We start from the raw sequence: 72,089 nt of genomic DNA on the forward strand, positions 1-72,089 counted from the left end.
TCCTCACCTTCAGTGTGTCCTTACAGCACAGTGGTTCTGGACCTCTGCCATGTGCTCATATCACCCTTCTGGCAACCTGATGCACAGTGGAACCGTTTGTATGTGCTTCTGGCTCATGTGAGCTCAGAGGGCACGCCTTGAGACGTGTGCTATATTCTCAGCCCGTTTTAATAAGAACCTTGATGTTTCTTGCCCACTTCAACCAAAACCAGACGCAACTACATAGTATAGCTTAGTTTATGTAATGATTCATACATTTGGGGATTTTTGTGTCTTACTGTAATAAGCAGTAAGCACCTCAAATGTAGCCCAAGTGTTTTGCAATATGTAACACCCTCTGATTATCGACCTGGTTGATGTCCAGACCACCTGCATTTCTAGTAGCACTCCTATGAATGCATGGCTGGATGTGAGGTTTTTTTTCTTTATGGCAAGATGGCGCTACTGGATATGATAAGCATAACAACACAACAACAACGTAACAACAAAAGATGGAAATGTTGTAGTAAAACAGCAGGATCCTTAAAAAGAGCCAACCTTATCACTATCCCCATCACCAACCCTATCACTATCCTATCACCAACCCTATCACTATCCCTATCACCAACTCTATCGCTATCTTTATCACCAACCCTATCACTATCCCTGTCACTATCACTATCCCATCCACCACTACATTAGTTTTGATCACATTTTAACAAAGTATAATTAAATTGATAAACACGAAGACTTAAATATCATTATTTTTATTTATCTTTAGAGCATAAAAGATACACAAAACAATTAATAAAAAAACAAATTGCACTTATCATTTTTAATGCCAGCTGGCATGTTACGCTGAGCTTTTTAATGCCAGCTAGCATGTTACGTACAGCCTAGGTGTGTGTGTGTCTTTGATCTTTCCTGAGCTCTCATATTGTTGTTTCTAGCACATCCAGTACTCTTTGATTGATTGTCTTGCCTGGATGATTCAGGACTGTTCCAGCTCTGTGCTCCTTCACCTTGTAGATCTGAAACCATTTTGAATTAACTTCACACTCAAAAGAAAGGGTTTGAAAAGGTGCTGCTGACAGGAGCTTCAGTCCAAACACACTTACACATGTTGAACAAAATACTGAGAAGATAATGAGAATTCGATAAAAATGGTTCCATTTGAAAGGCTGACCCAGTATTCCCAGTATAAACAGTATAAAGGGATGCAGCCCTACCCAGCCCTGTTATTTATGCATGAGCTTTAAATGCCTTCATTAATATTAATCCCCCAGATTATGCTGAAGTGACTGGGCCTGTAATCAAAAGGTTAAATGCACTTTTGAAGGTTTCACAAGCAGTAGCCCCTCTGTGGTTTGATGCCACACATGCTTATTAACTGGGTTTGTCTGGAGAACTGATGTAGGCTACAGTAAGAAAGAACACACAAACTACAAAGCAGCATTCGTAGAGTTGTTATTAGGGTTCGTTAAGATTCAAACCACAACACTTCTTCCAGTGTTCTGCTATGTAGGTCTAGTCTGGCAAGATTTCCCTTCACATCACATGACAAAAGACATTTAACAGGAGTTCAGACTGGTGTGGCAAACACACAGAAGCTTAAAAGATGTGAGGAAGATTACATGTTTAGTCTTGTTAATCTGTTTTAAACAACAATCACAAAAAACCCTCCAGCGATCCTCTCTAGCTGTCCTCTCTAGTAATCCTCTCTACTGATCCTCCTTATTGATCCTCTCTAACGAAACTCTCTAGATATCCTCTCAAGTGATCCTCTCTAGTTAAACTCTCTAGCTGTCCACTCTAGTGATCCTCCCTGGTGATCCACTCTAGTGATCCTCTCTAGTGAAACACTCTCCCTGTCCTCTCTAGTGATGCTCTCTAGTGAAACGCTCTAGCTGTTCTCTCTAGTGATCCTCCCTTGTGATCCTGTAGTGATCCTCTCTAGTGATCCTCTCTAGCGATCTTTGCCAGTGGTTTGCAACATTCGGTCAGCATCAGCACCAGCAGAACATCAGCATGCTGTAAATCCCTGTAATGAGTCTTGGGCGTCATTTGAAGGTGCCATAAAATGGAGCCCAGAAGAATGCTGAGGAAATGTGGTGGTGGGGCGGTTATGTAATGAACAGGGGGGCCGTTTTATGGCTTTTGGCCAGAGAGTCAATTTCTAGTGAGATAGTACTGGATCCCACTCAAAAGAGGCTTGAAATGTGAGTGGCCTTGTACACATAGTGTGTATATGCAGTACATGTTATGACAGATGAGATGAATATACAGAACAGAGGGGAAGGTTTACATTTCTGAAACGTCCTTGTATATGTTGGCGATCTTTTGCGGGTGAGGTCAGTGGCCCAGGTGTCGGGGTGTGGGTTTGCACACAGATGGTGACTCTCAGGTGTACGAAAGAAAACACCAACTTCTCCTCAGAGTGAATAAATAAATAAGGAGTGAAAGAATATGCGTGGCTTGATGAAAACAGCACCCACACTTCCTCTGCTCCTGAAGTTACATTTCCGTTTTGGGTTCTGTCTCAGTGATACGTAACAGTTTAGCATGTGCTTCACACAGGAGAATCCCTTCTTGAAAGAATAAAGACAGAGAGAGTATTAGTTGAAGGAGAACTAAATCAATCATTGTGTTGGAAAGGCGCCCTGCCTTATCCCTTAATATGATATACTAACATCCATATTTACTGTTATTTTAATTGCTCTAGGTGTTACTGTCTTCTTGAAGGGCCCTCAGGTCATTGAGGTTCTGGGGTTCAGAGTTATGAGCCTCTACATGGTGACTCAGCTGATCCTGTAGGTCTATGTGATTCAGGTCTGGAGAAAGGGCAGGCCGCTCCATGTGAGGAACCCCAGTCTCCAGTAGCCTTTCCTAATGAAGCCACCTCCATGTGCCGGAGCATTGTCGTCCATGGAGATGAAATTAGGCCATAGTGCAACATTGTTGGTGGCCATTATATCTGCTCGGCGTGAATGGACTTTCATCAGTGAACAGCACTGAGGTCCACTGGTCCATCTTCCAGTGTAAATGCTCCCTGGCCCATACAAGACAATGACGCCTTTGCCCGGTGGTGTGGTCAGGTACCCTTGAAGACGCCTGTGTCTGGTGGTATGGTCAGATAACCTTGAAGACGCCTTTGCCCGGTGGTGTGGTCAGGTACCCTTGAAGACGCCTGTGTCTGGTGGTATGGTCAGATAACCTTGACGACGCCTGTGTCCGGTGGTGTGGTCAGATACCCTTGAAGACACCTGTGTCTGGTGGTGTGGTCAGATACCCTTGAAGACGCCTGTGTCTGGTGGTGTGGTTAGATACCCTTGAAGACGCCTGTGTCTGGTGGTGTGGTCAGATACCCTTGAAGACGCCTGTGCCTGGTGGTGTGGTCAGATACCCTTGAAGACGCCTGTGTCTGGTGGTGTGGTCAGATACCCTTGCCGGTCATCTAGCATGCAGACCACTCTGATGTTTTTGAAAACGGTTTTGAATGGTCTGATAAGGCACTTGGGTGCCTCTCACCTCTCTTAAATGTGCCTGGAGTTGTGTGGCATTCATCATCCAGTCCCACAGGACACTGTTCACAATGAAACAGTCATCAATGTGGGACGTGGCTAAAGGACGTCCACTTCTATGCCTTTCTGTGACTCAATGATCAATTGTTAGGAGTTGTCTTGGTCTCATGATGTCAAAATGTGAACAGCATGATGAGGTCTGTTAAAATACCAATTCTAATTGAACCAGGAAATGTATTGGTCAGTTCATGGATAAACAATCATGTTTTGTAAAAAGTACTGAAACATTGAAAAGTGCATTCCTAAAAAAGTGAGTCACAAGTTCAGCTGTAAAGGTTAGAGTGCATTTTAGGTTCAATTCAGGCGAAAGCCAAATCTCCATAACTTTGTGGGAGTAGTGGATATCAGCAAGGTCCTCGCCCAGCTGACGCAGGACCTCTTTCCAAAATGTCCTGTTTACAAAAATTGCAAATTGCAGTACACAAGGTACACAAGGTTTCCAGAGAAACGAACTTTTCAGCACAGATGATGCTATATTTATAGATGTGCTATATATATATATATATATATATATATATATATATATATATATATATATATATATATATATATATATATATATGCTTTATACAGAGCACAGCTCAAAAGCACCTGTTTGAACGGTCTCTGTAAATATCACATATTGCTGATTTGCACTTTTATTACATCTACATCTTATATATATATATATTTCACCTAGAATCCTGGAATCTAGAATAGATACTATATATAGAGATAGTTTCAGTTAGGAGCAAGAGATAGATCACTTCATTCCAGGCAGTGCAGTACATGCATGCATATATATATATATATATATGCATTCACACACACACACACACAAATGATATATATATAAAGTTCTTTTTACGGTTCTAGAGTGTAGCAGTTCCCGTGACGTAAAAGGATTAGTTTGTACCATTTCTTATGGCCAGTCAGGACATCTTATGCAATACTGTAGCTATTAGTGTAGACCAACTGGAGCAGAAGTCATCTGTCATCTCCTGGACAAACTCCACTGGACAGTGTCCCACAGAACCAGTGTGGAGACCCATCTCTCTGAACATGCTTCAGACCACCATGATGCTTTTGTGAAACTTGACAAGAACTTGAGTAACAAAATGAATGAGTGGTCTGGAGACTACACCTGTCCTGGTCCCTGTTCCCTTCAGTAGTCATGTTTACAATGCACCCATCCACCCATCCATCCATTCATCCATCAAAAAAGACAGACACTTTTGTTTCTTAAAAATGCAAAACTTGTACTGTGCAGACAATAAATAGTACTTACAAAGGTAAGACATGAATTCCTGTTTATCAGACTGACATTTATACAGCTGATATGAAAATCAAGTTTTAGTGGGAGTCCACAAACTCATTGTGGTGTGACTACAGTACCAGCACTGGTGAGGGGAAAAGCGCCTTGAGTTAGTCACATGCAAGACCCCCCAACCCCCAAACAACCCCCCACCCCCATAACCCTCCCATTGGCATCGAAAGGCAAACATTTTAAAAAGAGTCCGTTATAAAAGAGCCTGGGTTGCTTGTTTGTGTTCCTTCTTTCATCAAGCTTTTCCTGAAGTAAAACAAACAAACAAAAAAAATCAGGTAGACAAATCTATTGAGAGATGTAGCTTGGCTGAGAAGAGTTTTGAAGATGCGCAAAACTTTGTTTCTCCAGGCTTGAGCTCCAGAGACATAGTCTCCAAGGTTCACGAATGCCCAGGACAGCAGGCCAGCCAGGTATCAGGCCTGAGCACAGGAAGGGTCCTCCTGAGGGCTTCCTTTGACGTTGAGCATGTTCTTCACAGAAGAAACCTTGCTATGGCCGGTGGAACCTGAAGTGGGGGGTGGGGGTGGGAAGACAGACAGGACACCCGTAAGCACTCACCAAGTCTCCTAGAGAATCAAGTCATAAATCACAGGGGTATTATTAGTAAATTTTAAAAAGTGTTCCAGAGGAGAGAGAAAGAGGAGCACAGCAGTGCATTCTGGGTAGGACTGGGACCTTGCTCAGCTGCTAATGGCTATTCTTGCTCACCAAAATAAGAACTAGTGCAAAACAACCGTAAGGGAGCATTTGTCATCAACGTCAACTGCTGCTGAAGTGTGCAGATTCCACACATTCTGCAGTCTCAGAAAGAGAGCAGGGGCTATGTTTAGACTGACTTCCCCAACACCTGTACTCAAACGCTTTTTTAGCACTTTGAGGGAAGGTCAGTTAAACAAGTGTGGTGGCCCCTAGAGTAAACAACAATGCTGCACCCTTGCGGCAGTTGAAAACACAGGAACACGGAAACACGGACAGCCGACGAGAACACACCGCTCCGCGGCTGAAGGCACACTGACCTGGTGAGGTGTTTGCTTGAGGCATGAACCTCCATCTCACTGCTCTTGAACTCATTTAGCTCTTTACGTATTGCTGCCTGAAAGGAATAAGCATAAATGAATGAATCTATGCAACATTACACATATACAGCAGGAGGTTGGTTATGCCATATTCATGAATGCCATATTCAGGGTATAATACAGAGAGATGGACAGCACGGGGTGCCCTACCTTGTCAGCAGCAGACAGTCTGGTCCAGGGTTTGTCTGCTCGCCTGTCGTAGTCCTGAGCTTTGGCCACTTCCACATAATCACTGAAGCGGATGAGGATCTTGCGGTCACGCAGCTCATCCACTGTGGGACGCTGGTTTAGCTGGACAGAGAGAGTGGGAGACGTTCAGCCTTCGTCAAGCAAACATCAAACGCCACACTGGTGTGTGGACATGCAAACCTCAGCAAAGCTATTTTTCATAGCTCAATATGTCACGATTTTTTTTAAAGTTTGCAAGATGGCAACATTTTTGAAGTTTAAAAATGTATAATAGAATAGTTTCTTAACATTTGCCAGAATTATCTATTAACCTGCAGGTGATGCTAGGAAGTCATGAGGAGGAGAGTTGGTATGATGTTTTAATTATACATCTCTTCACCACACTGAATGAGACTGAATGCTACAATGTGAGTGTAGTGGCCAGACTGCCTGCCAGATTGTGTTTATGGTTCTAGGATTTGGATTCAGTTTGGGAGGGCTGAGATTAGTATGTTAATGTTTAGTATTAAATTGAATAATAATATTTTTGAAAAAAGGTACACTCACCTTTCTGTTCAGCCTCTGCTTAATCTCTCGCTTCTCTTCCTGTTCTGTCTGATCATTCCTCTCTGGAAGAAGAAAGACAAACAGTTATGGCACACGAAAAGACAAAAGAAAGAACAAAAGACACAGACAGACGAGTGTGGACAGGTGGAGTCTGAGGACTGGAGTAATGCCACAGCTTTCACTCCCACGCCCCACTAGTAAGACCAGGTGTGTGGAAGTTTTAGAAGTCTGTCAAGGATTTTGAAAAGTTGCCGAGTTTCAAATCTGTAGTTCATTCAGGCACAAAATTAGTCAGCACAGTATCCACTGACCCAAACTGAGCCAAGCCCCTAAAAACATCTGCACTGGCAGCTGTCCCAAAGTGGAATGAAGAAGTAGTGTTGGCTCCTGCGTGCCGAACTAGAGGAACGTCAGACTGATATTTGTCCCCAATAAACAAACGTTATTCACATCAGGCAAATGTCCTTGACAACAGAGTTAATGTGCATCCTCGTTTTCTCTCCCTTTTATTTTCCCTGTTCTCAAATTGCTCACAAAGTCAAGCAGTCTGACCACTTTTGTCATTTATTCTTTCAAAGATTTGTGTAGAAAAGTTTTTTTTTCGTCCACAAATCGTTGTAGTGAAATAAATATTTCGGTAGTTTCTTTGTTGCTTTAGTTAAGAAGTGCGCTGTCTCAGTGCTAAAGACGAGGGACAGCTGTCAAGCGCCTGCTAACAGGTGCCCCATTCCAAGACAGAGCTGTGTATAAAAGTCAACAAAGACCCTCCGCAAGGAAGTGGACCTCAGAGGAGTTCAGCACAGCTGCCTGCATAATGTGGTCCAAACATAATCGAATTGTGCTTTCATACTGTATGATGTTTGTGTTTGTAATGTACTGTGTTGGTGTCATTGCAGTACAATGTGATAGTACAAACCCTACAAATGCACATAGCTTTTTATTTATTTATTTATTTTTTGGTTACTATCAACTAGACCCTTTGTAACAAGTTGTGCAGTAGTGAGTGAACGATTTGTCTGATACACATTCTCGGAGATCATAAAATGAATTTAAACTACATTTCTAAATGGTTTTTATTTCCTATTATATGATTTTTCTCGACTCGTGTGTGCTGTCATTTGGAACATTTCTTTGTTTGGAGTTTGGGGGTTTTGAATTAGAATTTGTCTTTAAAACTAAACAATAACTAAATAATTGCTATGAACAATTATTTAAAGCTCTAAATGACCTGGTATTTAAGTTACGTTTTTCAATATTGTCTTCCTTCCCAAAGGCTAACCATTTAAATGTTTTAAAGCAGTAATAAAATGTGCGGCACTTTTAAAAAACAATATTCATTAAATAATAGAAAACCTATTAACTAACAACTTGTTAATCAAAAGTTTAATCAAAATCGATTAAACGGCGTTTGTTTAGTGTAACACAATTTACAAGTCAATCAATGTATTTAATCTGCGGGAGCAGGACTAATTGATGTTCACCTGCAAACACCTTTACGCGCGCGTCGCTTCTGCATATTTGTAATCTAGAAATCCAAGTGGTGTTACTTACGTTTGAGGATGTTCCGACTTTCCAGTTCTTCAACAGCTGGTCGCTGACTCAGCCTCCTACGAAAGAACACCAAAATCACGTTCTGGACCATTTTGGTTTAGTGTCCAAAGTCAGTCTCTCACAGTCCTTGATTAGCAGCCTGAATGTCTGTGCGTGCGTGGAAGTCCCCACAACATGCACATCCTAAAACACTTTTCTGAGACCCATCTCGAGTCTAAACATCGCGAAGGCTGGAAAAATCTAGAGGACTTCCACATCGGGAACACAGACACTGGTACGTTATCTCCGCATGGAATTCCCTGATACTTTAAAATAATAAATGTTTTTGTTCTTCGGCATCCGGGAATACAAAATCCATAGAAAACATACAGTATAAACGCCCCCGTAACCTAATCAAAAAGTAATATAAAATGTACAAAATACGCGAGGTACAGAAGAGCGATATCTGTAGTCCTTAGCGCTACGAATTCTGCCTCGCAACCGCGAGGTACTACTCGGAGTGGCGTGGTGCTCGCGAGCCAGCCTCCTTTTCTTCTCCGCGCATCATTTGTGAAGGGGGCGTTACGTGAGAAATTCCCACGCACACTCAGCGCGCAGCTAGAGATACTGCTGCAGTAAGTCATCCCCCGTTCACAGGCAGGCAACACAAATAACCCGATGTCTATTTATAGCCTATGATTTTATATTTTGATTATGCGAAATATGCATGATGTCTGCGAAAATTTAACGTTGGAATGTTTATTTGGACAGCGCATAGCCTTTTTACGGCCAGTACCTTTACGTTTTTTTGCGGATCTAAAGACACTGTAATACGTCTAAAACGAAGGGACAGACAATATCGTTTCTCGGCTTTTTTGCCGTGCACGCGCCTTAGCTTGCCCAAGGTTCACATCAACACGAATTGATGCGTCTAAAACTCGCACGCTAGTCCATGTTCAGTACAGTTTCTAAATATCTTGAGCAACACATGCGTGGCGTTTCTGCAGTTATCCCTTAACTACATATAGCTGGGCAAGAAACGTTCTTAGAAAGAGCTGATTCAAAAATAAATGCTCTACATTTATGCAATAAAATGTCTTTCAAAAAAGCACTTACAAAGGTGTTCAAGAAAACCATGCACACAAGACTGGACAACAATACAGCTCAGTTTTCTAGCTGAGTAACATTAATTCCGTCTAGCATTTCATTTTAAATGTTACACTAACAATGTTCCTTAATCAATTGTATCTAACAGAACAGCCATTCATCTCCCGGAATAGAGATGTTCCTTTTTAGGCCCTGCGCTGTTTTTTCACGCTTTTTGCCCAGTGACAGTTTCTAATTAAGGATCCCGAGCCAGTCATCAGTGGTCAATCGAACTCTGTGTTCTCCCTCACCTATTGACGAGTGATACTAGCCTGTGGCAAGGAAGCATTGGCCATAATTCAAAGCTACAGCAGGCTTAAGCCTGGGGCTCAACACCAAAAAGAATTACTTCATTTGCACAAGTTGCTGATCACACCAGAAATTGCTCTTCCTGAATAAGCAGAAGCTATTTCAGGCCTCCTGCTTGGCCCGGGTTCTGGACACGCTAGGTGTGCACAGGGACATCTGGAAGAGGTGTCCAAGAAAAGCAGCAGGATGCAGACACCCACCGAGGCATCACTGTACATCGCAGCCTCACAACAGACTTCATATGATGAAATCACATAGGCAGAATGCCAAGCCGCCTCAATCTACCCCTTGGACAAGCAGACTGTGCAATTGGCTGGAAACGATGTGTGATTCCTCGGCCTGCCTGGTGCTTTGTGACAGAAGGTAGGCCAGTTTCATTGTGACGTGTAAGCCTTTAAATAATCGGACAAAGAAAGCACGGGAAATATCCTGCAGTGTTTATCGCTGCAAACAGGTGCCAGTTCCGAGATATAGCACACACTCCAACACAGGATCTCAAAACATCTTTAATACATTTGCACCAACAAAAACATTCTTGTAGAAACACTTAGCAAGGGCCAAGCTTCTGCATCCACCAGCTTCTAAGGCAGGACCTCCTCTCAAATAAATAAAGCAGTTGGGCTACACTCAGAGGGGCAGGTAATTTACAGGCTACTTAGACTTGTCGTAGTTAAGAGGCCTGGTTAATCAGGTGACCTGTCGGGTTGATAGGTTGGCGAGGGAAGGTGTATCTGAAATGGGTGGCAGAGCGTCGGTGCCTTGTACCGCGTCCCTGCCGGCCACCGGTATCCACCGCGCTACGCCTCGATCCATGGCCCAGTGGAGAGGCCTGGCACCCTCCGTCGTTGGGACTGGGGGCGGGGTTTGAGCATGCTCGTGGCGTTGAGCAGCCGTCAAGTGCAATCAGGATGACTTTGTTCACCGGAGATGGCTAAAAGGTTCACTTCTATCTTGAGGATGGTGCTTCTGACGACAAAGGCTGTGTTTCTGAGCTTCGACCTCTTATTGGCTGGAAGGCAGATCAGACAGGATGATGCTGCAGTCTCCACAGGATGTTAGTGTGGACGTATTTATTAACCTCAAGCAATCTTACACAGCCAGGAGCCCAGAAGAGGTGCCAAGGGTAGGTGTCTCATAAGACGAGGCAATGGAGTGGAGTGGATTTCCACAGTAATGCCCACATTGTGCCATCGTGCCAACAGCGCAAATACCTTCTCATCTAGCACACCACAGAGCACCATCTGATCAATTAAAAAGCCCAACCATGAAAGCCCCCCTGAGCTGGACCTCAATAATTGATCAGATCCACTTGCCCCAGACCTGCCCTTTAATTCTCAGCAGGATGAGAGAGATCAAGAGCCCACAGCCAGCGTCTGCCCCCTATATCACCCTCAGAGAGGGCAACGTGAGCCCAGCTTCAAACCCGCCAGAGTCAGAGGTTGTGTTCTCTAAAACACAGTCCAGCGTGAGACCTCACCCACAGGGGTGCGTTTTTAAATACCACCGAGTGACAGATCAGCATCAAATGCCAAAAGACAGATCTGAGTGGTTCGAGATTCAGCCTGGAATACAAACACAATATTCTCCGCTTTGCTTCTTATTAACTTATACAACTGTGTCTTTAGTTGGTCAACCCTGATTTAATCTGAGGTGTATGAATGAACTATAGCGAATGAAACGGCGATGCCATTGGTGCTTCTGATCAGTTTTCCAGTATCGTTTGCCTTCATTGGTCGCATCTGTGGAGGACCACGTCCACTTTTACATGATAGACGTGGGTTCTGTTTTCCTTCCTTTCACCCCCACATAACTTGTCTTAACGGTTCATATTCCACATTGTAACATCTGAAGGCAAACAAGCATTTTCTGAGGGAATATTTCCTATGGGCAACTGACACGCAGAAAGACATGATGGGAGTAATTCAGAGGCTGTGCAACCAATCATTAACAACTGCTTTCAGATGGAAATGTAGCACTTTAAATGTGGGCTGGTTAAGTGATGTAGTGACAGCACATTCCAGAATTCTGTTGTCATTCCAGAATTCAGTTTTCTTCTTTTTTCCAAGCATTCGCAGGCAACGAAACATCCAGCACCAACCACCATGCACAGACTCCTCTGCTGCAGTCAGCGTTAGCAGAGCTGTGATGAAGGCTGGTGGCGATGCTGCACTGTAATCAGCTGAGTTCATCCCAGCAACAGTGCTGCGGTCACTTTCAGGTGACTGGTCCAATCATGGCTAACAAGCGCTTCACTCCAGAGGGAGGGGAGGAGAGGGGAAGCCGAAAAAGGCAGACTATCCTCGGGGAAGCCCAAAACACCAACGGTCATGGTAGAGAAATAACTGCTAGTACAAAGTCATGTGAAAGACCAAATCTGCACTTTGGTATTATAAGTAATTATTGGAAATAGAAATGTGCAGTATCACCATAAAAAAATATATAAATACAAAAATAAAATAGACACTACGACAGCAATAATAAGGTACAAATTTTGTTACTGAAATTAACTTTCCTTTCTAAACCTCACAGAACGTTATTAAATGATTATCAGATTATCAAAGAGGAAACAGGAAATCTGTCTGTTCATTCTTATTAATATTGAGTAAAAGACAAAAGGATCTGGGAGCAAGAACAAAGAATGTGGTTGTGTGTTTGTCAATACATAATAAACCACGTGATCCAGGAAGACAGATCAGTCACGATCTCCCTCAGTCTCTGTCTATGGACCCAGTGGAACGTGTACAGATCGTGCTCAACACCCTCCTCTCAACATTTCATCAAAACCTTAAACTGAGACCCACTACAAGGCTTGAGGATCTGGTGTAAGCTAAATATAGTCGAATATATTAGCGCCTGAAATGGAGGGAGACTCCTGCAGTAACAGTGAGAACGATAAGAAAGGAGGGGGGGCGGGGACACACTACCCATTACTGACCCGACTCTGTTGCCTAGCAACTGTTGCCAGCGACTGTGGCAGGGATGGGAGTGATTACGTAGAGTACATCATGGAAGGGATTCGCCTGTGAGTCGTGAGTCGTGCTGGGGTGATGCAGTCCATAAATTCTTCCCGTGCTTTATTTAGAAACAGCCTGGCTGCTCACATGAAGGGCGTATGTGCGTAGTGGAGGATAATTACAGTACAGATCTCACCCTTTCTTCATCAGTCGTTTCATAGTGATCCAACACTATGAATTAAGATGTTTTCTCCTTGTTAATGATGCAGCAGTTCTTGCTGACCAGGCCCGTTCTGGGGCCACTCTGGGGCAACAGAACCTTACAGAACATTATCTTCCTGCTCTATATTTGCTGCTTGCTGTTAAAAGGCCGCAGTCCTGTGTGTAATTTCAGCCTTCAAGGGTCAACAGGTGGAATAAACACTGGCCACATAGAGAATGACACACACATGAAGCCTCTATAGAGACACATATAGACAGATCCATATACACATGGTCTCCTCCTAACAATGCCAGCGTAATTGCGTATAACCTAAAGAATGCAGCTTTTTTCTTGGACTAAAGCCCTGTAGGATTAACAGCTTTAATTGCTGAGCTGTGTGTGTCTGTGGAGCAGAGGAACAGCTGTGCGTGGGTGTCCTGATATTTCTACACAGAGCTGTTGCAGCACTGGGATCGAATGGAGCGATGCGAGTGGGCCAGCTGCACCTGCTCCGGTCCTGCTGCCCCAAAACGCCCCGCTGCCCCGTCCATCCTCCTCATCACATCCTGCTGTCCCTCCTACCCACCCTGTATTCCCTGTACCTGTATCCCTGCAGGCGGGGGTGCGACAACCTTTCTATGAGTAGTTGCTCCATTAGAGCAGAGCTAAAAATACTCCTCTGAGCTGATGCGGTATGATCAGCAGGTCTCTCACTACGTGACTCCCGCATGGATGCTGCCCCCCCCTCCCCCCTCCCTCCCTCTACAGCTACGACAGGCACGTGAGGTTGGTGCACAAACAGAGTCACGCAGGGGACGTCGGGTGCGTAGCACAATGAGGAGACCCGCTGGTCACACCACATCAGCCCAGAGCAGCGTTTGGAGGCGCGCTCTAACGGAGGAGCTGACAGAACACACGTCCCCCAGCAGAACTCAAGGAGGATGCTGCAATGCTGCGACGCTGCCACGATGGCTAATTCACACAGCGAAGGTCGTGGATGTGCAGGGGGTCGTTTCTAGCGGAGGAGGCGAGGAGGGGAGGAGACGAGCTGGGAGGGGGAGAGCAATTTCTTGCCTGCTCAGGGTAGCAACAGCTGACGTGACATGGAGGATGGATCAGTGCTCACAGTGCTGCTTTCCGCCTCCGACATCGCAGCCAGCTATAAATAGCAGCAAAGAGGGATCCCCACTTCCTGGCTCCTCCCACTTCTCTGCACCCCAGCATACAGATTAAACCTCTGATATGCATCCAACTGCATTACACACACACACACACACACACACACACACACTGAACAAAAGAAAATACACTGAAACAGAATATGGATCGATATGTAACCAGCCCGACATGGTATTTCAGCACCAGGGAGAAACATAACATCAGGGCTCCAAAACATCATGGCTGTCAGCGTCCTCCCTGGGGCAAAGGACACAGCAAACCGCTACAGAACCATCAGTTCAGCCAACTCCAGCCCTGACATCACACACCGCCGCACGACAAGCGCCCGGGTTCCCGAGTCATCCCGGAGTGGCTAACACAGCCTCACGGCCCAGCAGGCCAAGATCACACACAGCACACTGATCATAACAGCATCTTTTGGGTGTGTGTTTCAGTGAAATGGGTCCTGACTACCCTGAGACTCGAGTAAAACCACAGGTCTGTGGGGGGGGGCGTGGCAGAAGTCAAAAGGGCCAGAAACATACAGCCATGCCCACTGCACATCCGTCCAGAATCGAGTAAAAATGGATCAGAACAATCAACGCGCTACCACTAGTACCATTCCTGTTGAAATTGAAAGTAAAATGATTAGTATTTTAGTATTACTAGTATTAGCATATATATTTAAACACTTAAACATCTGTGTTAATATTAAACACTAATCCATCATGAATGGATTATATGGAAGTATTATTAGTTACATTTAAATAATGCCTTTGTCATACCCAAGGAAAACATTACAATCAGCACTCTGCTTTTATAGCCAATCAACACGCACATACACACACACACACACACACACACACGCAGCAGCCAATCACACATAGTAAAACCAGAAACCACAGCCTCCTGCAGCGGGTGCTGGGGAGGGGCGGGAGGACCCAGGACCAAACACCATCCCTCACTGGACCAGCAGACACACTGTCATCCTCTGACACACAGACAATTTAGAGTATCCGGTTGACTTATGTGACATTTCTGGCCTGTGAGAGGATATCCATGCAGACACATGGAAGCCTCACCCAGACAGGGACACGACACTGGGACCCCAGCACTGAGAGGCAAACGGGCTCACCACAAGGCTGCTCTGACGAGTCCAAGCGACGACAAATAAAATCTCGTTTGCTGAGCAAAACACACTTAAAACAACATTCAGCTACACTAAAATGAGCAACAAAAGATGTATTACATGCATTGTATATCATTGTATATACATTGTATATGTGCCGCCATCTTGGACAATAGGCAACGTAATATGTAGGAAGTGTCTGCACTGGTGAGGGAAGCAGAGGCCTCTTCACATCTGTCTGCTGAGTAGACTTCATCTGAGTAGACTTCATCTGTGCAGACTTCATCTGTGCAGACTTCATCTGTGTAGACTTCATCTGTGTAGACTACATCTGTGTAGACTACATCTGTGTAGACTTCATCTGTGTAGACTTCATCTGTGTAGACTTCATCTGTGTAGACTTCATCTGAATAGACTTCATCTGAGTAGACTTCATCTGTGTAGACTTCATCTGTGTAGGCTCAATTTGTGTAGACTTCATCTGTGCAGACTTCATCTGTGCAGACTTCATCTGTGCAGACTTCATCTGTGCAGACTTCATCTGTGCAGACTTCATCTGTGCAGACTTCATCTGTGTAGGCTCAATCTATGCAGACTTCATCTGTGCAGACTTCATCTGCCTGCTGGTTAAGCTGTTTTCCTCCAGACTGTGTCTCAGTTCTGGATGATGAAAACAACATGTACACAAAGTCTTGCTGTGCAAAGGCCCAGAGGAACTAGCAGATGTGTTTACCCACTGTGTCTAGCACATCGAGTGTACACACTGCTGCACACGCACACGCGCCTGCACACGCACACACCCCTGCACACGCACACACTGCTGCACACGCACACGCGCCTGCACACGCACACGCGCCTGCACACGCACACGCGCCTGCACACGCACACACCCCTGCACACGCACACACCCCTGCACACGCACACACCCCTGCACACGCACACGCCCCTGCACACGCACACGCGCCTGCACACGCACACACCCCTGCACACGCACACACCGCTGCACACGCACACACCGCTGCACACGCACACACCGCTGCACACGCACACCCCTGCACACGCACACACCCCTGCACACGCACACACCCCTGCACACGCACACACTGCTGCACACGCACACCCCTGCACACGCACACGCACACGCGCCTGCACACGCACACACTGCTGCACACGCACATCCATGAATGCATACAGGATCCATAGGGCCCCCGTTACTCTGCACGTCTGTGCTGGAGAACTCATGACATCCGTGCTCTGGACATGCTGTGGACGTGACCTACTTATAACACAGGGTCCTCTTAGCTGTACTAACTCTTACATTAGAGATGGAGTATTGGAAATGCTTTTTCCGGTTGGGTTGTATTTTCTCTTCATAAGCAACCCGATATGAATATGAATTTCCTCTGTTTTACCACTTTGCCCAGACTTCATGACACCTAATGCATCACCACATTCTCCTGGTAGTATTTTGAGCTTGTTTACTTGTCTTTCATTTTTACGATTACTGCCCGGTTGGCATACACCATGGGCCCCATGATCCAACCCCCACAACCCACCTGTGTTAGTGCAGTGGGCATTGCCTGAGCTGTCTACATGGGGCCATCGAGGCAGTGACCCCCCCACCCCCTCACCATGGGGCCAGTGCTGTGTAGGACCCCTGTAGGCCCCCTAGTGCAGGAACACCTGAGACAACACGACACAGAGTAAACCCTCACAACTGCCTAAGATGCAGAACAACACATCTGTCTTCAAGGGAAAGGTGTTTTTCTTTATTTCCCCGTCATTCCTTTGAGCTCCCAAGTGTCCCAAGCGCCTCCGAGGTGAGTGGGTGGATTCCAGCTTTGCACCTCAGACACCTCAATCCAATCCAGTGCGGCAGGAGTGAGATCAGAGAGAAACGGCCAGAGATGCCGAGAGTTCGGCTGCAAGGGGAGAGCTCAAAGCGCAGAGAACAGAGAGGCTCGGTGACCTTAATGATGCCAACCTGGCCCAGACTTATAAAGCCTGACATTTCATATTAGGAACAGACTCAAATAGCCATTCTAACAATTTAGAAAGGCAGCTCCATTTCCAAAAACCAACCACTGGCAGGAGGATAAGGGCTCTTAAAAGCAGACGTTCTCTCAGTCTGGATATTTTTTTGCACTGTACTGACTCTGGAGATGCAGCACACTCACAGCTCCTAGGAACGCTGACAACGCTCGACCATAATACTGCACTAAGCCGCATTGAGGCGGAATTCATAGCAGCTAGCAGAACATAGTGCAGGATGAGAGAGGGCTGCTCAAACATAGCTGAAAAAACATAAGACTGCATGAAAATGTCCCACCTGCAAGCAATTAATTATCCTTCTGACATGGGGATCAGAGGATACCTTCCACTGCATGCTTCTAGCTCACATAAATGTGTTTTAGAGGATCTGTTAACATGGATAATAAAAGGTACAATAACGACAATGCCAAGAGGAGTTATTTGACCTCAAATGAACTGTTACAGCTCTTATATTAGAAATCATGATGTTTGTCTGAACAGTGTTTTCACTGGTTAAGTCGGCACGCTTCGGTCAGAACTCAGTACCCAGGCAGGTTTACTGTGACTCACAACAGTCAACAGTCCTGTTAAATGTTTCATTATTGAGTGTCCATGCTGTGTGCTCCTTACTCTGGGTGGTCTGATTTTGCAGTCTCTCGTACCTGAAGCACCCTGACATTTAAATCAGTGTCCTTGTGACAACTCTGCTGTAGCATTTGGTAGACAGATTTGTCCACTTGGAAGTCTGTGTCCCCATGTCTCTGTGCTAAATGTGACAGCACATTGTCACTCATTTGAATACAACAGGCATATCTGTACTGTACATGTACTGAACATGAACCAGCTCAAGATGTGAGAAGGGGTGTGGCCAAAGTAATTATTAATGAGATGACTGCCAGTGCTCAGCTGCCTTGGAAACCATTTTGATGAAAATATCAGGAAATATCCTTGGAGTCTTTGGGCTTTTCTTCCCTTTCTGTGGTACACTATCTCTTCACAGATCACAGTGTTGCGTTGGATTCTGCTGCTCCACAAATTCTCATTCCCTTTAACAACTTAACAACGTACAACCTCAGGCAGGTGTTCACAAAGAATTAAGCACAGAACTGAAAGCAAGAGGTTGACGGAAGGTTTACCGGTTACGTTTGTCAAATCTATATTATAGTACAACTGTTTCACTATTTATTTTGATTTAAATAATTTTTGTTTCATTAAACATTAGTTGTGCCACATTTATTATACCAGCATCTTGTAAAAATTGGTGGGGACAAAATCAGCCATTTCAGAAAGTCGTTGAGACATGTCCCAAGCGTCTCGAGAAAAATATTATGTTAATTCTAGACTTTGGCTCCCCCTAGCGTTCAAAGATTGCTAGGATGGTGAACATTATTACGTGCATCTGGCACCAGATCAGCAGTAACATCAACTGACCGCATTTTACTATAAATAATGAGCTGGCACTTGGCAAGAGGGACGTTATGTGTAAGATCTCCTGAGCTTTCTGTATATCCCCATCACAATTATCAGTCATCTGTCACATGAATGGTGAAATCCCATAGATTGGACACAAAATTACCTGCAAATTTAGCACATAATTTACTGATTAAAGTATATTAATGGGTTGCTGAAAATTCTTTCCAGCCAGATGTTTCTGGCATTTGATAAAATGATGCAAAGGTCATAAAAAAGTCTATGAATTTGAGGTACATATAAAGGCACATACATTCTTTCATGCTTGCTAAAAGCAGGGGTACATTCTCACGTGTGCTAAAGGCACGTGTACATTCTCACATGTGTGCTAAAGGCACGTGTACATTCTCACATGTGTGCTAAAGGCACGTGTACATTCTCACATGTGTGCTAAAGGCACGTGTACATTCTCTCATGTGTGCTTAAGGCACGTGTACATTCTCTCATGTGTGCTTAAGGCACGTGTACATTCTCTCATGTGTGCTTAAGGCACGTGTACATTCTCACATGTGTGCTAAAGGCACGTGTACATTCTCACATGTGTGCTAAAGGCACGTGTACATTCTCTCATGTGTGCTTAAGGCACGTGTACATTCTCTCATGTGTGCTTAAGGCACGTGTACATTCTCTCATGTGTGCTTAAGGCACGTGTACATTCTCTCATGTGTGCTTAAGGCACATGTACATTCTCTCATGTGTGCTAAAGGCACGTGTACATTCTCTCATGTGTGCTAAAGGCACATGTACATTCTCTCATGTGTGCTAAAGGCACGTGTACATTCTCTCATATGTGCTAAAGCCACGTGTACATTCTCTCATGTGTGCTTAAGGCACGTGTACATTATCTCACGTGTGCTAAAGGCACGTGTACATTATCTCATGTGTGCTAAAGCCACGTGTACATTTTCTCATGTGTGCTAAAGGCACGTGTACATTCTCTCATGTGTGCTAAAGGCACGTGTACATTCTCTCATATGTGCTTAAGGCACGTGTACATTCTCTCATGTGTGCTAAAGGCACGTGTACATTCTCTCATGTGTGCTAAAGGCACATGTACATTCTCTCATGTGTGCTAAAGGCACGTGTACATTCTCTCATATGTGCTAAAGCCACGTGTACATTCTCTCATGTGTGCTTAAGGCACGTGTACATTCTCTCATGTGTGCTAAAGGCACATGTACATTCTCTCATGTGTGCTAAAGGCACGTGTACATTCTCTCATGTGTGCTAAAGGCACGTGTACATTCTCACATGTGTGCTAAAGGCACATGTACATTCTCTCATGTGTGCTAAAGACACGTGTACATTCTCTCATGTGTGCTAAAGGCACGTGTACATTCTCTCATGTGTGCTAAAGCCACGTGTACATTCTCTCATGTGTGCTAAAGGCTCTGACATTTCTGCCCCACAGCATGGTGCCACTTCAGCTGTGCCACCCACGTGTACCTTCCCGACAAATAACAACATTAACCACAGGCAGCAGTGAGGCTGAAATCATGGACCCGGTGAGAGTGCTGCGGTGGGCGGGGATGGAGGCGGGGTGGGGGCAGGCGTAGGCGGAGCCTAACTCACTTTGCCAGTTTCAGCTCGATCTGCTGGCGTATCTCCTGCCGTTCCTGGTCACTTCGCGCAGGGAAGATGTTCCTCTCCTCCAACTCCTGCTTGCTGGGTCTGTTACGCAACTTCACCGCCAGCAGCTCCTTCCTTATTCGCCGTGGTAATGTTCCTGTAAGACACACACACACCAAATAGCGGTGTGATTGAGAGTGAAAAGAAGGAACGAAAAAATATTCTAGCATTCAACCCGATCTCTGTCTGCCACGTCTACAGTGTATGGTTGACTGGCACATCTAAGAATCTGTTCCTCTTTGAGAGACACTGATTTCTGGAAACACTTAGAATGCGAGAGACAAATGGCAGAAACCCATAAATGAAAGACCACAAATTCATAACTACAAACACTGCATATGAACAAAAGCTGTTTGTATGTAGGTATAAGATGTGTAAGAAATTTAGCTCTTGTTTGTGGTAGTTGACAACACACTAGACAAATGGTGGCTGGAGACTTGGTTAAAAAACCAAGGAGATTCAAAGATTCAAATAATATTATTTGAAGTGTTTTAAAGACATCTTTTTGAACTCTCATGTGTTTATCTTCTACTCTACACCTCTCTCTCTCTTTCTCCTTCACTCACTCACTCTCTCCCTCTCTGTCACACTTGTTAACACCAGACCGTGTCCACCAAGTACCAGATGTGGTTGACAAATCGATCACAAGGAGACAAACCCTCTGACGGGATTCTGAACCCAACTCGGCTCCCTGACCTTGTCAGGAGTTTGACACATGTAAGCTCCGCCGTAACAGAGGTGTTGCGGAGGTCCGAGCACCTCCACGTCAGCATTCCCAGATAGATGCTCTAGCTCTATGGCTGCGGCTCTATTCACACCGGAGCTGGGTGGAAACAGCAGGGGTCAACCAGCCAGGCAGCAAACAACAGGACTACGGATGCACGATATGATCTAGTTATTATCGTTACTAGAGCTGAAACGATTCTTCGAGTAACTCGAGTAATTCGATTACAAAAAATACTCGAGGCAAAGAGGCTTCGTTTAATTTATGTCACCATCTATTTTAAATGTTTAAAATCCCGCTTTGTACTACTGCGCAGCTCCGGTATCATTGTTTTACACGGACTGTTATAACCGATGCACAGGTTTAAGGCAGCGTGATTTGTTTTGATGGAAATGGCGCAAAATGAAGATAGCGGTGTCTGTAAAAGGGCAAAAATGTCAAAAGTGTGGGACCATTTTTCGCTGCGCAAGGTGGACAACGTAGTGCAGTGTATTTACTGTAAAACGGATCTGGCCTACCCAGGGCATAATTTGAGCCGGATCCTGGCGGAACAAATAGTTATTGAACAAATAATTCTATAAAAGACATTTTTTAACACAAGGTCCACATTCAGGCTTCCTAAATCACATAAGAGCTCTCCCTTTTAGCGATGCCTTTCTGCGTCTCCATAAAGCTAAAAGCTAGTTATACTTTCGCGAGTGACCGTAGTGCGCAACTCCGCGAACGGCGGAAGCGTTCATACTTGACGCGTCACATTCAGTGCAGTGTTCTCTGAAACGATATGTGGTAGTATAAAGAAACACCCCTCAAAAACAGGGGAATAAACATTTACCTGACGAATTTTAATGTTGCTTTGTGTTTCAGGTTTGAAAAGTGCTGGAATTTAGGCTTAAAATGCACTTAAAACACTTATAAAACACACGTAAATCATTTAAAAGTAATTTATATAAACGGATTGGCTTGTTATTTTTGACATTTGTACGCCTAAGCGTTGCGTTTTGTGTGCGATCCGGTGACATTGTTGGCCTCAGTGACCCCTTGTCTCATGCCGCTGTTTGCGTTCCGGCATCGTTTGATTTACAAATTAAGCACTGGGCCTACCATAACAGTACTTCCTCAATGCTTCAGCACCTAAACTGAAAGCATCCGCACGTGAACTGCGCTTCTCCAAGCGGAATAACAGCTAATTGCTTGCTCATTTTAAGATAACTTTCATGTTGCATTACACACTATCAATATTATTGTGTTAAAAACACAAAAGTGTGATTTTATCCGATTACTCGATTAATCGATGAAAAAATCGACAGAATACTCGATTAAAAAAATATTCGATAGTTGCAGCCCTAATCGTTACCATGACGAATTACATCACAGTATCCTTTTCTGAGCACGTGGTGGGCACTGTCAGTACTTTTGAAAGTAACTACCAACTTAATGCGACATGAAAAAATACAGAACGTGGAAACACACAAGGTGTGACAGATAGAACACCATCATGTCAAGAGTGCATGTGATTATTTTTTCTTATTTGATTTTTACAGTTATATTTTTACATAAAAATTTTGAATGTAGGATTACTGTCTTGCTATTTTGCTGGTGTGTTATGTCTACAAAAGAGCTCAGAAGAACTAAAGGCTGAGTGAACATTGTTTTCCAACCGCAAGTATGACACTGTTCTCCTGCCTTATCAACAGTCTCGGCAGAGCCAACAAAGTGCCATCACCACCATCATCATCGCTATGCCCAGCGTCGTGTCGGGTGGTGACGCACCAGAGATGACTGACTCATTCCAGCTGTCCGGGTCGCTGTAAAACTCGTCCAGACGCACGTTCTCCTTGTTCTCCCCTGCGTCCTTCCTCTGCTCCGCCTCCCCGCCCTGTGGCTCCGCCTCCGTGCTGGAATTGCGTGACAGACGCCCGTCCAAGCGCCGTTTGGGGGAGCTGCGAACCTCCTTGCCATGGAAACTGAGGAAGCACAAACAAATAATACAAACAAACAAACAAACACAGCTTCCACGCAGCTAGAGCCGGTCAGCACGTCCCAAACGATGCTGTGATTATACTGTTACTGCATTACAGCGAAACATTAGTGAATACTTCACTAATCATCGTGGCATGCAAACAAACAGACCTATTTCATCCATTAAGAGCAATTGAGACTGGTCAGTTTGCCCACACAACAGAAATGAATGTGATTTAATTGTGATTTTATTTAGGGCTGTACAATATTTCAGATTCCATGTTTCTAATCTCTTGCCTGTCCTGCCTGTGTTTCGTGGCCAACGCACGGTGCAGTTCCTCTATAATGCAGCTAGGGGGCAGCGGCGGGTGCACAATCCCCAGGTGTGGGGAGCCGGTGGGAGTGGACATGCGGCCCCTCAGCGTGTCTTTGGGGAGAGTGAAGTTCCTGGGTAGGGTGGCAGGGGCAGGCCTTGTGTGAGAGGGATGAGAACCTGGGCCAAAACAGCAGAACACACAAACTCGGAACCGCCTCTAATACGGACCTTTACTAACACAACAGCAATGTTTTATTACTCTGTACGTCATCGTTAAGAATGCAGGAACTTGGTCTGGTCAGCAACAATGTGTAGAGCATGCAGTAGAGATAATGAAGGAACTGGTCATCAAATACTAACTGTCAAGGCTGCCTAATCTGGGAAGGAGCTTAGCAGGCAATTTGGGGGGAGGAGTGTGAGTTTCTCTGAGTGCTGGCTCCGCCTTCAGCCCCGCCTTCATCTCCACCTTCAGTTCAGCAATCAGCCCCGCCTTCAGCCCTGACTTCAGCTCCGCCTTCAGCCCTGCCTTCAGCTCCGCCTTCAGTCCCGCCTTCAGCTCCTCTGGGTTTTTGATGGCTTCAGTGGGATCAACACTGTCCTTGCCAGAAGGGTCTGAGAGCAAAGTCTCTTCATCCTCCTCTTCCTCGCGACTGTGTTCCGCTGCAGTCTCTGCTTTCCCTGCGGCATCTTGTACTGTAAACACAGAGACCAGGAAGGATTTTTAAGAAGCTTGCGATCTCTGTTGCCACCAAGTGGTCTTTGGGTGAGATTCATTCTTGAAGGCGTAGATGCTGCCATCTTTCAAACATGGTTGTGTTGCAACACTGGACCACCAGTTGACATTTAACCAGACAAAGTGATGTCATTGAAATCAGTATGCTTGTTGCAATAGGTGACGGAGGAAAAAATAACAATAAACTATCAGGGCTCCGCTAGTCTTGCCTGTGGATGGACTGTCCTCGTCTGATCCCAGGTCCTCCGCGGTGCTGGCCAGCGGTGCCCGGGGCTCGTCCTCCCTCTCGTCCCCATCCGAGTCCTCCTGCACGGGGGCATCCGCCTCCTCTGAGTCTCCCCCATATGCCAGACCTGGGGGGGGGGGGGGGGCGACACACACTTCTAAACCAAACTGCCTTGGATAAACCTTCTATAAGGCTCAGGATCCACATTGTCTATGCTACCACGTAAAAGCTTTTGTTCAGCCAAGCGATGCTAATCAGGCAGCAATAGCCAACCAAGACAAGTGGCCACAGCTGCCAGGTGTCATGACATCACACTAACAGGCGGTAGTACATTTAATATATTACATCATCACTGCTTAGCTGCACGGTGCCTTTAATGTCACCATAATGTTAACTACCCAATTATTTAAACAGAGATATATTGCTGAAATGTCTGCCTAGGTCCTCCCTGAAGGGAGGATGCACAACTGCATCTGTCATCACTCTCTCATGAACGCCCAATGGCTCCCCCTGGTGGCCATGCAGGGCACAGCGAGTTGGCTCCAGCATGCGGTGTGTGAAACAGTGGGGAGGCGCTAACGAGTCCTGCTGTCACAGTGGGAAGGTAAAGGAGAGTGTGTGGCTCTTTCTCACCTTTGCTAGCCTCTGCCAGGCCCTTTTTCACCAGTTCGTCATGTCGTGCTGTTGCTTTCCGCTCCAGGACTGTGGGGGGCAGCACACAATGTTAAGAGGACATAAAAGACATAATGAAGTGGGGGGAAATGAAAGCAGGTCTGTTTTTCTATGTTTAGACAGAGTATGACTTAAAACGTGCGTCTCATCCGAGGAGGATGTTATTCGCCATTTACAATGACCTTATAGTTTGGTTTGGAACCAATTTCAAGTTTATGCTCGATAAATAAATATGCATATGCTTATGGTGACAGAACTGTCAGAGAATGTGAGCCAGTTTAGAATCTGTGATCGGGTAACCAATCGAAATGAAAGAAACCTTTCAGTCCATGAAACCATTAGATCATGCTGTTCTGTTCTATTTACTCAGCACTGTAACGGTTCTGACCACAACACGCCTGAAGTGCACTGATATACAATTTCCCTCAGCAATAATCATCATATCGCCCACCTCTAATCTTCAGACGTGGCTGCCGACAGAGGCCCCGCCCCCTCTCACCTGTAGAGCTCTGACGTAACTTCTCATTTTTCTTCTTCCTCCACTTCCAGGGTTTGAAGATGCGGCCCAGACTGGCCAGCTTGCTGTTCCGCCGAACAGGGGGCGTGCGGATCCCCGTCACCTGGCAACCAGAGTGAAGCGTTCTCTGCTGCTCCATAACATCTGTGGAGGGGAAGAACGGAGACTCTCACTCCGTCTGGCTCTCAAACAGCAACTGACAGAGAGGCGGTAAAGAGGAGGTATTCCACTGCACATCCTGAATACAAAATCTGCTTCTGTGTTTCGTAATCACCAGTAGTTCATTTATGTCATAGCAAATTGGTATTTAAATGAGAGCCCTTGATATTTAGATTCTACGGACTTGTCTCGCTCCCTTTACGAAGGTGTCAGGCAGGTTAACGAGCTGGGGGAACTCCAGCTGAACACCTCTGCTCAAAGGTCTGTTCAGTTTTGCCACACTGAGAGGAGGTAATTAAGTAACAATCACTCGTCACAAGGCAAGCACAAGATGGTGAACACCACATGCTATTAGAAGAGCAGGTGTTAATTGAATCTGATACTTAAGTGAAAAGTACTCTACCCAGAGGATTCGTTCTCAGAGGAGGAACCGCATCTGGGTCATCTCCCCAACGGCAATGCAATCGTTATAATTAACCATTGGACTACGCGTGTAGATCCACAGAAACCACAGCTGTCTGTGATGGTGCTCAGCCTAGCGTGTGTTCAGGAAAAAGAGGGTAACGTCCCTGGAAGCGCACGAGCGGGTTAGACTGCTGTTAGTCTGGTGCGTGGCTCCAGTTTCTCACACAGCTTCATGGATGTTCATCCTCCAGGAACAGGGAGGAGCACCTGGCCTCTGGCCTCTCTGAGCACTCTGCAGGTCGTCGGCCTGCGCAGAGGTCCGCAGTGCACACAAGCTGGAGCCCCGCCTGCCACGGCACGAACGGCCCGGCCACCGCAACCACGCAAATCAACCGCTTTAAAAGAAGCCTCTTCACACACAGGGGTGCTGTCCACTTACACCGACGGGCCAGGCCGCGCCCAGAGACCACCAGCCTAATCCACACTGCTCACTGGCCGTACGCAGCAGTCAGGAAGACATCATCCTGCATGCCATATCTGCTCTTGACCCTTGGTCAGGCTGATCGTTGACACCCCTGGTGGTTCTAAGACGGACATGCACGATTGGGCCCCTGAGCCCCATTCACCACAAGGGCCCCCAGAACAGCCGTGGGAGGTGAGATGGGCTCCAGGCCACTGCTGCATGAGGCAGCGTGCGAGCCACGGGTGCAGAAATAGCGCTCTCCCACGCAGTCTCACCGAGACAGAGAGCAGACACCTCCGCCATGGCACAGATGAGCCGTGGGCTGCGTCAGGAGCTCAGGGTTCTATCTCCGTCCCAGCCACCACAGCGCCACATGTACTGGAGCCCAAAGGAATAATAATAATAAGAAAAAATAAACAGAAAACCACACAATAACACCACTACCTGCTCACATCTGACGAAAGACCAGAGTATCAAAACAAAGGACAAACAAGGATAATAGGAATTCATTTATTTATATATATTTGAAACAATTGACAACTTTGCTTAAAGGATAGGATGTGATCTCACTCTTTGCTGTATTAGTTAGGTTGGCAAAATGGCATTAGGCATCGGCCGGTTTGCTAAAGCATTCACTGAAGTACTGGTGAGTCACTCTGAGGCTGTACTGGTGAGTCACTCTGAGGCTGTAGTGGTGAGTCACTCTGAGGCTGTAGTGGTGAGTCACTCTGAGGCTGTAGTGGTGAGTCACTCTGAGGCTGTACTGGTGAGACACTCTGAGGCTGTACTGGTGAGTCACCCTGAGGCTGTACTGGTGAGGGAGTCTATCTGAGGTTCTGAGACTTGTGAGTCTATCTGAGGCTCTGAGACCGGTGAGTGACTCTGAGGCTGTACCAGTGAGACACTCTGAGGCTGTACCAGTGAGACACTCTGAGGCTGTACCAGTGAGACACTCTGAGGCTGTACCAGTGAGACACTCTGAGGCTCTGAGACTGGTGAGTGACTCTGAGGCTGTACCAGTGAGACACTCTGAGGCTGTACCAGTGAGACACTCTGAGGCTGTACTGGTGAGTGACTATGAGACTGTACTGGTTAGTGACTCTGAGGCTGTACTGGTGAGCCACTCTGAGGCTGTACCAGTGATGTGATCCAGCCACAGGGCTCCAGGTAAACATCTCTGTAGCGAGGCCCCCCTACAGAGCCCAGGGGTGAGGAGATAAACGCAGCAGTAGTTACTGTGCTCTCCACTCAGCCACCGTCGTCTAGTCAACGACTCGTCACACGGCCGATTCTATCAAACCACAGCAGCTCACACAGACGTTGTCCACAACCAAGCATGACGAGAACCCCCTGCTTGAGCCACAGGTGAGCAGCATTACCACAGCTAACTGCTTCACTGGGAAGAGCACAAATCCCATGCGAATGCACTCGTGATACACCCAACATATTTACGCATGCAGCGGTGTCTCACGAAACGTGTCTCACGAAGACTGCTGCTTCGCATGCATAAAAGGGAAAAACCTCTGGACCCGAAAGAACCAGAACCGGGTCAAGTGGCTTGGGTTCGGCACGCCCGACTGACGGCACCCAATTCAGGTCAAGCCTTTCAGATGCTGCGGATAGGCGCGCTCTGGGTCAGACTGCCGTTGCCATGGTTACTGCTCTGGATGCTGCAGAAGCGTGAGAGCATAAGAGAGAAATTTGGGTGGGGGTTGCTGGGCGTACGGGGATGCTGTTGCCACGCAGAGTGACAAGGAAGCCTGCTGCAGCCAATCAGAGGCCTGGAAATGCTTCATGCAAGTCAGGTATCCCTCTATTTTTAATCTGTGCATGGCAGGGATGTTGTTTTGACAACCTGATAATCACATGATTTCAATCAGGTACAGAGAGATGTACAGACATGAGCCTTAAAGTGCCTTCAAATACAATACATCTGCTTACGCTGCACGGAGATACATGTGTGCAAAATCTGGGTTCTCCCCTGACATGGTGCATAGCTGTGCTCTCCAGGAGGAACATTTCAATCAATAAGCACACACACTTTTACATTTCTATACCTTCACTACATGCCCTGAGCGTTTAATAATGTGATGCACCATATAAAATGTCCTTCACTAACTTTATTTTAATATCAGTTTCAGATTAACTATAGCACGTGTAGCCTACTGTATGCAAAATATATTGCAGTTAAGTTGTTAGCGTTAGGTGAAGTTTTAAACCACGCGGAGTGCCTTTTTTGTGCGCGCCACAACGAACTCAAACTCAGTACACACGACGTGAGGTTGATTAATAACCTCACCACAGAAGTAAATATAAACATAATCAGTTAACACTACACTCACGTGTCTTTTCCAGTTACTTCCCAACGGCGTCTCCCAGTTGAACGCGCCCTCCCGAAAGCCTCTTAACTGAAAACCTTACGGTCACACATGGAAAGTGATCTTAAAGCGTGCAACGCCCGTGGAATATCAGACACGCTCTCTCCCTCGCTGCTGAGAGCAACGGTGGGATTTGTAAAACCGTATTTAAATTATTTCCAGCCCAAATCAAACTGCACTCTTCGTGTCTTCACAGAAAGCATATGACTATGCAGCACCGCCAACACGTCGACTCAAAATCACTCCCGCGTGCTCACCGCACCCTTCGGCCCCGGTACAACTACACAGCAGTTCGGCATGATGCGCGTTCTGCGCGAGTCTTTCGGGGGACGCTAAAATGTTGCAGGATTTTTTAATTTGAGGAAATAATGTAAGTCATTGAACTTATTTATCCACAATTAAGCACAGCCATTCTTCCCAGTAACATGTCTAACCTTGTTTAACTCGTTTTGTACGTTTTAATAGGCCACGCGGTTTGCTTGAACCTACAGTTAAAAGGATATTATTATGTATACAAGCAAAGACAGAAATGAAAACACGACATTTAAACTGTACAGCTAAGTGTGGTTTGTTCAACTTGAAGTATGCATTTGCATATCACATTGAGTAAACGTTTAAATTATACCTTCACTTAACCTTAAATTTCCCTGTCTGGCTCAGAATATTTCTGCACATCAATACAAACACCACCGCACCAGAAATTCAAGTGAATATAACTGTAGGTCCCCCTAGCAAATGGCCTACAGCGTCTCCGTTATTTTGCTGAGAGTTTGTAGTGTTACATAATGCTTCCTATTCACAACACATCTGGGTACATGCACGCGAGGGGTCCTCTTCCACAGATTTGGACGCTCCCCCTAAACTGGTGACTCTCGTTTACTTCAGAGTGACGTCACGGCGACCGCATCTCGCAGGTCATATGACTCTCATGCACTCTTAACACGGGACGGGTTCGTGGTTGATCGTGACCGTGCCTGTTCCCCACACACAAACATGCCATTGCATTTTTCCAATCTCTCCGTACATGCAACGAATACTACTGCTGTTTTTGCTTGAGTATCGCTTCATTTAAAGAGAAAACAAACATTTCCTACAAATTAATACAGCCCAAACTGAAACCAATTGTACAGTCGAATGCCCGTGTATAATTTTTTTTGTAGTAACTACACTCTTTTGTAGTACCTATTATACTGAACATGTTGCCTACAGCACGTATTTGTTTTCTGAACAAATAACAATAACCAAGGCTGGCATGGAGTGACGGTGTGTGAGCGAGCACCGTGGGCACGGGTTTCACGACCGCACCACTTGGCGTCCCCGCGCAGCCGGGAGCGACGGATCAAAGCGCCGTGAAGCGTTGCGAAATGTCAAGAGGCTTGTTGTGTTGGCGCATACCGCCGTTTGCACACGAGCGTTCATGGGCTCGCTAAATAACTCACGACTCTGGCTAACGCACGACGCGAACTAGGCCGTGCTGTAAAATTGATTAGTTGTGGTCCAGGTTTTTTTTTCGGTTTCCCGCCTCTCGCCCTGCATCGCTCTATATCTGCGGGGCTAATTGCTATGTAACATGAGTTCGCCCAGCAGGGCTGCACTTCAGTCCGACGAGCCCTTTAACTGAATGTAGCCCAGATTGTGACAGCAATCAATGTGCCTGTAGAAACAGAATCCTCTGCGGTTTTTAGTGGTTTCCATTGAGACAGTGTGAAGGTTAGTAGCGCTTACGAAGATGCATCAAATATAATAACGCGAATGGAATTGAAAGGCCGAATTGGTCTCTTGGGAGAGAGGAGGAGAGCACTAATGTCCCTGAAAAGAGGTGCCCTCTCTCTCTCTCTCTCTCTCTCTCTCTCTCTCTCTCTCTCTCTCTCTCTCTCTCTCTCTCTCTCTCTCTCTCTCTCTCTCTCTCTCTCTCAGCTCAGCAGACGTATGATAGCCACTACTGTTTCATTATGTAATTTAAGAATACGTGAATGAGGTCCGATAGAATGGGCGAGCTATCTATACACTGGTCTTGCGTATGGTCATAAGTTAATCCACCCAGCGGGTGTAGAGGGACAGGCCGCTCGCCACAACAATAGCAGCTATGGTGCAGAAATACAACAGAACTTTGCCAGCTAAGTGCATTACAATTGATTTCCCTGCACGCTGGAAGTACACCTTAACCGAATACGAAGAGGATTATTGATAGGCTATAACTGAGTGGAGGGAAACCGCATTCTTGTTTACATTTAGCATTAAATATTCAAAAGGTGCTGAGTTTGTGGGTTTCTTTCTGCCGTTGGTCACGGGTTCAAGCGGGGTCCCCACTAAGGTTTTCTTTTCTTTTTTACCAGAGCAGCCCGTGTCTCTTCGTGATCGTTCTGTTTCTCTTTCAAGCACGACCTCAAAAGTGAGTCACTTCCCAGGAACCAATTTTCATCAGCTGGCCAAGCAGAATGTGTCATTATTATACGTGAATTTAACAAAATTGCTCCCCAGATAGACTTTCCGGAACAAGTTAACATCCAGTCAAAAGTTAATGGCATAAGTTAACGGTAAAATATCCCACCATGTCATACACTTGTAAATATGCTGAGTCATCCATATTCAATTACCATATAATTTTTTTAGTTTCTGAGAGCAAACTTTTTGTGACTCATGGAGACATAACAGTCCTGACCTTCTTTGAAACATACATAATACAGTCCATATACCTTGCAATGATGATGTGAATATTGATGCAAGGTGATTACATTTATAAAACGACTTCATGCTACGTGTAGAGATTCTGGGAGGCGCTGTAACGAACTCCTCCACAGCACCCAGCTCCAGGGTTCCTGTGTTCCAACAGGGCCACACGGTAAAGCCTCAAAGCTGCATGTCTGTAGAGTGCTCCATCAGTGCTGTGACCCATATGTGGTCCAGGGCAAGGTGTCTCCATCAGTGGAGAAGTTCTGAATCAAACGTCTTCTGTAGTTTACAGTTCTAGAATGTTCTTTAAAGGGCCAGCATGCTTTAGAAGACATACATAGTAGCTTCTACACTCACTTCCTACTGAGTGAGAGCTTCCTGACACTGGAAACTTTGCATTTGAGGACAGAAGTATTCTACATACATACAGCACCTAACCTGGTAAAATATACTTACTGGCATATGGCATAAAATACTCAATGTCTTAAGGCTTACTTCTGCTATACAACTGCTATAAACACATTTTCCAGAAAAAAACATGTTTATTTATTAAATGAATTGATTTATTGCTTGAGGAATCTGTGATTGAATATGAGGTTTAAGTTCAAATCTCTCTGTCTCTTTTCTCTCACAGTCTGGTCCTGCTTGCTTTTCATTCTTATTTGCTGCCTTCTGCCTCTGTCATGATGGCGCAGGTCACGGCCTCTCAAGGCCTGCCTGCTGGAGCAGGGAACAGCGTGGGTGACGCCCTTCTGGCTTAATTACTGCTGGGAGAAAATGCACAGTAATGTCTTCCTTCACTGTAACAGAAACATACTCCATTTTGTCTAGACAGGAAAAATGCCAGGACTCCACTCACACCTGAAGTATGTATTAATGTCCAGTTAGAACAGTAAGAGTTCATTTAAAACCTCTACAGATCACTACAGACATCTACAGACCTCTACAGATCCTTACAGACGTCTACAGATCTCTGCAGACCTCTACAGACCACTTTAGACCTCTACTGGACTCTACAGATCTTTACAGACCTCTACAGATCTCTACAGACTTCTACTAACCTCTACAGATCTTTGCTGAGGTCTACAAATCTCTGCAGATTTCTACACACTTGTACAGATCTCTTTCAGAACTCTACATATCTCTACAGACCTCTACAGTTCTCTTCAGACCTCAATAGATCTCTACAGACCTCAACAGATCTCTTCAGACCTCTACATATCTCTTCAGACCTCTACATATCTCTACAGACCTCTGCATATCTACAGATCTCTGCAGGTTTACCTCTTTTGCTACCCCATTCATGTTTTGTTTGTGCAAAGTTTTGCTTTTCTTCAACTCCTTAAAATTTAGGTCAGTGCATAAAACATACATAGAGAATACGCTCAGGGCCGATGCACACATAGGCCATGTCTGTGCTCAGGTACCAAGGACAAGACAAGTCCACGTGTTTGGTGCAGTAGTGTCTGCACACAGAGTTCATGCTTCTTTTCCATAACATGTATCATATGACTGCACATTTACATTTACGGCACAAGAAGAACAAAACTGCAGACATGGCGTTATTGGCACTTCAAAATGTATGAAGCATAAGCCGAGCATGACAACCCAATCCATGCACAAGAAAAATGTCACACAATTACCATTTACCGCACATAGTTTCAAAGGGCATATGGGGCCCCTTATATAGGCTATGGAGCATGTCTGATTTGACCTGACTGATCTGACTTGAAAGGTGAGCGTATCATTATCAGCTTCCCGACACCCTGTATGACCAATAGAAAGTACTTTTGATTCACAACAGATTCGATAGCTTCATTTGCTCATTTGCTTTTTGAGCTAATCTGCTGTCATGCAAACTGTGCAGACTGGCAATTTAATGAACTGAGGAGAGATGTGAGTGACAATTTCAAATCATAATCTCATTGCTCTCTCAAGCCTAGGTTTGCAAGCTGGTCACATTCTCTTCTTCAGACTGACCTGCCTTCCCCAACTGCCTGTGACCAGCGCCAATTAGCACTGAAGCATACACTGCAATCTCCCTCCTACTGTCACTCATCCCAGTCAGCCAATGACAGAAGCAGAGCCCTGGTCTCCTGCAACGTGACTGGCTCAGAATTACATCATAATATTTGGGAAATCACTGTCCGTGGTGCTGAAGCGGTCAAAGGACAGGGACAGGGACATCTCTGCACAGTACTGGGGGGAGGGGAGTTGTATAGGGAACAAGTCAGACATTGGATGTTAAGACTGCAGGCTCACAACAAGGCTGCATATTCAACTCTGCAAACCTCCCTGTCAGCATGACAAACTACAGCTCTTGCAGAGAAGAGAGCCACTGTTAACCCGGCACATGGAGACCAGAATGAGGCCACGAGCTGATGCAGCAAAACATTCAACAGTCAAACCTTCAACAGATACTTTACAGCAGCAACAACAGAAAGCAATTGCATTTTAAAATTAATTCAGTTTCATGTGTCCAACAGTCAGAGAGCATTATTCCACTATGATTTGTACGATGTGTATGACACCCTGAAATTAATGTAGTGATCTAATGCTTCAAAACTTGTTCTAAATAAATAGAACATGACCTTGACCGATTTAAGAGGAACGATTTTTCAGTGTCGCCTTTGTAATTTACTTCTTTCGTGACTCTTGCCGTGACTCTTGCAGAGTTTCTCAGTGTCCAGTCTATACCAGTCCTGAATCAATGTTTCGCTCTCCTTTCATTCTTAATGCAAAATAATGTCTGCATGGTACAGGGTATAATCAGCACCACTTATACCATCGTGCACTTGGAGAGTGTGGAGAGAGACAAAAACATTTCCCTGGACAACTCAACTCACTGCTCAGTTGAACCCAGTTCACATCCATTTTCAAAACTCGACATTTAACTCGAACAAACAGTACTCATAATTTTCTTTGTATCTCTCCTTTAGCCAGTGATCCCAGTGGGGAAAGTCTGCCTATGCTATTCTAGCTACAGACAAGACTCCTCTTGTCCTGAGGAGGTCAAGGCTGAGTTGCTTTATGCCGTCTCTGTTTCTCTATCACTCATTCTCCATATCTCTCTCTTTAAATCTGTACAGTACAGCAGTGGTACAGAAGGACGTAAGGGCAGACTGTGTAGCAGGCACAGCAGGTGACCTTGGCCAGTACAAAGCATCCCATGTTCCCGCCCCTCCCGTCCGGCCAGGTGGAGAGGTGACCATGTGGCCAGGTAACCACTGACCATCGCAGCGCTTGCAAGCGTGTCCCAGATGACCCTCCACGTTGCCTTAATGGAGCACACGGGTCGACAAGTGCAAGCTGTCTGGGACAGAGATCAGGTGTAATGGTAAATGTACGAGAGAGAGTTCATTCAGGACCCAGACAGGTATGTAGACGCAGAGCACCGCTGTGCTGTGCTCTTGTTCAAACGGACGTGCTCGGCGCTGTTCTTGGCCTTCGCACAGATGCTGCGTGGACTCTTTTCGGTCGTGGCAGGTGCATTTGGCAGCGTTTCCAGTCTTTTAACCTCAGTCTTCAAGTCTGTCTGCTCTGTCGCCAGGGGAGAAGTCAGGCAAATGGCCCAGTTTGCAGCGCAGGGCAGAGTTTCTAAGTGCAGGGTTTCTGACAGCCCTGTGAGGAGAATGCTACACCGTCCTCTCAGGTAGAAACCCTGCCTTGCATTCTCAGCATCAGAGTAAGATTTGATCACAATTAACGTAAAACAGAAAATTGCTGGGTGTGTATGGAGTGGCTACTGTGTTTCTGAAACTAGAAGCTGGCACAGCATGCATCAGAGGCCATTAGCAGTGGTTAGATTCGGATCTTTCTGCTGATCTCACCCTGAGGGCCTGTGTTTGGGCTGCGGTCTGATTGGAGCAATCTCAGCACGGATGCAAAAAATGTCACGAGGGGGAGGAGGAATGCTGACATTCATCACACAAATATATTTGAAGCACTTGCAGACAGCAAGGTTTGAAAAGTCAAACAAGTACAAACATACAGTTCGAATCATGAGATATGCAAATCAGATATGCAAAATCATAGATTTTCCTTTTTTTACAGTAAAATATTTGCAGATAATCATCAAATCTGCAGAAGCTCCTTGTCGTAATGATCAGTATGACATGTGTTTTGAGTCCTTTTCCTTATACCCAGTGAAGACGTATGTATCCTGGACTTTTGTGGTCAGCTTTCTTACAATGTCTGTTGTAAAAGGCAATAAGGAAATAAAATGCAATTGTCTTCACTATGATCACTATGATTCACTGTGATCGAGGACTGGCAGTGCTGTTCTTCTCATTCAGTGCTTTCCTCAGAACACCACAAATTAATCACCACACTGAATATTCATACAGCATCTATATATAGGAACCTGAAGAGTACAACCCAAATGATAGCTATTAGATTATGGGACTGAAGCACTCGCTTAATAATAACACCAACAATAACAGTTGGCTCTGAATGCCGTATATATAATGTACTGTATATATAATGTACTGTATATAATCCGACAGAATATATGTGATTCTTAGCCAGTGAAAAGAACACATTGGGGGGGGGGGGGGGGGCAGCACGAGTGTGGCAGCTTATTTCACCAGGAGCAGCTGCACACTTTGGGGTGTGGATAATCCGGGGAGAGGACACCCTCGAGCTGCAGTACAGACCTCATCAGTAAAACACAAGCCTCCTGTCTGATTTAGGGGCAGTTTATTCTAAAACATAAAGCCCTATTTGCATGCATTAAGGTCAAATACAAACTGTATTAATACCCTGTCTCTCATGCTTAGCTCAGTGGAGAATGCCGTGCATCCGCATTGAAAACCAAAGCATACAACATTATTGTGTAGCAGGGCTATTGAGGGTAGACACTGCTGTTGAGACCACAGACAGTGCTGCATCACTTCACCACTGCATGGGTTGAGCAGACAGGCCACGCCTCCCCTCGTCCCTCCGCTCTAGTGAGCAGCACATTAGAACAGTGTGACTCCTACTGTTTGGATGTGTCTAATGTTTGATGGAGAGAATAAGTGACAGGGTGCCAGAGGTCAGGTGTGTCAGTGGGCTGGGTGGATGCAGGCTGTTGGGTATGTCAGTTGTTGGGTGGATGTCAGAGGGTTGGTGGATGTCAGTAGTTGGGTATGTTAGTGGTTGCGTGGATGACAGTGGGGTGGTGGATGTCAGTTGGGTATGCACTGTAAACCCGGATTTTATATCTACTCAACTGTTTAATTTCAATGTACATAAATATTTAAGTTTTATTGCATTATTATCAGTATATTGTACTCATATTTGCACACACTGAAATTTACTAACAATTTTAAGTTTAATGAACTGAAAATTAAATGTTTTCAACTGATCAACTTAAATACTTTATTGTTGAACACTTTTCCGCCATTTTGTTAGCTTGCTGTTTGTAGTCAGGCCAGGCAGACACATATAGGCAAAACACAAGTCCGAGTTGCAGTTTGTTTTAACCAATGCGGCCGATTTTTTTTACCTGCTGCGTTTTATTCGGTAGCCTAGGCTGTTTACGAGCTGTGTTTTCTTTTAATATTAACATTATTTGTTGACGGATATTCTCACGGCTTTTGCAACAAGTGAACCACATAGAATTTTGGTGATGGACAACTTGGCCAATCTACCCCAGGCCGTCTGTCTTCTTTTCGGCCTCATCTATGCCCTTCACCTGGTCTACCCTAATGGCATGAAAAACACTTTCTGCTTTATGCAGCAAGTAATGCTCAAAATTGGTAGTCGTGAACTGCCACCCAAACTTCAGACTTTAAAAATTCAGCTTGTAGTGTAAAACTACATGTTTCTGTCTTTGTTTTTGCTCTTGTGTTCTGTTTGTGGTGTCCACATTATGGCCTACAATTCATGAGCAAGTTCTCTTTTACTTCCTAGTCAGAATGTCTTATATACCAGTAAGTAGGATGTCAGTAGCTGGGTATGTCAGTTGTTGGGTGGATGTCAGTGTTTGAATGAATGTCAGTGGTTGGGTGGATGTCAGTGGTTGGGTATGTTAGTGGTTGGATAGATCTCAGTGGTTTGGTGGACATCAGTGTTTGAGTGAATGTCAATGGTTGGGTGGATGTTGGTGTTTGGGTATTTTAGTGGTTGGGTGGATGTCGTGGTTTGGTATTTTAGTGGATGGGTGGATGTCGTGGTTTGGTATTTTAGTGGTTGGGTGGATGTCGTGGTTTGGTATTTTAGTGGTTGGGTGGATGTCGTGGTTTGGTATTTTAGTGGATGGGTGGATGTCGTGGTTTGGTATTTTAGTGGATGGGTGGATGTCGTGGTTTGGTATTTTAGTGGTTGGGTGGATGTCGTGGTTTGGTATTTTAATGGTTGGGTGGATGTCGTGGTTTGGTATTTTAGTGGTTGGGTGGATGTCGTGGTTTGGTATTTTAGTGGATGGGTGGATGTCGTGGTTTGGTATTTTAGTGGTTGGGTGGATGTCACTGATTTGGTGGATGTCAGTGTTTAAATGGATGTCAGTTTTTAAATGGATGTCACTGGATCATATTCCTTTCTCCTTCAATGCTCCCTCCATCATTCTCTTCTTTCTTTCCTTCTCTTCCTTCATCCCTCCCTCCATAGAAGCTCCTGAGTGGTCATGGCCCTGTTTTTGTCTCTTTTCACCAAGTGTGTGTTGAAGAGGTGACTTCACAGCTGAAGCAGAAGCGCTGTGCTGATAAAAGGGCTCCAAGCCAGGCTGGGTGAGCCAGGCTGGGTGAGCCAGGCCGGGCGGACCGGGCCAGGGCCAAAGCCGCTGTGTCTCCACCGGACCTCATCCGGCCAGGCTGTGCAGTAAACAGGCGAAATTGAGCATCTAACGCTGACAGTGCTGGCTAACATGTCCTTAAGGGCCGAGGGCGATGAGGACACGCTGAGGAGTAAATGTGATGTGTGCGACGCCAACCTCGGCCCTTAGATGGGCTCTCACAGCATGTTCCAAGGTTCTTACATAATGACTGCCCGAAAAAATAGGGTGGCATTCAAAATTACACAAGGACACAGAGAACTAAACTGGTGCCCTGTTGTCAAGGTAACAACCTGTAAAACCATGCTCGCATGAATTTGGCATGGAATGTCTTGACCACCCAAGGTGAAGCAATTAAAATGGTGATGTTTTAGCCACAGAACAGAGCAAACAGCTGGGGCAGGACGGTAGTGCACGGCTCCTTGTTACTTTTGCACAAGCACTGGGGGAATTTTGCAACTCCGGTGCTAATATGACTACATGATTTTTAATAGACATCATCACTTTGAAATTGGTAAATGTTTTTTAAACAGTGTGGCAAGTATAGGTTAAAAAATTTTGACCCACTGAGTTCATATTATGAGTTTTCAGTGAAGGCCCTAGACCAACATGAGTAAGCAGGTAACTATGCCAACAGACGTCACAGATATATCACAGTGTGAAGTGATTCCCTGCAAAACCAAGGATGAATTTACTCCAGCTGTCCGTGTACAAACAAAGGCCTGTTAACAAAGGCCTTTTAACAAAAACCTTTTAGCACAATTTAATAACTAATTCTGCCTTAGCTTTGCATATCAGGGGAATTGCAATAAATCTGCTACAGCTGTCATTATTCACGCACACGTGCCTTTTAAAGCAAACCAATGCTACAAACCTCAGATACTGAATAGTTTATGATGCTGCTGAATATAGCAGCAAAAGCATATGGCTTTGCATATCTAGTTATGTAAACAGCTTGGGAATTATGATGCAAACTTATTTTCTCCTTTTGAAGATTGACATGGCATTGCAGCTACCACAGTGATCCAATATCTTACCAGTAACATTTTCGTTTTTGTCATAAAATACCATCATAACCAGGACAGGAAAGACCCACCTGTTGGAGTTCTACAAGTTAATGTCTGTCCCTCAGCACCTTAGGGGGGTGATGGCTTGTGCCTTACATTCATTTTGTCACTACATCCACAGCTGAACACACATGCACCATGGTCATCGCCTTTCCTTCAGCTGCACTTGTGCGTTGGCGATGATGAAGGGATACAGCCGCTCATCTGTCTAAATGCATCATTTGCATTGTCAGGCTAACGTGGAGCAGGATGCTGCTTTTAATGCAGGGATTCCAAACATCTCATTACCGGTTCAAGGCTTTATGTAAAGCAATCAAACGCTCCGATAGCAAACAGCTGACTGAAGAGCCCCTGTGTATTCTATAAAAGCAAGTAGAACTGATTAAGGAACGCAGGCTGTGCACGGTGTGTGAGACGTTTGAGCAAACATGAATGCCCAGTCAAAGGCAGCATAGCAGCCTTTATATGCGTGTTGAAGACATTGGACTCATAATGGAGGACAGAACTGTTAGCGCTGGATTGACAGTCCGTGCAACACCACATTCATTTTCCAAAATGAGCAGCCCTACCCCGCATTAGTCATGAGGAAACCCAACGCGTCATAAGACCATCAGGTCTAAACAGCCCACGCTCAGACACAGACTATCAATAAATCATGAAAATCAAGCATTCAAAAGTGTGTTCCGTGTTTAGCGACAAATGCTTTTGGCCAAGTGACATTACGAAATTTAAAATGATTCATTTTTTAAACCGGTGCTGAGAATACGTAAATCGAGCTAATGAATTCCCTGGAAAATACTGCGATACAACAGGCAGAGATGTAAGACTGGTTTGAGACATTCTGGTGAGTTTGCTGGCCTCCCCTGCAGTGAGGTGTAGCATGAATCCATTCATTCTCATACAACCTACACGCCCGATGAGCGTCTGACTTACCTGCACTGTTTGTGTACACGGCGCGAGCATCCGTAAGGATGCTCGGGTCACTTTGAGATCTACCTCGCTGCAACACACAATCCTCTGGTCCATCCGATGTAGCCATGGAGATGGAGGGATGGAGAAATGAAATATTCACAAACCAATGTGGAGCCGAGCCGACTCACCACCAACCAGCGGCAGCGTGGATGCAATTCAGTTTGACAGTTGCAGGTCCTTGCATCTGAGAGCCAGGCTCGGAGGGGAAAATCCTGTGTGTGTGTGTGTGTGTGTGTGTGTGTGTGTGTGTGTGTGTGTGAGAGAAAGAGAGAGAGCTCGCGCGCACGTTCTCGCGTGCGAACGTCGTATGTAACTGGTACATCTAAGGCGTCTTCAAATGAGTCGTCATTCACTAATTATTTATGGTCTTTAGAAAATCAAAGAACATTAAGGCTCTCGTAAATCCATGTGCGGTTATTATGCGCTATTGTAAAGACAAATGTTATATTACAACGATCTATTTTAATTACGTGTTTATCTTCACATAAGATACACATATACACTCCAAATAATGTATTCGCATACTTATTCGTATATTCGTATGCTTAGATTTGTGTCACAATGATTCAGGACAGTTAACGGAAAACGTTGCTTTTTTAGAGCTGTAGAAGAATCGAAATTTCAGAGTGTCGGACTGCGCCCTCCTGCGGTATTAAGAGAACAGCGCACTCTCTCTCGCTATCTCAGGCATGTGTGTTTATGTATTGTTTTCTATACGGTTAGAAAACAAACTTTAAAGAAAACACGTTCAACATAATTCTGGTAAGAGATTTTAAGACGACCGTTTTTAAATTAGGTCAAAACTATTTAGTACAGAAGAAATGCAAGGTTAGCTGTTATTACAATTTCATAGAAACTACAAAATGCCCTGAAAAGGCCAAACTTACATCATTAGATTAGGGGTCATCCAGCCCTTGATTTGTTATTTTTCAAATCTATACCCGGGAAGTTATAGGCTACAAGTTATTCATGTTTCAATACATTGTCTTTTATTCTGGAAGTGTAGGATATATATATATATATATATATATATATATATATATATATATATATATATATATATATATATATATATATATATATATATAAAATTGAATGCATGTAGCCTCAGGCGATTTGAGAGATCACTCTTGGAGACTGTTTCATGCTGATCTCCTACTGCTAAGCCTAAGCATATAAAACATACATATAAAACTACCCCCCCCCCCCCCCCCCCCCCCCGATAGTGGCACACTCATTTACTCATTTGCTAGAAATGTTAATGTTGGCACTACATGTCTCAGTCTCAAAGGTTGCCGACCCCTGACGTAGATAGTCGCCGTCCTGACATCTTCCATTAAAACCAGCGGGGTTGCTGCGGGGTTGCTTATTCTGTCCTATGTCCTACAGTTGTGATCAAATTTATTCAACCCCCACTGAAATAAAGTGTTTTGGCCAGTTTGACATTGATTTTGATCATTTCAGTCATCTTATTTACAATTATATCAAAGAGGCACTTATAAATTAGACAAACATAACATAATATTTATGATGGAATAACCACAAATGTCTTTACTGTGCTCACATCATTATCAGTTTTATTCAACCCCCTAGTGACATTATTTTTTAGTACTTAGTACAACATCCTTTTCCAGTTATGACAGCTTTCAAGCGTGAAGCATAGCTTGACACAAGTGTCTTGCAGCGACCTATGGGTATCTTAGCCCATTCTTCATGGGCAAAAGCCTCCAGTTCAGTCACATTCTTAGGCTTGCGCACTGCAACTGCCTTCTTTAGGTCCCACCAGAGGTTCTCAATTGGATTTAAGTCTGGTGATTGCGATGGCCACTCTAGAATGTTCCAGCCTTTCATGTTCAACCATGCTCTAGTGGACTTGGATGTGTGCTTCGGATCATTGTCCTGTTGGAAGGTCCAACGTCTCCCAAGCCGCAGGTTTGTGACTGACTCCATCACATTTTCCTCCAAGATCTCCTGGTACTGAAGGGAATTCATGGTACCCTGCACACGTTGAAGCTTTCCTGTACCATTAGAAGCAAAACAGCCCCAAAGCATAATTGACCCCCCGCCATGCTTCACAGTAGGCAAGGTGTTCTTTTGTTCATAAGCCTGGTTCTTCCTTCTCCAAACATAGCGCTGGTCCATTGTCCCAAACAGTTCTAATTTAGTTTCATCTGACCACAGTACACTGTTCCAAAACCTTTGTGGCTTGTCCACATGACTTTTGGCATACTGCAGTCGACTTTTCTTGTTCTTTGGAGTCAGCAAGGGGGTGCGTCTGGGCGTTCTGGCATGGAGGTCTTCGTTATGCAGTGCGCGCCTTATTGTCTGAGCTGAAACTTCAGTGCCCACATCTGACAGGTCTTTTTTCAGTTCCTTAGCAGTCACGCGGGGATTTTTCTCCACATTACGCTTCAGGTAGCGCACAGCAGTCGCGGTCAGGATCTTCTTTCTGCCACGACCAGGTAACGTTTCCACTGTGCCCTTTAACTTGAACTTGCGAATGATACTTCCGATAGTGTCTCTTGGAATATTTAACAACTTCGCAATCTTTTTATATCCATTGCCATTCTTGTGAAGAGCAATAACCTCTTCTCTTGTCTTCTGGGACCATTCTCTTGCCTTCACCATGCTTGGAAACACACCAGTAGATGTCTAGAAGGAGCTGAGTATCTGCCTAATTGGTGCTTATCATGCTTGATTGCTGCTCGTTGACATCCAGAGATGTTTTCAATACCTGATGGAAAACACTGGAATGAACCTCTGTTCTTAGGAGTGGTAGTCGTAAAGGGGTTGAATAATTGTGTCAATGAAGAAATCACAAAAAGGCCATTTAATACTTTATGACAAAAAAAATTGATGCTATCTTAGTTGCATTTAGTTCTTTAACAAGTCCTTGTAAGATTTCATTATGAACACAATTACAAATGTGCACTGAATTCCATAAAACCCTTCGCAGCATTGGGGGTTGAATAAATTTGATCACAACTGTATACGGTGGTTTGCTGGTTTATGCTGTAAGAAACATACCGGTGTCATAGTAATTTTTGTATAAGAGGAATATACTTGGTATTAAACTTCGATTTAGGCTCCTTAGGTTCAGGTGCATACTCATGTAGGTTTTAGATGTAGGGTACAATAGAAAAGAGTGATTGTATCTATCAGTGCCTCCTTTTGCCTGTTCCCTTGTGAAACGTTAATGAGGCCATAACAGATGATGCAGAAACAAAAAGCCAATCAGATAAAACTTTCTCTGTCTAAAATCTATAACTAGTCTTTAGGCTAACAGTGTCAGGGGATGGTAAATGAAAACCATTCTGTCCAGGTTACACCTACTTCATAAGTCCAATCTCACTTTTCTTCTGTGGCGCTTTTGTGACCTGTGACCGTTTCACTGGAGGATCGTGCTGCAATGTTTCTATATGCTCATTATACATTAATACACTGACATCAGATGGATTTGTTATTTACCCCGTGCCATAACAATATCACTCTCCTCAGCACATGCATGTGAACTATGGATCTCTCTGCCCAGTCATTCTGCATGGACTGAAATGTTAAAGCTGGCAAACAGAATGAACCCGTGTAATCAGCATCGATCTCCTGTGTGAACACGAAGCCCTCCGAGCCCTGCACGTCAAAGCAATACTGACGGTTTTCATTTCTGTGTTCTTATTTTATTGTAATAACAGGCACACTGGTCCTCCACATCTACACAAAGTGGCAGGAGGGTCTACTCAGAGTAGATGGGGCTACTCAGAGGAGCTCTGACCTGTAGGAGCAGGCATGACCTAGTCAGTGGGTCAGGACCATGCTGTTGGGTGACAAGCCTCATCATCCCTCCCGCTCCTCTGATTGGCTCCCGTCTTATTTACCTGCAAGACTCTTACCTGCAAGTCTGATAATTACACCTGAGCCACTAAACAGATCTCTGTGCGGATCTTGCAAATGGTGAAGATGTGGGAATAAAGAGGGAGGTGACAGCAGCCAAACCTATGGGGAATCTATAACATATGGATTATTAAGTGACAAAAACTCAGGAAATATTTGTTTGTTTTACAGTTTTTAACGACTGCTAACATCCGTTTGTCCAATCTGTAGTCACATTTTCAAAACTCTAAACACTGTAAACTCAACATCAGTCTTCAGTGGCTATAATACAATACAATGAATACAATTTGTGTTGTTTTTACACAAAATGCAGTAATTTTATATACACACAAGGTTATCCAATAACAAAATTCTGGTTCAGTATCCAATCATTCTTTCAAACACTAGCACAGATTCTCTAATCGAGAGGAACATAAGGTCAATCACATGAGGACCCCCTGTACCCCTTTATGTAGGCTGAGGATGCCTGGGGTGTTAGCGACAGGGTGTCTCCTCATGCCAAGAAGGGGTCTCCTCCCCCCTGGGTAAAGGGGGTTTTAACAGGCAGGGTAAAAGCGCTTTTATGTTATGTGTCGTGTGTGTGTGTGTGTTATGTGTTGCAGGCTGCTCCTGGTGGTGGACTGTGGCACTCCCGGACCTTGTGGGGTCTCCAGGAGGAGACCCTCCCCTTCGAGCTCGGGGTGACCAGCGTGTCCCTGTTGCGGATTGCCAGGTCTCTGGCGCTCCTGGGTTGGGTGGAGGAGTCCAGTTTGCGATGAGGGGCCCCGGGATGGGTTCACTCCCCAGGAGGCTGGGGTGACCCCTAGCAGAAGGCAGGGGTCAGCTCCGAGTGCAGAGGTAGGTTCGGGAGGTGGTTGGTGGAAGCCGTGGCCGCACCCCAGTGTGGCAGCCTGCACACATCCACACCAGTGACGTGTGAGGAGCTATGTGCTCCCGGTCCGCACACAGCAGTGGGGCTCAAGCGGCCTAAGGCCGGTTAGGGCGTGAGGGCCCTGTGACCGACCAGGGCGTGGTTTCCATCTTGTTGACAGCCCAGTCGGTCCAGGGTCCCGCCCAGGAGGCGAGCTAACCTGTCTGTCTTTTTATGTTTCAGCTCCAGGACTGCAGGGAACGGATCCCTGCCTTGTCTGCGTCCAGTGACGAGGAGCATATGTGTGTTTTTGTGTTTCAGCTCCAGGACGGCAGGGAACGGGTCCCTGTCTTGTCCCCGCCCTCTCGCCCCTTTGTTGTGTTTTGTGTGCTGCCGCTGTAAGCCGCACATCCGGAGGGGAGTGCGACTTTGGTGGGGGGGGGGGTCTGTCACGTTGTGGGGGGCCCCCTGCCGGTCGCCCCCGTTTACAGCAGCAGCTGTCCTGTTTTGGTCACGTGATGTTCGTCTCTCAGGTGGGCGGGACCCGTGATCCGTCTCACCTGAGGGTCGTTTGTTCATCTATATATGCAGAGCCGGCCCTGACCAATGTGGTGCCTTAGGCGAGATTTTGGTTGGTGCCCCCTGCATCATCAATCATTGTGTTGATTGTGTCACTATTAAGGAAACAAATAAAAAGCAAATGACTTAAATATTACCATATAACAAGCAATAAATATAAAGGTGTTGCACAAAAAATATTTTTAAACTATTTTCTTATAACGTAGTGTAGAGAACAACTTTTAAATATTAATAATAAATAAAAAATAAAAATAAAAAAACAACAATTACCACCAGTGCAAATCAGGGCAATTTGCCTACTGCAACATTATTATTTCAAAAGTGCATTCGCAATGAACAGAGGAGCATATGTGTGTTTTAGTATATATTTATTTTAAGCTAAGCTAATCATAGCACCTACCATAGCACCATTTTAATTCGATAATATGATTGGTTGATTACCGAGCCCGGGAGGGGACATGGGTAAAAAAAAAAATTAAATGAGGGAACGTTTTACCATTCGAGCGCGCGTTTTCTGTAATTCGTGCTCACGATTTATTAATTCGTGCGCACAATTAACAATTCGTGCGCACGTTTTGTTTTAATCATGCGCACGTTTTAATTAAACTCGTGCTCACGATTAAATACGAGTTTAATTAAAACGTGCGCACGATTAAAACAAAACGTGCGCATGAATTGTTAATCGTGCACACGAATTAATAAATCGTGAGCACGAATTACAGAAAACGTGCGCTCGAATGGTAAAACGTTCCCTCGTTTAATTTTTATTTTTTACCCATGTCCCCTCCCGGGCTCAGTACAAATCAAAATAAGACCTAATAAGCGTAAGAATATCTCTGTTCATTGTGTTCTGTTCACTGTTACTGCATCTCTCCTTGTGTCTGCAATGTATGCGCTTAGGTCAGTAGTGTTTGCAGAGGAATGAATAAGAACGAATTGTAAATCGTGTGAACGAATTAATAAATCGTGAGCACGAGTTTAATTAAAACGTGCGCACGATTAAAACAAAACCAGTGTGCACGAATTAATAAATCGTGAGCACGAATTACAGAAAACGTGCGCTCGAATGGTAAAACGTTCCCTCATTTAATTTTTATTTTTTACCCATATCCCCTCCCGGGCTCCGTAGATTTGAAAGCCGATTTATAGGAAAAATATAAATTATTGGTGAAGCGTTATTAACATATATTACATATAATAGATAAAGCATCCTTTTTAAGATCAATTAACCTTCAGAGAAGGCGTTGAAGTCCCTGACGATTCGCCAATGGTATAGTGTTAATTCACCACATATTACCATTATATTACCTGTTTTTATGCCTTTTTGAGGTCTCACTCTGTGTACAGAGAAACAGTAACGAGGTGCGCAGAGTGCGCGGGGGAGGGCGGGTTGGCGCGCGAGTGATAGGTGTCGTGTGTTGTTATTATAAGAATTATAAATTTGACTAATATTATTAAACAATGAAATTATGATTATGTGGACTTTGCTTGTTTTCACATTTATTTTGAAAAACCGCATGCACGCGAGCGCCCCCCTGGACAGCTGGCGCCCCTAGCATTTGCCTATGTCGCCTAATGGAAGGGCCGGCCCTGTATACATGTCTTGTCTTTGTACCAGTTGACTGCTGGTTATTATTTCCTTCATTTGGAACTATGTCACCGGTTTTTGTAGAAAAATGGCATTTATTTAAAAAAACCTGTATTAACCTGTGGTGAGTTTCCAAAAGCGTTCTTAGCGCTAAGTACTTCGTAACCTCGTTCTTACGTACGAACGTTTTGGGGAAACTCACCCCTGTTGATTTAAAAAATAATTATGACTTAAATTAATTGACTTAAATTTTCATTTGGTTTCTGTGATGAATCGAGGGGAGGTCATAGAGGAACCAGAGAGAGATTCAGTATTATTATTTTGGCTTTATTTGCGCCGCACTCATGCGAGATTCTCTTACACTGGAACAGGCTTCTTCTTCTATGTTAGTTCGGCTACCACCGCTCTAACTCAGACTGCAACTAAACTAGGAACACTAGCACCACTTACTGGACAAGAGATGCAACTGCATCTCTGTTTACTACATCCCCTTCCTTCTGATAATACTAGTCTGATTTATCACCATGTCAGTATTAATTCACTATATTTCACTATATCTGTCCAGTCTATAACAATAACATGCAGTCAGTAACTAGCCTATGTCACAACACAAAAAATATATATACTTTGTTTTTTTTTTTTTTGTTTTTTTTTTTTTAGAACTGTTCTAGGGATTTCGGGTAGACTGCCTCCATCCCTTTGAGTCCCAGGACGCATTCTAGTCCTGTGGCTGGGGGAACTCAATACTAAACTAAGTATAGTCCTTTAAGTATGTTGGGGGTTTCTTATCCCTCTGTGATCTTCTTAATTCTGGTCGTTCAGTCTCCACAGAAGAACTAGACACACTCTCCTCCCGTGTCGGTGTGCTTGTCACTGCTCTGTCCTCTGATGATGATATGTTGGCATTCTCAAGAGTTGTAGCTGGAGTGACTACTTCTACAGGTATGGAATCAGGAATCCCTGTTCTCACTGGAGACGGATCAGAGTACCTGCGTCTCACTTGATCAATGTGTCTTCTCACCAGTTTTCCATTTCCCAGAGTGACACTGTAAGACACAGGACCCGTTCTCTTCTCCACTGTTCCTGGTATCCAAGTGGGACCTGGAGCGAAATTTCTTGTATACACTCCCTCACCAACCTGAACATCCCTCTCCCGAGCATGTTGATCATGGTACAATTTTTGTTTCTGCTGCTTGCTTTGTACCTGTCTTTGGAAATCAGGATGAATAAGATCTAGTACAGATCTCAGCTTCCGTCCATACAGTAACTCTGCTGGAGATTTACCTGTTGTGGATTGAGGAGTAATTCGATAGCTGAACAAAGCTCGTGCTACTTTGGTTTCAATACTATCCCCTGTGCTCTTCTTCATCAATCCCTTGAAGGTCTGTACAGCTCTTTCAGCTAAGCCGTTTGATGAAGCATGATACGGAGCTGTAGTCACATGAACAATGCCATTTCCTTGCATGAATTCTGCAAACTCTGAGCTTGTAAAACACGTTCCGTTGTCTGAAACAACCATCTCTGGTATCCCATGTTGGCTAAAACTCTTCCTTAAGCACGCAATGGTTGTGGCTGATGTAGAATTTTTCAGTGGGAAGGCTTCCAACCATTTAGAATGGGCATCATGAGGAACATTTTTCCCATCCAAGGTCCAGCATAATCCACGTGCACCCTTCTCCACGGCTTCTCCGGCCACTCCCATGGGTGTAACGGTGCAACTGGGGGTAGGTTTCTATTCTCCTGACAGATAGCACATGACTTCACCATTGTCTCGATCTCTGCATCCAGGTTAGGCCACCAGATATAACTTCTGGCTAACCCTTTCATCCGTGAAATTCCTGGGTGAGACTAATGTACTTGTTTAATTACAGCCAACCTTCCTTGTGGTGGAATAATTACTCTGGCTCCCCATAACACACATCCATCCTGTATGCTCAGTTCATCTTGCCGTTTTGCATAGGGACCAAAGGAAGGATCCTCCACCTTCTGTGGCCACCCACTAAGGACATATTCTCTGACTCTGGAAAGAACTGCATCTTTATGAGTCCATTTTCTAACCTGATCAGCTGTCACCAAGGGGGCATCACTGTCTGCCAGCAGAAGTACTCTTTCCTGATCCTCCTCTAGTAGTGGTTCCCCTTTTTCCTGCAGTGGCAGTCTACTCAATGCATCAGCATTGCTGTGCTCTTTTCCAAACTTGTACACTATGGCATACTCATATGCTCTCAATGTGACTGCCCACCGCTGGATGCGCGGAGATGCCATCTGTGGCACAGCTGTCATCTCATTAAAAAGTGAGATGAGCGTTTTTGTGATCTGTCACAATGGTAAACTGTCTACCATACAGGTAACTGTGAAATCTCTTCACTCCGAAGATGACTGCTAGTCCCTCCTTATCAAGCTGAGAGTAGTTCTTCTCAGCTGGCGTCAAGGTTCTTGATACAAATCCAATGGGCTTCTCTGCCCCATCAGGCATCCTGTGCGACAAAACTGCTCCTACACCATAGGGCGATGCATCACAGGCCAACATGAGCTCTTTCTTTGGATCATAATGTACCAACACAGAGCATGACTGCATCAAGACCTTTGAATCATCAAAAGCTTTTTGCTGTTCTTTCTCCCACCTCCATTTCACCTCCTTCCTCAGTAACAGGTGAAGAGGAGCAAGCAGTGTGGACAGCTTAGACAGGAATCGATGGTAGTAGTTTAGGAGACCAAGGTAAGCCTTTAGTTCTGTCACATTGCATGGAACAGGTGCATCCTTGATTGCTGCTACTTTGTCATTCACAGGATGTAGGCCCATAGCATCAATTTTGTGTCCTAGAAAATAACCTCTTTTCCCAGGAAGGTGCATTTGCTTCTTTTGAGCTTCAGACCACTACTCTCTAACCTCTGCAATACCTCTTCCAGGTTCTGTAGATGTTCTTCCTCTGTTGACCCACTAAGTAAGATATCATCTAGGTACACTGTAACATTTGGAATGCCCTGAAGGATCCCCTCCATGGTCCTCTGAAAGATAGCCGGGCTGGAGGAAACTCCAAATGGTAGTCTGGAGTACGTATGCAATCCTTTGTGTGTGTTGATTGTGACATATTTCCTGGAACTCTCATCCAGGACAATCTGTTGGTAGGCATGGCTCATGTCAAGCTTAGAGAACCGCTGTCCTCCCGCTAAGTTGGCAAACAGGTCTTCAATTTTGGGAATGGGGTACTGCTCCAAACTAGACACTCTATTGACCGTGAGCTTGTAGTCCCCGCAAATCCTTACAGAGCCATCCGGTTTCATAACAGGAACAACTGGAGCTGCCCAGTCTGAAAACTGGACTGGCTGGATAATTTTCTCTTCAACTAACCTCTGCAGTTCCTGCTCAACTAAGGGTTTCACAGCATATGGGACGGACCTCGGTTTGTAGAACTTAGGTTGTGCTTCACTGTCTACTTGGATTTTGGCTTTTGGGCCTTTGAGCTCTCCCAGTTCTTCTTTGAAGACTTCCGCATGCTTTTCTAGCACCTCGTCTAGCTTAAGTTTGGACTTCACTTCCATCTTATTGACTGGTTGAATCTCCATTGAAAGCTCTTTAAGCCATTCTCTTCCAAGCAAGTTTGGGCCGTCTCCATCTTCCACTATCATTGGCAGTGTTTTTACAGTTGACTGATTTTCTACTGTCACCTGCGCCATGCCCAGCACCCCTAATTTCTCTCCTGTATATGTTTTTAGCTGCGTGGCGGAGTTCTCCAATTCTTGAACCACACCTTTTTTCCACAGCTTAGAGTGCTGCACTTTGCTAATGACTGTTACTCCACAGCCTGTGTCAATCTCAAATGTCACTTCTGTTCCGTTGACTTTAACTGTTTTGGTGATGGGTGCCACTCTACTTAGCGGCTGCTTAACACTGTAAATAGTGTGAATTTCACCGGCATCTTCATCATTGCTCTCTCTCCTCTCTCACTAGATGAGCCCGTCTACTTTTGCCTCTTGTTTGCACTCTTCCTCCCCTCTGAGCCTTGTGCGCCCCTTGTGGACTTGGACTGGGAGTGGCTTTACTACGACATGCCCTTTTTATATGACCTCGCTTTCCACAGTTGTGGCAAAACTCCATGGCAAACTTGCATTCCGCTGCTGAATGTGGTCCTTTACATCTGTAGCATGTCTGCTCCCTCTGCTGTACCTTATGCTCTGCTGAGAAGACACGATGAACCGTTGCTGCATTCCCCTTAGGAAACCGTGCTGAAGCCACTGAATCGTCAGGAAGGTGCCCATGTAGATCTTTGATATCTTTGTTGGCTGATTCCATTGCTTGGCTTATTTTCAAAGCTTTATCAAATGTTAAATCCACCTCTGCCAACAAACGTCTTTGTATCCTTCCATCACTCATGCCACAGACCAGCCTATCCCTCAACATTTGTGTCAGCGCCTCGCCATAGTTACAATGCTGCGCCAATTTTCTCAACTCTGCAACATAGTCAGCTACACTTTCTCCCGTTTTGCGCACCCTTGAATTGAACTTAAATCTCTGCATGATTTCGCTCGGTTTTGGATTGAAATGCGCTTTAAGCAATTCTACCAGCTCTTCGTACGTCTTATCGCTTGGCTTCTGTGGGCATAGCAAACTACGCATAAGACTGTATGTGGTAGCTCCTACACCACTCAGTAAAATGGCCTTCTTTTTATCGCCATCCTCAATGTCGTTAGCCAGGAAAAAATTGTCTAACATCTCACAATATTCTTCCCAAGACTGGGAATTGCCATCAAAAGGAGTCACTGACCCTACCGTACTCATTTTGTTATCCTGTACTTGCTGGCAGGCCTGTGCAAACCTTGATTGTGCAGTTCTGTGCGCTTGCTAGCTATGCTGCTCTGTTCTGGGGTCCTCTTTAACTGCACGCCACAGCGTTTTCTCCAGCCATCCGGAGGCCATCCATTGTAATCCTCGTCGCCAAATATGTGATGAATCGAGGGGAGGTCATAAAGGAACCAGAGAGAGATTCAGTATTATTATTTTGGCTTTATTTGCGCCGCACTCATGCGAGATTCTCTTACACTGGAACAGGCTTCTTCTTCTATGTTAGTTCGGCTACCACCGCTCTAACTCAGACTGCAACTAAACTAGGAACACTAGCACCACTTACTGGACAAGAGATGCAACTGCATCTCTGTTTACTACAGTTTCATTATTTATTCAGTTTGTGTGAGAGGGACATGCCAACTGGACTGAACATATAATACCCAGTAATACAGATTTAGAGATCATTTTAATTAACATCGTATTTACAACATTATCCAAACATGATAACAATATTAATAACAATACATTGTAATTTGTTGGAACAGAAAACTTGTTTTTAAGTGGGTTTACTCAACATAGCTTTATCAAAATCAAGCTAGCATGGACAGTCAACATCCCTCATCTCCGCTATTTTTTAAAAAATAAAAATTGTTTTACTGACCTTTGATCTTGTGATATTGTTGTCATAGTTTTGACAATTTATTGCAAAACATTGAGTCCCTCTTTGGTTTTCCTTACGTGACTGTCTGCTAGACCTAATGTTTATGTCCATCCATGAATGGTCCTCAATGCACGACTCAATGCATAGTAATGGCGCCTGTGCGGCGCATGCTAAGTCACGTGATGTCCAATCCAGTAATATAGATCATTGTGCACACTGACTCATCACATCGGTAAACACCTGTCACACATGTTTGCAATCAGAGCTTTAGCATAAAATGGCAAAAGGTGAGCTCTTCTCTTTTGGAGCAATGGATGCCAACAGTGGAAACAGAGGCAGAGCCAGAGGAGTGAGAGTAAGAGGAGGAGGACGGGGAGGACAAGGACGAGGAAGGCCAAGGACCATAATCTCTGATGAGATCCAAGCCACTTTGGTTGACCCTGTGACCCTGTGGTTGTTTCGGTCCGAGGTCGTAGGGGGTAAGCAGAGTCCGGGAGGTATCCGTGGGTCAGGCAGGAGAGGAGGTCTAGGGAACAAGCAGAGGTCGGTACACAGAAGGAGAACAGCCAGAATATAACGCTCGGTAGTCAACATAGTTGGCAATACTTCGCGTCTAGGAAGCGGGACGGAAGTGATTAAATATGCCAGGAATGTGGGCGTGGTGATAGGCAACAGCTGAGACTAGGGCAGTCAGGTGACATTCCTGACACTATGGTTCGTAACTGGTTCACTAGCCTACCCACGCTTTTCAGTTGTTTTTCTCTCTCCATATTCTCCATTCCTCAATCCTATTGAGGATTTTTTTCTGCCTGGAGATGGAAAGTGTATGACCCACATTCACAAACACATATACCCCTTCACCAAGCTATGGAAGACGCATGTGGAGATATAGCAGTTGATGCTTTTCATGGCTGGATTCACCATGCTAGGCGATATTTCCCCCACTGCTTGGCCAGAGCAAACATTGCTTGTGATGTGGATGAGATGCTGTGGCCAGACCGAAACAGAAGAGAGGATGCAACATAGTTTTTTTTTACTGTAACTGTAACTGTATACAGTAAATTCTTCTGTTGTTTTGTATGTAGACCACTGTATGTGCAACTTTGTGTTGGTGGGATGTACAAAGTGTACATTGCTTTTGTGGGAAAAAATAAAATATATTTTTTACTGTGTATGTGTGTTCTGAGTATAAAAACACTATTCTAAAATATTTTACAACACACTTATGTATTTCCTGTCTGTAGTAAGTGTAACACTGAACAAAAAAAGGCCTAAGTCATTATGATGAATGGAGAAGAAGTGTTTTCCATTCATCATTGTGTTTTACATTGAGCACATCGGTGTTCAACTGGTTCTTATAAATGTCTATTCATATGATGGTTTGTGTGTCATCTGAGAACAAAATATCATTTTGAGAAGAGATAACGTTCTGAATGTAAAGTTTCATTTTGAAAGAGAACTGAGGGGTTTTGCCCATTGTGTGTATGTTTTTTTTTATTTGTGTGTAGAGTTCTGAGAGTATGAGGCATGCTTTCAGACAATCGAGAAAAACTGTAAAAAAAAATCCACACAAGGGGGATAAAACAGGATACAAAACTGAACAGACTAAATGGTCTTCAGCAGTTGGCCACATGTTTTCATCCACATCACATCTGATGTTGGCCCCTGGGATAGAAACGCTTGGTATGCCTTGTTCACCCCTGGCAGTCTTCAGCTGAAATGTCTCTGCAGCCAGGATCCATTGCATCCAGGAGAGACATTTGGTCATGAGGCCAATGATCATACACCTTCCACCTCCAGACTGAAGAAAGTTCCTCAGTGGAGTTGAGGAAAGGTGAGTAGGGCGGGAAGAAAAGGGACATCATTTTTTGTATGGTCTATAAACCAGTTTGTGATGACATGAGAATGGTGGAATGCTACATTGTCCCATCACAAATGTCCTCATGTTTCCTCCCACCTGTTCCCTTTCTGCTTCTGGAACCAGTTGTTGGTAGAGTTCATTCAAAAACAAAAGAAGGAGGTCAGTGTTATAGATACCAATCTGGCATTTGTGAAGGACCAAAACAGCACTTGAGATTGCAGGACAAATTGTTATATTTGCTCCTCTCTGACCCGGTACATTACTGTACTTCATTTTATTTCATTGATCTATATGTGCAAAAAATGTGTATTACAGTAATAGCTTTTCAGATGCCTTTGTTTTTGCAGAACTTTGCATTTTATACAATATTAAAGGTTTTGAACCAATTTTGTTATTAGATAACCTTGTGCATATAGAAAATGTAATCATTGTAGAAACATGTAAAATGACATTTTGTGCAAAAACAACATGAATTGTGGAGTCTCGGTCCTGTGTTCACTGGAGCGTTCACACAGAGCGTCACTCTGAAGTGTGATATAGAGTCTTATCGTAACTGGAGGTATCGGTGGTATAAAGGCAGCAGTAAAACTGCAGTCCATCAGTCTGAGATAAAGACCTTCACGATCAGCTCACAGACCAGGATTAGTGTAGAGGAGAGAGATTACAGACCCACATCATCACAGGACAGTAACAGAGTGCATCTCTCTATTAAAGGTGAGCAGTTAGAAAAAATAACAGTAACTCACCTGTTGGAGCAGGTACAGCAATGTTCTAAGAACACTAAGGTCTAAGATCAGGTGTGTGATTCTCAAAGGATTACACACTATGTGTGGTGAAGTGTGTGTGTGTGTGTGTGTGTGACTGTGTGTGTGGTGAAGATTGTTCAGTGCATGTGGTATAGAACTGTGTAGTGTGTGTGTAGAGTGTATAATGTGTGTGTGTGTGTGCCTATGTAGTGTGTGTAATGTATGAGTGTGTGCGTGTGTAGTGTGTGTGTATAGTGTGTGTGTAGTGCAGGGGTCACCGACATGGTGCCCGCAAGGACGTCATGAGTCGCCCGCGGGCCTGTTCTAAAAATAGCTCCCTATAGTGCTACACACCAATGAGCTGCTTCTTTTTTTTTTTTTTTTTTTTTGCTACTGTTAGAGTTTGTCCGCGGTTGCCGTGTGGCTACTAGCTAGCGGGCTATGTAAATAATGCACTCGCCACCCCCAGCTCAACAATCGACACTCGCCACCACCCCCACCGTTCAACAATTGTAATGTATCAAACTGGTAGCCCTCCGCAATAATTGGTATCCAAGAGGTAGCTCCCAGTTTGAAAAAGGTTGGTGACCCCTGGTGTAGTGTGTGTGTGTGTGTGTGTGTGTGTGTGTGTGTGTGTGTGTGGTGTGTTTGTCTGAAAATGCACAATAAATGAATTTTGATATAGGAAACCTGCTCAGTTTTGCATGCTAGTTGGACGAGCAAGGCCAATTAGACTTGTAATTTTTTAATGTAATTTCACTGACACTATTGCAGTGATTTACAGTAAAAGACTATAATTTATAAAACAGATTATGAGAGCTTTGTTGCATGCAAGAGTGCTTCTGTTTCCACAGCATAGGGTGTGAGATGATGTTCAGGATAAACCCATTGTTTGTGTGAGGAGGTGGAGTACTGCATTGTATAGAAGGTTCTGTCATGTGCCACATCCCAACAGTTTATGGCATATTGATGGTAAAATGTGACTCATGCGGAACGTCACAAATGTGACTCATCTAAGCACACCAATCCTCAATGTGGATTGTGGATAAAAATAGTAGACGTGATGGGCATAATATAAACTCTCATGTTTGACTGATCATTTTGTGTACTTTTAACCTAAACAAATAAATTTTACTTTTTACTGATGACATGTTTAATATGGATGTCCATCATGTTATCCACTTGTCATGTTTTAGATTAAGCTTATGCCAATTCATATATCCCATAAAAAACTTGAAATATTTTAATAAAAGTGCATATTTTATGTTGTTAATGTGATTTCTAGTCACTTTGTGTTAATGTTTATTACCCAGTAAGTTAAACTTTTGTTATGTTGTCTGTTTTAGATTGGGCCTTGTGATACATGGTGCAAGGAACTGAACATCAAAGTTACATTACTGGAAAATTGTTATGGTGGGTCAGCCCAGATGCCGCCAGAGGGCGCTTTCAGTCACTCCTTCCTCCACACACACGCCCACACCAGCGTTGCGCACACCCTCTCACTCCCGGTCACTCCCTCACTCTCAATCGCCCGAGTACTGACACCTGCTGCTAATCAGACTCGGGCTCTTTATATTCCTCCAGGTCGTGCCGTCCAGTGCTGCGCATACTACCTGCACCCCTCGCCTAGCTTCGTTGGGAGAAGTCTGCTGCACTGGTCCTGTGCTACTACAAGCCCTGCATACTGTCCTTCGTTTCCTGTCGTTTTCTACTGCCTAGTGGCCTGAGTTCTTGAGTTGTTTATCATGGACAATAAAGCCCTCGGCTCTCAGCCTCTGTCTCCTGCTGCCTCCATACCCGCGTCACAAAAATCCGCTCAAAATCAGATTTTTTGCAGTCTTTTAACAGCTTGAAGATTCAGCCCAACTGAATTCCAGTAGTGATGACACACACAAACTCACTATTTATTCATGTAGCTTTTATTCCTTAGACTCAGTAACTTCTGAGAACGATGAAATTTACCATGCCTTGAGTCCAGAAAACAATCGAACACCAACACAAATATAGGCACAGGGGGTGCTGGCAAGTATGGGTTTAAACATCATAGCTATTAATAACATGTTTCATGACAATCCCTGCAGCCCACAGAATCTGGAGTCACTTCTAGAGCAGCATGCCGTTGAGTCATTACCATCTGATGATGATTAATGGTCCCCAGTGCAATCATTGAACCACCTCCAGTTCATCTCAGTCAGCAGCAACTGGAGTCCATCAGCCTCACTACTGATCACATTTCAGATCTGAAGATAAAGTATCGAACATGCTGTGCAGAAACTGTCACACTAACATTTTTATAAACATTCAATAACATTCATAGAGAACAGTAAATAACTCATGTTTAAATTATACAACACCAAATGTGAATGCTTGCAGTATTCTCTCTTTCATGTACTTCTTAGAATCTTCATAATCAGTATGCATTTGTAGACAGAGTACTATGAGGCAAGAATTTGTCTCTGGAAATATCGGTTTGATTTAGAATTATGTATAATCTAAGGCTAATGTCAGTTGTCTTGCATTATCAACATTTTAGACTACCTGAGGTAAATGCTGTTGAGCTAACGCACGTGAGGGAGCTTGAGTACTATGTCTCGAGAACTAGCCAGGCCGTGTTTTCCCCCCCGAAAAAATGTTTTTCCTCTCCTAATAAACTGCAATAAAGAATAAAGAAAAAACCGAGACGACAGTATAGCTTTAGAAACGCAATAAACAATAACATTTGTACTAGATAACTTGTTAATAAGTTTCCAAACAAAATAAGTTTTCACAGCTCCGTGGTTCTCGGAAGCGGAATATGTAAATGAGGACGTCAAAGGACTGAATCGAAACTAGCTAGCGGCGGTAGGCTAACGACAGCTAGCGTTGCCACAGCGGGCGGAAATGATCATACAGTTAAGGCTATCCACTAAGAGGGAAGATATGATTGGTCAATTTTACTGTCATTTGAAACGGGTATTGCGCTGAATTATAACTGCCAGGCCCTCTGTAATCGAACAACGGGCATCACAGTCCTGATAGGGGGAGACACAGGCTCACAGGCTTCCACTTAACCCCTCACCTTCCAACACAGATTGAATAGACACGGGTGATTAATTTATTTGCTTATATTTTTGTAATTGTTTATATGTCGATTGTAAAACTGTAAGTAGATAAAATAAAATTGGATAATTATATATATAATGTTTTAAGAATATTTTAGGCCCTCTGAGAGGGCGTAGAGGGCCCTGACGGTTCCCCACTGGTTTCTTTACACTACCACATATCGTTACGGGAGGTGGACACTGCAAAAAATGACTTGTAAAACATGCTCGCGCTCTCAGGGTTGCGCGCAGCGTGCGGAGTCGAGCGCTACGGTCAGACGCAAAAGTAGAACTGAGCCAAGAAGAAAGCAAAAAGATATATTTTTACTAGGGAAAATTAAAAATAGTAACGCACAGTTACGTGGATAAGTAACTTTAATCTGATTTCTGGACTGGAAATAGTAGCGCGTTATATTACTCGTTACCGAAAAAAGTGGTAAGATTAGAATAACGCGTTACTAAGTAACGCGTTACTGACATCACTGCCTGTTAACATGTAGTTGGCTGGGCAAAAGGAATCATATGTCTGACCAGGAGGGACAACAGATAGATGAAGACAGGGAACCTAGCATCATTGGTTTAAAAAAGCTGCTCCTTTTGACATTTACTTTACTGGAACACTAATGTTAATTTCCAAATCCACTCATAGATTGAGCCGCGTAACCGCGTAAAGAAGCGCCTTTGGCTCCTACATTACCGGCCCCTAATTGTTCTCATTTAACTAACTAGAGAACAATTACTACTCTTATGTAAGTCTATATTACAAAATAATAATATCAGGATATTTACTCTAAACATTTACATTCAACAAATTAGTACATAAAACAATATCCCAGAGTCCTTTCTCTTTCTTGAAGAAAAATATCTTCTGAAAACTGAGAAATAGAAAGAAAAAATAAAGAAAGGAAAGAGCCAGAGGTTTCTAGCACATGGCTTATCGTTGGAGCTGAGTCTTTACCACTAGCTCATTCCATCTCCTGTAGCAGACAAATCTTTGTGATGGGTCTGTCTAATATGTTGGTTTTGGTCTTGATGCGAACACGACGAACAAATCCCTTCATGTCTGGCATTGTCTCAATGATCCTTCCCATCATCCAAGAATTTCTGGGCGCTTTATCATCCACCAGGAGGACAACATCTCCTTGAATGAAATTCCTTGATGCTGTAAGCCATTTCTGTCTGTCTTGAAATTGAAGTAGGTATTCTTTAGTCCACCTTTTCCAGAATAAATCTGCTATATACTGAACCTGCCTCCACCTACGACGAGTGTAGGAATCATTCTTGTCAAATAATCCAGGAGGTAATGTTGGCTTAACCTTTAAGAGTAACAAATGATTTGGTGTTAGTGCCTCCAAGTCATTTGGATCGGAGGATGCCTTCGTGATAGGACGACTATTAAGAATAGACTCCACCTCGCATAGAATTGTGTGCAGGTTTTCTTCATCAATTACTTGTTCCCGCAAGGTCGAATTTAGCACCTTTCTCAAAGATCTAATTAATCGCTCCCAAACTCCTCCGTGGTGTGAGCCTGTAGGAGGATTGAATTTCCACTTGATTTCATGCTGGTGACAGTAATTTTCAATCTTAACGGCGTTCCATTCCGCTATTGCTGCTCGCAATTCACGTTCGGCTCCGATGAAATTTGTGCCGTTATCCGAGCAGAGCTCCTTAACTTGCCCTCTTCGTGCCACAAAACGTCTAATAGCATTTATACACGAGTCAGTGTCCAGAGATGCAGCAAGCTCAATATGCACTGCGCGTGGGGCTAGACAAGTAAAAAGAACACCGTATCGTTTGATGAGGCTTCTTCCACGTTTTACCTCAAGAGGTCCGAAATAATCGACACCCACTCTTGAGAATGACGGCTCGTCAGGCATAACTCTGTCAATGGGGAGATCTGCCATTTGTTGTTTTCCCACAGCTCCGTGCAAACGACGACATGTAACACATTTAGAGATGACCTTTCTGATAGCAGCATTTGCTCCAGGAATCCAAAACTTCTGTCGTAGTGTGGAAAGCATGTGATTCCTCCCTCCATGTCCAATGTCCTTATGGATCTTCCTTAAAATCAAATCCACGACGGGAATGTCCTTAGACAGAATTGCAGGTTTCTTACTCTCATCCGGCATAGATGACCAATGAAGTCTCCCGCCTACACGCAGCACACCATCCTGAAGTACAGGATTAAGTCGGCATATTCTGCTACTACGTTTCACGTTCTGTCCCTTACTTAGAGCAGATATTTCTTCAGAGAATGTATGCCCTTGACACCATATAATAATCTGTGTTTCTGCGTCTTCGAGATCCCTTATGGAGAGGGTAGTTCTACTCAAGCGGGCCTTGAAAAGAGTAACTTCTCTGTTGACCAACTCCACTCGTTGGTTCTCAGCCAAACCGGCCTCACTATAATCCACATGCAACGCTTTCCTTTTCCGACTAATCTCTAGCAGTAAACCTTTTAGCCTCAGGATCCATGCAACAGATCTTTTCAATCTAATCCATGAAGAATGATAATTAATCAATCGATCTACAGAGTTTGTCTCTTCCTTCACCTTTGTCATATTCATTCTACATTTCCTGATCTCCGGATCATGAAACATGACGTTCGACTGACTATCAGGAGTTTTTGGCCAGCATTCCTCAGCTTGGCAGAGAAAATCTGGGCCCATAGTCCAAGATTGCATCTTCATGAAGTCGTCTGTCTTTAGCCCTCTACTGGAATGATCAGCAGGATTCTTGTCAGTAGTGACATGTCTCCATTGCTCCACTCTGGACTCTTTGAGAATAGCTGAAACTCTATTCACTACAAAGGTACGAAAGCGTGAAGATTTGTTCTGCAGATATCTTAGCACCACTGTGCTATCTGTCCAGAAGACTGAATCTGCGAGATCCCATTCTATTTCTCGCCTCAATATGTTATCCATCTTGGTAGCTACTACAGCTGCAGTCAGCTCCATACGAGGAATAGTTGGTGCTCTAAGAGGCGCCACTCTGGCCTTGCCCATCATGAAGGCACAATGGGATTGATTGTTCTCGTTTCGCAAAAGCAGATAACTAACTGTGCCATATGCATCTTCGCTTGCGTCAGAGAAGTGATGTAACTGAGCGAACGTATGCTCTCCAAAGCCTTCTGGTTGAATACACCTTCTAACATTGAAATCCTTCAGCTTTAATAGTCCATCCCTCCACTTGCTCCATAAGCCTTTGATATGTTCTGGCAAGTCGTCATCCCACCCTAACTTCATCCTACAAAGTTCTTGTAAGATCTTCTTTGCAGACAAAGTTATGGGAGCTAGGATTCCCAGTGGGTCATATATAGAACTAACAACTGAGAGTAGTCCTCTTCGAGTCATAGGGTGATCTCTGATGCTGATATTAAACCTAGATGTGTCTGACTCTACACACCATGTGAGCCCGAGCGCTCTCTCCAGCGGAAGTTTATCTTGATCCAGATCTAAACTCTTCACTTCCTTAGCCAATTCATGTTTGGGGATAGTGTCTAGCACCTTGCGACTGTTAGACACCCATTTGGTAAGATGAAATCCCCAAATGATGTATCCCCAAGTGATGTATTCTTGTTTGAAACTTGCGTTTCTTTGAAACTTTCTCCGTAGATTATGTGCACGTTGTTCGGCGACCTTGCGATTGTTAGGCATGTGCATCTTCCTGTTCTTTAAGGGTAAGCATATGTTGTAATGACCGTTATCAAGCTTGGCTGATTCTGTGACCATATCCATGAACATATGATTTTCGCTGGACATCTCAACAGCATCATGCTTTGTTCTCTCAGGGAAGTCCATCTCAAACTGCTGAAGCCACAAATCCTCCAACTGTGTCACTGATATGTGGTTCACTATCGCCTTAGTCCGTTTCCCTGTCTTTGCACTTCCACCACATTCACGCAGTGGTCCATTTACAGTCCAGCCTATCCGTGTCTTTACTGCGTAGGGTCCGTTATTGACACTACTCACAATTTGCCATGGTTCCATAGCTTGGGGCACATCAGATCCGATGAGCAACCCAACTTCAGCCTGAATCTTTGGCAGAAACACATCTTTGAGGTAAGACCATCTATCTATTTCTTGCTGTTGCGGTATGTTCTCTCTTCCCACGGGTATTACCCTTTGTGTGTAAACATCAGGAAGTTCGATAAAATCGTCTTCCGCCAAGCTACTAATTTCCAGGCCAGACATTACATAGGTAGGAACGGACCTTTCTTCATTCATAGTCTTGAGCAGTATATTTGTTGTTCGACCAATGAGTTGTAGCTCTTTCATTAATACTTCTGTACAGAATGTAGAAGTACTACCTGGGTCTAGAAATGCATGTCTGAACTACTTTAGTTCCCTTCTTTGCTTTGATCCTGACAGGAACTATTGGAAGAATATGCTCCGCCTCACCGGCCCCAGTGGGGTCACGGCGTCTATATTTAGTGCAGACAAATGCACTGGTAACTGACTGACCTTCATGTTCATTATCTTGATCTTCTTGCTCATTTGTGACTTCTCCTTTCTTAATGTGTAGTAAAGTAGGATGTGTCAGAGAACAGATCGAGCATCTTGACCTACCTTTGCAATTGTTACTCATGTGACCATGCTTCAAGCAACTAAAACACAGTCCCTTGGATCGTAGAAACTCTATCTTCTCTTTATGCGTCATGATCCTTAGCTTACTGCAGGATCCCAAGTTGTGGTTCTCTTTGCAGAAGGAACATGTTATGTCTAATCCTCCATTGTATTCTGCTTCTCTAGGATGCATGTTGACTTCGTTTTGGGTATCTAGTGGCCTAGCACTTGTGGCGAATGTCCCTTTAACTCCACCTTTCCTTTGTGTTTTGTAATCTGTTTGTCTTCGAACTGGATTGTTAGCTGTAGGGCTATCCTTCATGTCTCCAAAGATAGGATGCAATGCAATTTTCGCTTGTTTACTTATGAAGTCAACTAGCTCTTTAAATGTGGCTCTTGTGTTGTACTGTTCCTGCATGCTCCACACTACTGTCCTCCATCTTTCACGCAACTTGTATGGAAGTTTGCCTACGATGGCCTTCATGTTGGCTGAATTATTTAATTCCTCCAAGTAACACACCTCTGTCATTGTATTAGAGCATCCGGTCAGGAAAAGTGAGAAGGCGTTTAATGCCTCTGCATCCTCAGGCCTTATTGGAGACCAACTCAGAACTTTGTTCATATAAGCAGTGGCTATCTTATAATCATTTCCAAAATTCTCTTTGAGAAGTTGTCTAGCTCTACAATATCCTACTTCAGGCTTCATGTGAAGACAACTCTTAACCAGCTCTTTCGGCTGACCATTTGTAAACTGTTCTAAAAAATAAAGGCAGTCTTTATGACTGTCAGTGCGTGCTTCAACTCCGTGTTCAAAGGCTCTAATGAACACATTGTATTCAAGAGGATCACCACTGAAAACAGGGATGTCCAACGATGGTAATGTAGACATTCTTTGCTGTTTTAACATCAGCTCAGTGATAGTATTCTGTCGTGCCATTACATTGCACAGATTTTCGACCACGCACTCATCTACGGCTTGTGTGTTTGGTTGTTTTTGAAAATCAGGCTGTGGTTTAAGTGGTCCGAATGCTATATTTTCGTCCTCCATTTTGATGACTTCGTCTCTGATTACGTTTCTTGGTAGCAAACCGGATTCGACTCCTACTGAACTAACTGGTCTTGAACGCTCCCTTTCGAAGTTCGCCAATACCTTGAGCTTAGCTTCTGAGGCTGCTATAGCAGTCTGCAGCTCTAATTGCTCCTTTGCCGCCCTTAATTCAGCTTCCTGGCGTTCAATAGTTTGCCTTTTCTTAAGTGCGGCAGCTTGAGCTAGTAATGTGGCTCTTTCCAAATCGGCTCTAAGGCGTACAGACGACGTAGCAGATGACATGGATCTTTCACTTTCTGATCTAGATTTTCTGCTCTTTTGGCTTAAAGCGAATGACGCCATGGAGACGCTATCCGAGGGTTTTATTTCTCCTTCATACTGCTCGGCTTGACTTGAACGTTCTCTAACTCGATTAAGCCACATGTCTACTTTGCTCATAAAGCCTTCAATCCACTGCATTTTAGGTGCATACCATGAGCTTTGATCTTCGTTGTACAACTGCTCCGACATAACGTGCCTTAATTCGTCGTTTATTTGACACAGCTCTCTTAGCAAACATCGATACTCTTCGTAATTGTCTATGAGCGAGAGTATGTTAGCGTCATCGTCCATTAATTCTTCGAGCTCTTTTGATCGGCTAGTTAGCTGACCTAGCTTAGCCTTCCGGCTTTGTTTCAACCTATAAATTTTATCCTCGATAGCCTTTTCCATCATTTTCGGTTGCCGTTTTAAAGACATTAAGCTTGCGTCGATATCAACGAAATAATTTTCAGAACTTCTGTGATTACACCTCTTTGTAGAGTCGGCGTTAGAAATATGTAGCTTACCAGCCGTATTAGCTTCTTTTTCCGTAGTTCCAAGTCGTCTCAGGTAAACTTTGCCAGCTCGTCCGGCGCGTCAAACGTTCGCTTATCTTCTTTTAATATCCTCTTTAGTGACAAGGAGCAAAAGGTTTTCCGACAAATGTTAATTTCCAAATCCACTCATAGATTGAGCCGCGTAACCGACGCGTGTTCCATTGTAGTAGCCTATTCACCAAACGATTCTTCGAAACAGCTTTTATTGAGTAATTTCGACGAATAGACAAATACAAATAAACAAAGTACAAATGATAAAGTTATCTGTAACTTTATGCTATCACTTTATGTTGTATGTCTTATAAAGTAACACGACGCAAAGAGACACGGTCGGAAAACCGTGCGACTCCCTCGATCCTAATCCACAAACTAAAACAGCGGGAAAATTCCACTAGCCCCACTAGAGCATGCACGCTACGCATCATGACGTCTCATAGCGTACATAAACATATTATCCCTTAACCTATAAGAAGCGCCTTTGGCTCCTACAACTAAAGTGTTACGTTAATTTACTTCTAGGTTCTGCCTGTGGCTTTGCCACACCCCCTTTCTCTTCAACCTACAGCTGTCAATGTGCTCAGGACCTAGTTCTCCTGAACTTCAGGGTTGCCCAACCCCTAAGGAAGAGAACTTCAGAGAGTCATGACCCAGACTTCTGGAGCCCTTGCTCTGCTGTGGAGACATGAAACTGCCTCCCTCTGAGTCATCCGCACAAGGTAAGAGCCACAACATTATTACAGTAAATACACTCACCGTCTGCTTTGTCAGACATTTTGTTTTTTTGTTTTTTTCAAACAACATCTTGTGCAGTTATGTGAATATATGTTATGTCCTGCTCCACCCCAACCCTGCTGATTAGGGTGTTTCTTAATTCACTGTGTTGTTTCCCACACTAGGGTGCTCTGTAGCCCCAGATCCTGTACTCCTGTCACCTTGTCACAGGTGAAATGAAGATGCTGCACCTGCTCATCAACCTGATATTGTCTGACGCCCAGGATTACAGACACTAGCGTATATAAATTCTTTATAAAATCTTTAAATAAAAGCATTTTAAATGCACACATGTATCACATGTATCTCTGACACACACATGCACAAACACAGTTATGTACAACACACATTCCATTTCACTAATTGCACTAAGTTCCAGTTCAGACTGTTGATATCTCCTGTCAGCTGATTCAGAAAAATCCAGTTCATTAATATTGAGTAGAGAGACCATCACACTCACATGTAAATGAGTAGTGTGAAGGAAATATTGATTATATTCATGTGTGATTCATGTTAATCATGTCCATGCAGACACTATAGTGCAGTCTGTGTGAAAAGTACTGCTTGCACTGCTTAGTAATGACTGTAACCATATTGAAGATGTTTTTCTGTAAGACTGAAGTCTTCTGTGCAGCAGCAGAGTTAGAGATAACATTGCTTATCCGTTTCTATGCACCCAAGGCTGAATCCCAGGGAAACTGATAACTGCACCTGGGAAGCAGCATCCTTAGTTTTTCTTCACACACACTTTGACTGTGTGGGGAGGGGCAGTCATGGTCTGGAAGTAGGGAACTGGTCTTGTGACCGGAGGGTTGTGGGTTTGATTCCCAGGCCTGAGGCCATGACTGAGGTGCCCTTGAGCAAAGCACCTAACCCCAACAGCTCCCCGGGCGCCAGGCTAGGGCTGCCCACCGCTCTGGGCACGTGTGCACCCAGGCCCGTCGCGATGGGGCAGGCAAACCAGGCAATTGCTTGGGGCCCCAAGCTGGCCTGGGGCCCCCAGACAACAACAGGTTAAGAATTAAATGCAGCAACAAACTGTGTGAGCCCCCCTTTACATTCTCAAAGTCATGAGCAATGACACTGTTCTCAGAATCCCCCTCAAGGGGGCCCCTCCCACCAGCTGCTGAAGGCAGGCAGACACTGTCCTGGCAGACAGCCAAGTTTTAGACGCCGGCAAATATGAAACTTAACCATGAAGCGAATTTATCCATCAGGAAGCCAAAAGAGAAAACAAAAGAAGGAAGAGGAACACAGAAAAACTAGTGGTGGGCCGTTAACGGCGTTCGTTAATTTGATACTCTTATCGGGCGATATAAAAATTATCGCCGTTAATCTATCTACTAAATGGGTAAGCAAACTATGATGACTTTCAACTTGACAGTTTAGCTCGGCTGTATTCCTAACCAAATTGCACAGTAGGGGCGAGAACGAGTGTTCAAACCTGTGAATTAAAAATCGTACGTGTGTTTACATGGATGCAGCCACGAAGTCGCCAGGTTTGCTTCATGGAAAATTCATTTTTAGGAACGTAAAATATTACCGGAGCGGAGCTCGGAGCGGTCGTTTTCTGCATGGTCCTAGCGCTAGATTCGTCGCTATTTAAATATTTATTTTTAACCGTTAAAACTGCAGAGGACCAAACCGGCTTTTGAAAAAGTCCCCCCCAAATTATGTCCGTGAGGTTAAATGTACTAAATGTTGGCTTACATTTCAAATATCATGTTTAGCTGAATAAACATGTTATCAACCCCTTTTAATGTACAGTATGTATGCTTACAAATTCATGTTTAACTGAATAAACCATTGAACACGAGTAGCCTACATTTTATTGAGTATGTTTTTTTCTTCAAGTATCAAAGTAGAACAGCTTCCTCAAGCAGTCATTGATGCATTTTGGAAACAGGAGATGAGCCCCTGGTCTAATGCACCCTCTGTATTAAGAAACCCTATCTCAAAAGCTGACTTTTATTTATTACTTGGGTAGCACACATATGAGCCATTTTAATATAGATTAATCAAGATTAATTTCAAGATTTCAGTGAGATTAATCTAGATAAAAAAAATTAATCTATGCCCACCCCTAAAAAAAACACAAGACAGTGGTAAGTGATGATTTACACTGGATAAATTAGGCCTACCTGTACAAATGGTGTAATTTAGCAGCAGGTAGGCTAAAAACAATATATACGTCCCGGGTAATCCCATACTTAAATCTGCTATGTTCAGCTACAAGTAGTAAATTTGTAAAGTAGTTAGTTTGAGGTGTATATGCTGTGGTTCTTGAAGGTGGACTGCGGCCAGATATGTTTTTTTTTTTGGCCGGAGGGGGGTTTGGGCATGAGATTTCTGGTGTGGAGGTTGGGGGGGGCCCGGTTGGTGTCTTTGCTTGGGGCCCCCAAATACCTTGAAACGGCACTGTGTGCACCACAGCCCTAATGTGTGTGTGTGTGTGTTCTAACTGCACAGATGGGTATAAAGCGGAGGACAAATTTCGATTGAGGTGAAAAATCACAATTGACAAAATATGGCATATTTAAATTTACTATAAAGAAACTGGACTGAGACAGTTCAGAGTTGCTGCGTGAAGCACACATTATTTGTATTTGTAAAAAGCACAAAATATTTTATATTTTGTAACTCTCTTGCTATCAAATAAATACTTCTTAATATATTATAAGACCTCAACTTCTGTGCATTCAATTCCACCACAGTAGGAAATAATGAAACTGTCTTGACACACTGCTGACACAGGGGGGCAGCAGAGTTCACTGCTCATCTGAAAATAAACTGACCCAGGTCTTTGGAGGAATTATTGAAGTGACTCTTCCAGTCAGATGTTCATTTACATGTAAGAGTCCATATAACACTGGATCACTACAAACAGTCAAAGTGATTTTAAAGTATTCCTGTTCTTCATTTTACAGTTTTTTACGACTGCTAACAAGCATTTCCCAATACTTGTGATATGTTTTCAAAACTCTAAACACAGCAACACATTTACCTCATACAAATTGCCAAATACAGTAGTTAATATCCTATTCAAAAGCGCATAAGGTACAGATCCAGGCATTCATGGGCAAAGGGTTTAATGGTAAACTGGGGTGCTGGGGCCCAAATCTGTGTTACCTTCTGGTTCTGCCCTTTTAACTAGGCTGTAGTAATTTTATGCTGGGGTTGAGGCCACACTCAAAGTCAAAAGTCAAATTTATTTATATAGCGCTTTTCACAACACATGTTGTCACAAAGCAGCTTTACAGGATTTACATGGTTAACAATACTATGGGTACATATCCCTAATGAGCAAGCCAAAGGTGACAGTGGCGAGGAAAAACTCCCTATAGGGTGGGGATTAGGAAGAAACCTCGGGAGGACCAAGACTCAAAAGAGAACCCATCCTCCATTGGGCGGCCCGTTAGCACAAGTCTGTGGTGCGCAGGGTGGTTCCAAAGTTCCACAGCAACAGCTCAAGGCACAGCAACAAGGCTCCTGTTCCCCGGCCAAGCAGCTTCAGTCTCCTCGGTGCAGGCGGTGGGCCTCAGGCGGGCCAGCATCATCACGACCCCTCGTAGCAACGGCTCATCCAACCCCGGCATCAGCACATCCACCGGCAAGCCAGACCATCCCCCAGGTGCCTGCAGGTGCCTGTATCCAATCGTCTTGGGTAGCGGCATGCAAAAAGATAGACAATACAGACTGAGTGGACATGAATTTAAACCACCATTGATTTAAACGTACATAGCTCACGTGCCAGTGATGAGCATGTGGCTCCGGCAGGCTAATCCATAGCTGAAATGTTTACATTTCCTCTGTCCCACATACAATCCCATACAGAGCTAATTGTCCCTCTTTCTTTTCCATATAGCTTCTGTCCTACCTGAGAAAAACTGAGACGTGGAGAGACAATCCTTTCCTGCTATCCACCCTTGGCCTGCCATCTCCTGCCAGGGCCACCTCTGTGCCATTTCCTTCATTCATGAATGAAACCATGACCTTTAGGTTCTAATGAAATTAAGACTATATCACAAAGACATTCTGAGTAATGGTACTGTCTCCACAAGCCTGGGTCACACACTGCCTCACACAAGAACTGTGGGAGCATAATGAAATGAGTGCTTATGCAGATGAGCCCTCACGGACCGAGCCTGCTTTCATCCCACCACTCGTGTCTCTATTATTATTAGTTTTAATGAGATGGGTGTTTACTGATCAGAGAGGCCTTTTGCAGCCAGACCTCTCTTATTCAACCAATCAGCGATGGCCACACCCGCTACATGCATTAGGTTGGTGTTTTGTTCTTTATCAAAGAAATGAAGGTCTAGAATGCGGAGGGGTGCAGTGTGGGGCCAATCCCTGGTCCCTCGCCAATCACAAATGGCAGAAGCAAGGAGCTGCTAAAGTCCCGCCCTCAAATTGAGCTTTAGAAGTTGCATGGCAACAAGCCTTTGGCTCGGAGCAGGGAGGGAGATAGAGCGGGTCTTTCCTTGAGAGGGACCACGGCCATCGACACAGGCTCTTTGTATGAGCGCAGACACACACAGCCTTACTGAGGACAGTGCAACATGGAATTCTGCCTCATTGAGTATTCTCATTCTGTGGAATACTCACCTCTGATTGGTCAATCGAAGTGTAGGAGGTACACTTTTTCCACATATGGAAAAATATTACCATATCTTGTGATATTCAAACATCAAATATGAAAACTCACCACCCATTTATTAGAAATACCTACTTTGCACCCCCACACACTGAGCACTTAATTGGGTGGATTGTAAGTTCACACGTTTTACGGCTGTATACTTCCGCATGGTGAACATCCGTCACAATGCTCTGTGAAAAGTGCACTGGGTATTGAAGCATTGCTGGAAGGTGTTGATATCAGTGCCACTGATACCTGGTCCACCACTAAAAGTACTGGGTCCACAGCTGCCCTAGTAGCACTAGAGCTGAGCTGGAGTATTAATCCATATGGTCCTTGGGTACAGGAACGGGCACCAGGGTACAGCTCCACACCTTCAAGGTGCTCGTACCACGAGTGCATTGCTAATAAAATGTGCGGAGTGTGTCCAGGCAGCAATAGAGAGGGATGGTATTAAAGATGTTATCTTGACGGAGGACGTTGGTGTTGTGAACAGAAGCAGACAGGACCTTGAGCTGTGCTGACAGTGTGCTGAGTAGAAGCATCACAGAGGGTGATAATGTGCAGATGGCAACATACAAACACGGCCAGTAAAAGCAAACCCTGATAAAGCCCATAGGTGGCAGCTTTGAATATCTGATGTGAACTCTAACCCTGAACCGCTGCAAATAAACACTTCGATTAAGAGAAGAGAACATGAAGAGAGGGGAAATGCAAGCACGGTAGCACAAGAACAAAATGAAGAATGGTGAGAATGTGCACATTTCTACCACGCCAGATCAGAGCTGATATGATACATAGAATGTGTAGGGAGTGAGTGCCTCCCTACAGAGACAGTAACAAACCCAAGACCCATTAAACCAAGGTTAAACCTCTCTCTGTCTCTATCTCTCTCACTCTCTCTCCCTCCCTCTCCTCTCTCTTTCTCTCTCTTCTCCTGTCAGGGAAAGGTATGTAACGTTAGATTGGATCACTCTCCTTTACTTGCACACACTTGCACTCATGCACACCCACACACACAGCTTATGAACTCAACAACAGCAGACCGACTTAACAGAGCTGCCTGTGTGAACTGAGACAGGGCATTATACAACTGAAACAAAGGGTTGCCAGCAGCTCCTAGCACCCAACCAATCAGAAGCTTCCCTCCTCAACCTCAGCAGGTATGTGAGGACTTTCAGCTGCAGAGATTCACCCTTTGTAGTGCTGGTTTTAAATTGTGATATTGCTAATTTTATTAATTGTATTAAAAGCATTTTTTAATCTTGTTCTTCTCTACTACAGTCATCTTTGCATGGAGGTTCCTCCACTGAACCATTAGGAGAGTTGTGTGTAAAAGTGCTGGCTGTGTTATTGCTGACCTTGTGCAACTCAACATGCTCCAGGTTACCATTGTTCTTAATCAAGTCATCAGTTTCTAATCCAATCAGGATTCCTAAACACACATAAAAACATCTGCTGTGGCATTGCAATGAGCAATGAAACAATTCTTTTGAAACGTCAGTTTTGTGAGATCTGCACATGTGCTCTTACTTGGATTCAGTTTGTTTGGTGTGCATTGCTTTTGCCCTTCAGTGCTTCTCTTCAGTCTGAGCCTGGACACAGTTGCTCTTGACAGGCTGCATGTCTGCAGGTCTCCTGCCGGTCATAATCCATAAAGCTGTAAGCCCTCTAGGATCCTGCAACGCTATGCAAGAAACAGCAGGTTGTTACAGTCACGTGCTTTAGATCAGATGTGGATAGTGAGGTCCACTCTTCAAATCCCGTCAGTAATGTCATCTGTTCCTCTGTATTAGGGTGGTGGGGTGTGATAAGCAGCATAGGTTATGCAACAAGCACTGATCACCCAGGGCTTTTCAGGGGATCTCAGGGTTTCCTATCGTAGTGATGGTGATGGTGATGGTGGTGATGAAG

General features: G+C 44.4%; 1 protein-coding gene and 1 long non-coding RNA gene across 4 annotated transcripts; one reads left to right on the forward strand and one right to left on the reverse strand.

Moving 5' to 3' along the window:
* Positions 1 to 5,023: 5,023 nt before the first annotated feature.
* On the reverse strand, positions 5,024 to 40,484 carry phactr3b (phosphatase and actin regulator 3b). Of its 2 annotated transcripts, none has more exons than XM_077006877.1 (13): positions 40,218 to 40,484; positions 25,368 to 25,529; positions 24,830 to 24,898; positions 24,180 to 24,323; positions 23,598 to 23,930; positions 23,219 to 23,414; positions 22,733 to 22,926; positions 20,182 to 20,335; positions 8,232 to 8,287; positions 6,681 to 6,742; positions 6,096 to 6,236; positions 5,886 to 5,962; positions 5,024 to 5,374 (listed from the first exon to the last, which is right to left on the reverse strand). In XM_077006877.1, the coding sequence occupies exons 1-13, from the start codon at positions 40,321 to 40,323 to the stop codon at positions 5,359 to 5,361; spliced, it is 1,710 nt and encodes a 569-aa protein (XP_076862992.1). In that variant the 5' UTR covers positions 40,324 to 40,484; the 3' UTR covers positions 5,024 to 5,358. The 2 variants fall into 2 exon arrangements, with proteins under 2 accessions (XP_076862992.1, XP_076863001.1); XM_077006886.1 differs by lacking the exon at positions 40,218 to 40,484 and adding an exon at positions 28,755 to 29,636.
* On the forward strand, positions 29,049 to 34,006 carry LOC143515039 (uncharacterized). 2 transcript variants are annotated; one of them, XR_013131023.1, is made up of 3 exons: positions 29,049 to 29,160; positions 32,098 to 32,741; positions 33,402 to 34,006. It is a non-coding gene; the product is annotated as an uncharacterized LOC143515039 (long non-coding RNA). The 2 variants fall into 2 exon arrangements; XR_013131018.1 differs by having other exon boundaries at positions 33,407 to 34,006.
* Positions 40,485 to 72,089: the final 31,605 nt, after the last annotated feature.

The sequence above is a fragment of the Brachyhypopomus gauderio genome, chromosome 1 (genome assembly GCF_052324685.1).
Source record: "Brachyhypopomus gauderio isolate BG-103 chromosome 1, BGAUD_0.2, whole genome shotgun sequence".
NCBI lineage: Eukaryota > Metazoa > Chordata > Actinopteri > Gymnotiformes > Hypopomidae > Brachyhypopomus > Brachyhypopomus gauderio.

Coding starts and splice junctions, on each gene's coding strand:
- phactr3b (XM_077006877.1), bottom strand. CDS start 40,323: ATGGCTACATCGGATGGACCAGAGGATTGTGTGTTGCAGCGAGGTAGA. Junction 23,415..23,597: donor CAGATTAGGCAGCCTTGACA/GTTAGTATTTGA, acceptor GTTTTGGCCCAG/GTTCTCATCCCTCTCACACA. Junction 20,336..22,732: donor GAATGAGTCAGTCATCTCTG/GTGCGTCACCAC, acceptor TGTGTCTTACAG/GAACATTACCACGGCGAATA.